The sequence below is a fragment of the Lampris incognitus genome, chromosome 7, assembly GCF_029633865.1.
Source record: "Lampris incognitus isolate fLamInc1 chromosome 7, fLamInc1.hap2, whole genome shotgun sequence".
NCBI lineage: Eukaryota > Metazoa > Chordata > Actinopteri > Lampriformes > Lampridae > Lampris > Lampris incognitus.
In genome coordinates, this window is record NC_079217.1 from 65,737,308 (window position 1) to 65,795,890 (window position 58,583).

Below are 58,583 nucleotides of genomic sequence, written 5' to 3' on the forward strand. Positions count from 1 at the left end.
TACCTTCACCAGATCACAGACCCTCCAGTAAAGAAATAAAGAGTAAAGAATCAGTTCAGAAGAAAACCAGAACATATGTACCTTCATCAGATCACAGTCCCTCCAGTAAAGGACAGTAAAGAAATAAAGAGTAAAGAATCAGTTCAGAAGAAAACCAGAACATACGTACCTTCACCAGATCACAGACCCTCCAGTAGAGGACAGTAAAGAAATAAAGAGTAAAGAATCAGTTCAGAAGAAAACCAGAACATATGTACCTTCACCAGATCACAGACCCTCCAGTAGAGGACAGTAAAGAAATAAAGAGTAAAGAATCAGTTCAGAAGAAAACCAGAACATATGTACCTTCACCAGATCACAGACCCTCCAGTAAAGAAATAAAGAGTAAAGAATCAGTTCAGAAGAAAACCAGAACATATGTACCTTCATCAGATCACAGAACCTCCAGTAAAGGACGGTAAAGAAATAAAGAGTAAAGAATCAGTTCAGAAGAAAACCAGAACATATGTACCTTCACCAGATCACAGACCCTCCAGTAAAGGACAGTAAAGAAGTAAAGAGTAAAGAATCAGTTCAGAAGAAAACCAGAACACATGTACCTTCACCAGATCACAAACCCTCCAGTAAAGGACAGTAAAGAAGTAAAGAGTAAAGAATCAGTTCAGAAGAAAACCAGAACACATGTACCTTCACCAGATCACAGTCCCTCCAGTAAAGAAACCGCCAGTCCCGCAGGGAGCTACGTCACCACCAGGTCGTTAAACTTACACTACGTTATTTCTGGTTATGTTGATTTACTACTAATATTATGTATTAACTTGTTGTTATGACGTTAAGCAACGGTTTCGTTAGGCAGCGCCCCTAGCGGCGAAGGTTATACTGCAGCATCAATGTAAACACAGGAAATAACGAGCTAGCGCTCGGAGAGGCTGTGGAGCGGCACGACTCCCGACCGTTGTGGGAAATGTAGTTTTTATTGGGGGCTTCCGCTGTATCCCGGCGGTTTCCGCGGGGTTTGTATAGAACTACATCTCCCGCGCTGCATGCCGGGAGCCGCTGGTCCCCCGCAGCCCGATAAAGAAGTTGTTTTCCCTGCGATGCTGCTGAAGGAAACCCGGCTGAGGAAGGAGGCGCAGGTACACGCACCTCTGCTGAAACACACCTTTACTACAACACGCTGATCACGACGGCTTTCTCTTAGCCTCCTGTGGCGCGCTAGAGTGAAAGGCTTTCTGCTCCGGCGGTATTTCCCGGGTTCGGTTCTGTCACGGTTCGGTCCGCTCGGCGTCTCGTTCGCGTCATCTCGGATTCTACACGTTTAACCACTGACGCGTTGTGTTGTTGTACCTCACGCGCTGACGTCCACCTGAGGAGCGCGCGTCCAGACAGCTCTCATTCTGCACCTTTCCTTTCCTTTCCCGTCTTCCTCGTCATCCCGGCGTCCGAGACTACATCATCCTCATCAACCTCATCATCATTACATTTATAGAGCGTGAGACTACATCATCTTCATCCTGTTCCTCATCACCATTACATTTATAGAGCGCGAGACTACATCATCCTCATCCTCATCACATTTGCAGAGCGCGAGACTACATCATCCTCATCATCCTCATTACATTAATAGAGCGCGAGACTACATCCTCATCCTCATTACATTTATAGAACGCGAGACAACATCATCCTCATCATCATTACATTTATAGAGCGTGAGACTAGATCATCTTCGTCCTCTTCCTCATCACCATTACATTTATAGAGCGCGAGACTACATCATCCTCATCCTCATCACATTTGCAGAGCGCGAGACTACATCATCCTCATCATCCTCATTACATTAATAGAGCGCGAGACTACATCCTCATCCTCATTACATTTATAGAGCGCGAGACTACATCATCCTCATCATCATTACATTTATAGAGCGTGAGACTACATCATCTTCATCCTCTTCCTCATCACCATTACATTTATAGAGCGAGAGACTACATCATCCTCATCACATTTACAGAGCGCGAGACTACATCATCCTCATCATCCTCATTACATTAATAGAGCGCGAGACTACATCCTCATCCTCATTACATTTATAGAGCGCGAGACTACATCATCCTCTTCCTCATCCTCATCACATTTGCAGAGCGCGAGACTACATCATCCTCATCATCCTCATTACATTAATAGAGCGCGAGACTACATCCTCATCCTCATTACATTTATAGAGCGCGAGACTACATCATCCTCTTCCTCATCATCATTACACTTATAGAGCGTGAGACGACATCATCCTCCTCTTTCTCATCATCATTACATTTATAGAGCGTGAGACTACATCCTTCTCCTCCTCCTCCTCATCACATTTATAGAGTGCTTCTCCAGACAGCCAGAGTGCGTCACCTGGCAGGTGTGGGTTCAGAACGCTGTGTGGGAGGTCCGGTGTGGGAGGTCCTGTGGGAGGTCCGGCGTGGGAGGTCCTGTGGGAGGTCCGGCGTGGGAGGTCCGTCAGTCTGTTGTGCAGCTGGCCTGCAGCTGGTCAGTGGCGACAGTGTTGGTGATTCTTCTCAGCTAGCCGGAGCTTAACACTGTGTCGGTTAGTGTTTTGCATGACTGGGATCGTCTCTGGCACGATGAGGATAACTGACGGTCTGTTTCCTCCCTCCAGCCATAGCAGCACCGGGTTCTCCAGCTGAAGAAGGGTGAAAGGTCACAGCTCCTATGTTGGTGACGGAAGATGAGAGGACATGACTCTGGCAGGGACGAGCGGGGGTCGGTGTCCTCCTACCGGCTGGCACCACCACACAGCGAGACTTCACCAGACGCCGAGGTCCAGGTGAGAGACGGGTCTGGCCCGGAGCCTACTAGATCCAAAACGGTTTACACCTTGAGACAGACAGACAGACAGACAGACAGACAGACAGACAGACAGACAGACAGGCAGGCAGACAGACAGACAGACTGGCAGGCAGGCAGGCAGACAGACAGACAGACAGGCAGACAGACAGACTGGCAGGCAGGCAGGCAGACAGGCAGGCAGACAGACAGACAGGCAGACAGACAGGCAGACAGACAGGCAGACAGACAGGCAGACAGACAGGCAGACAGACAGACAGACAGACTGGCAGGCAGACAGGCAGACTGGCAGGTGATCATGACACAGGCAGAGGAGTTGTGTGTTGTTTTCCTTGTGGTGGTACTTGGTTTCATGAGGTGTTGGGGGGTCTTGCTCAGTGGCATGTGGGCAGTGTTGTCTGCTGTCGGCGGGGGACCTTCAACCTTGTGGGGTGCTAGCTGTTAACCTGTCCTGTCATGACTCACTTCTCCTCATGCTGACCCTCTACACACACACACACACACACACACACACACTCACACTCCCCGCTGCTCAGCTTTGTTTACATAACTAAACCCCACCCCCATTTTGATGGACAGCACAAGGGGCCAATGGGCCGCTGGCAGCAGTGATGCATCAGGCATCGGGGCAGGGGATTGGCTGAGCTGTGGTAAATGGGCGTGACGTCAGAGCGTCTGCAACGTGAGCCACGAAACGTGATCAGTGCTGTGTGTGTGTGTGTGTGTGTGTGTGTGTGTGTGTGTGTGTGTGTGTGTGTGTGTGTGTGTGTGTGTGTGTGAGGGAGGGAGGGAGGGGAAGAGGAGGGTGGGCTGTTCTGCACATGCTCAGATCCAGCTCAGGGGTGCAGGGCAGAGCAGACAGCCAGCCTCTGGTTGAGTTTGTGTCTCCTCTTCTTGTTTGTGGTCATGATGTAAAATGGTGATGTAATCACCCTGACACACCAGTCACTCTCACAGGCGTCTCACTTCATCCTCTCACTTCATCCTCTCACTTCTTTCTCTCACTTAATTCTCTCACTTCATCCTCTCACTTCTTTCCCTCACTTCATCCTCTCCCTTCATCCTCTCACTTCGTTCTCTCACTTTATTCTCTCACTTCATTCTTTCACTTTATTCTCTCACTTTATTCTCTCCCTTCATTCTCTCACTTCATTCTTTCACTTTATTCTCTCACTTCATTCTCTCACTTCATCCTCTCCCTTCATCCTCTCACTTCGTTCTCTCACTTTATTCTCTCACTTCATTCTTTCACTTTATTCTCTCACTTTATTCTCTCCCTTCATTCTCTCACTTCATCCTCTCACTTCATTCTCTCACTTCATTCTCTCACTTCATTCTTTCACTTTATTCTCTCACTTCATTCTTTCACTTTATTCTCACTTTATCCTCTCACTTCATTCTCTCACTTCATCCTCTCACTTCATTCTCTCACTTCATCCTCTCACTTCATTCTCTCACTTCATCCTCTCACTTTATTCTCTCACTTCATTCTCTCCCTTCATCCTCTCACTTCTTTCTCTCACTTCATTCTCTCACTTCATCCTCTCACTTCTTTCCCTCACTTCATCCTCTCACTTCATTCTGTCACTTCATTCTCTCACTTCGTCCTCTCACTTCATTCTCTCACTTTATTCTCTCCCTTCATTCTCTCACTTCATCCTCTCCCTTCATTCACTCCCTTCATCCTCTCACATCATCCTCTCACTTCATTCTCTCACTTTATTCTCTCCCTTCATTCTCTCACTTCATTCTGTCACTTCATTCTCTCCCTTTATCCTCTCACTTCTTTCTCTCACTTCATTCTCTCACTTCATCCTCTCACTTCTTTCCCTCACTTCATCCTCTCACTTCATTCTCTCACTTTATTCTCTCCCTTCATTCTCTCACTTCATCCTCTCCCTTCATTCACTCCCTTCATCCTCTCACTTCATTCTCTCCCTTCATCCTCTCACTTCATTCTCTCACTTTATCCTCACAGGTGTGATGCTGGATGTGTTGTTCAGTTATGTGCTGATAACAGTGATTATAATCATCATAATGAGAGGGTGTAGTGCTTCTCATCTGCAGAGACAGATCCCACAGCGCTCCACACATAAGACTACACCCACAGATAAGACTGCATCCACACATAAGACTGCACCCACAGATAAGACTACACCCACAGATAAGACTGCATCCACACATAAGACTACACCCACACATAAGACTACACCCACACATAAGACTGTATCCACACATACGTAAGACTACACCCACAGATAAGACTGCATCCACACATAAGACTACACCCACACATAAGACTACACCCACACATAAGACTACACCCACAGATAAGACTGCATCCACACATACGTAAGACTACACCCACAGATAAGACTGCACCCACAGATAAGACTACACCCACAGATAAGACTGCATCCACAGATGAAACTACACCCACACATAGGACTACACCCACACATAAGACTACACCCACAGATAAGACTGTATCCACACATAAGACTACACCCACAGATAAGACTGCATCCACACATAAGACTACATCCACACATAAGACTACACCCACAGATAAGACTGCATCCACACATAAGACTGCATCCACACATAAGACTGCACCCACACATAAGACTGCATCCACACATAAGACTCCATCCACACATAAGACTACACCCACAGATAAGACTACACCCACAGATAAGACTGCATCCACAGATAAGACTGCACCCACAGATAAGACTGCATCCACACATAAGACTACACCCACACATAAGACTGCATCCACACATAAGACTACACCCACACATAAGACTGCATCCACACATAAGACTGCATCCACACATAAGACTGCATCCACACATAAGACTACATCCACAGATAAGACTACACCCACAGATAAGACTGCATCCACACATAAGACTACACCCACACATAAGACTACACCCACACATAAGACTGCATCCACACATAAGACTACACCCACACATAAGACTACATCCACACATAAGACTACACCCACAGATAAGACTACACCCACACATAAGACTGCACCCACAGATAAGACTGCATCCACACATAAGACTACACCCACAGATGAGACTGCATCCACACATAAGACTACACCCACAGATAAGACTGCATCCACACATAAGACTGCATCCACACATAAGACTGCATCCACACATAAGACTACACCCACAGATGAGACTGCATCCACACATAAGACTGCATCCACAGATAAGACTACATCCACACATAAGACTACACCCACAGATAAGACTACACCCACACATAAGACTGCACCCACAGATAAGACTGCATCCACACATAAGACTACACCCACAGATGAGACTGCATCCACACATAAGACTACACCCACAGATAAGACTGCATCCACAGATAAGACTACATCCACACATAAGACTACACCCACAGATAAGACTGCATCCACACATAAGACTGCATCCACACATAAGACTGCACCCACACATAAGACTGCATCCACACATAAGACTCCATCCACACATAAGACTACACCCACAGATAAGACTACACCCACAGATAAGACTGCATCCACAGATAAGACTGCACCCACAGATAAGACTGCATCCACACATAAGACTGCATCCACACATAAGACTGCATCCACACATAAGACTGCATCCACAGATAAGACTGCATCCACAGATAAGACTACATCCACACATAAGACTACACCCACAGATAAGACTGCATCCACACATAAGACTGCATCCACACATAAGACTGCACCCACACATAAGACTGCATCCACACATAAGACTCCATCCACACATAAGACTACACCCACAGATAAGACTACACCCACAGATAAGACTGCATCCACAGATAAGACTGCACCCACAGATAAGACTGCATCCACACATAAGACTACACCCACACATAAGACTGCATCCACACATAAGACTACACCCACACATAAGACTGCATCCACACATAAGACTGCATCCACACATAAGACTGCATCCACACATAAGACTGCATCCACACATAAGACTACATCCACAGATAAGACTACACCCACAGATAAGACTGCATCCACACATAAGACTACACCCACACATAAGACTACACCCACACATAAGACTGCATCCACACATAAGACTACACCCACACATAAGACTGCATCCACACATAAGACTGCATCCACACATAAGACTGCATCCACACATAAGACTACACCCACAGATAAGACTGCATCCACAGATAAGACTACATCCACACATAAGACTACACCCACAGATAAGACTACACCCACACATAAGACTGCACCCACAGATAAGACTGCATCCACACATAAGACTACACCCACAGATGAGACTGCATCCACACATAAGACTACACCCACAGATAAGACTGCATCCACACATAAGACTGCATCCACACATAAGACTGCATCCACACATAAGACTACACCCACAGATGAGACTGCATCCACACATAAGACTGCATCCACAGATAAGACTACATCCACACATAAGACTACACCCACAGATAAGACTACACCCACACATAAGACTGCACCCACAGATAAGACTGCATCCACACATAAGACTACACCCACAGATGAGACTGCATCCACACATAAGACTACACCCACAGATAAGACTGCATCCACAGATAAGACTACATCCACACATAAGACTACACCCACAGATAAGACTACACCCACACATAAGACTGCACCCACAGATAAGACTGCATCCACACATAAGACTACACCCACAGATGAGACTGCATCCACACATAAGACTACACCCACAGATAAGACTGCATCCACAGATAAGACTGCACCCACACATAAGACTGCATCCACACATAAGACTCCATCCACACATAAGACTACACCCACAGTGACTTACTGTAGAGTAACAGTCATTTACTGGACATGTTGTAGTCAGCAGATGGAGCAACAGTGCAGCGTTCATCATCATGTGACACATCATGTGACACAGAGTCATAAATAATGATCATGTGACACAGAGTCATACATCATGATCATGTGACACAGAGTCATAAATAATGATCATGTGACACAGAGTCATACATCATGATCATGTGACACAGAGTCATAAATAATGATCATGTGACACAGAGTCATACATCATGATCATGTGACACAGAGTCATAAATAATGATCATGTGACACAGAGTCATAAATAATGATCATGTGACACAGAGTCATACATCATGATCATGTGACACAGAGTCATAAATAATGATCATGTGACACAGAGTCATAAATAATGATCATGTGACACAGAGTCATACATCATGATCATGTGACACAGAGTCATAAATAATGATCATGTGACACAGAGTCATACATCATGATCATGTGACACAGAGTCATAAATAATGATATCCAATGAACACACCAAACCCAACCCCTGTCACTTCACTGAGGATGTGTGTGTGTGTGTGTGTGTGTGTGTGTGTGTGTGTGTGTGTGTGCTCTCTTGTTAGCGTCATGTTAGAGATGACTGAGGAGGATGTCGAGCTGGGTGTTGATGTGCACTTGGACTACCAACATGAGGGTCGGCGGTTCAAATCCCCATGTGACCTCCGGCTTGGTCAGGCCATGTCTGCGGGTGGGGAGCCGGATGTGAAGAGCAGGGTAATTGGCCAAGTACACTTGGGGAGAAAAAAAGGGGGGTTAAAAAGAAAGTGCACTTGGACTGGTTGTTACCCAGCATGCTCTCTGTCCACTGGACTGGTGGGCAGCATGAAGCCTCGCTGGTGCAGGAGGAAGTGCTCTCATGTGGAGGAGTCTCTTTCAGAGGAGGAACAACAGAAGCCCTTTTTTCTCACCGAAACATTCAAATTCATTTAAACACACTAACGAAGAGTATTTAGAGCAACGCTTCTCTGCCCAGCACAACCAGTCTCCTATCAGAACCAGTACCGATACCAGCACAACCAGTCTCCTATCAGCACCGTCTCCTATCAGTACCAGTACCGGTACCAGTACAACCAGTCTCCTATCAGCACCAGTACTGGTACCAGCACAACCAGTCTCCTATCAGCACCGTCTCCTGTCAGAACCAATACTGGGACCAGCACAACCAGTCTCCTATCAGCACTGTCTCCTATCAGCACCAGTACTGGTACCAGCACAACCAGTCTCCTATCAGCACCGTCTCCTGTCAGAACCAATACCGGTACCAGTACAACCAGTCTCCTATCAGCACCAGTACTGGTACCAGCACAACCAGTCTCCTATCAGCACTGTCTCCTATTAGCACCAGTACTGGTACCAGCACAACCAGTCTCCTATCAGCACCGTCTCCTGTCAGAACCAATACTGGGACCAGCACAACCAGTCTCCTATCAGCACCAGTACCAGTACCAGTATCGGTGCCAGTAACAGTGTCAGTACCGGTACCGGTACCAGTGACCTTTGGGAGACTCCACTGATTCAGATTTGGATCCTCTTTATATTGAACAACACCTCCATTTAAAGCAGTGGGGGAACCAAACAAGACATGATAAGTCTTTTCTAAAATCCTCCCAACATGGACGAGACAGAGACAAGTCCAGCTCTCTTAACTGCTGTGTGTGCGTGTGTGTGTCTGTGTGTGTGTGTGTGTGTGTGTGTGTGTGTGTGTGCGTTAGGTGACTCAGCAATACATTGAGGTGTGTGTTTCATGAGCATCATAGGAAAGCTCGTGTGAACACATGACACCCCCTCGCACTACTTCTAAACAATTCCTCTTCTGTGTGTGCCTACCTCAGAAGTTAGACGTCGATGGTCTTGTCAGCGCCCCCCGGTGGTATTGATTGGTGTTCGAATCACACTGGTCTTTGGTGTTCATGTGACTTTCACGTCTTCTCGTGTGGACGTTCAGTCGTGACCAGACTCCGCATGTTAAACAGCCTTTCTGTTGTACTCTTTCTGTTGTAGTCTTTCTGTTATGGTCTTTCTGTTGTAGTCTTTCTGTTGTGGTCTTTCTGTTATGGTCTTTCTGTTATAGTCTTTCTGTTGTACTCTTTCTGTTATAGTCTTTCTGTTGTAGTCTTTCTGTTGTGGTCTTTCTGTTGTAGTCTTTCTGTTTTAGTCTTTCTGTTGTAGTCTTTCTGTTATGGTCTTTCTGTTGTAGTCTTTCTGTTGTACTCTTTCTATTATAGTCTTTCTGTTGTAGTCTTTCTGTTATGGTCTTTCTGTTGTACTCTTTCTGTTATGGTCTTTCTGTTATAGTCTTTCTGTTGTAGTCTTTCTGTTATGGTCTTTCTGTTGTACTCTTTCTGTTATGGTCTTTCTGTTGTAGTCTTTCTGTTGTAATCTTTCTGTTATAGTCTTTCTGTTATAGTCTTTCTGTTATAGTCTTTCTGTTATAGTCTTTCTGTTGTAGTCTTTCTGTTATAGTCTTTCTGTTGTAGTCTTTCGGTTATAGTCTTTCTGTTGTAGTCTTTCTGTTGTAGTCTTTCTGTTATGGTCTTTCTGTTGTAGTCTTTCTGTTATAGTCTTTCTGTTATGGTCTTTCTGTTATAGTCTTTCTGTTGTAGTCTTTCTGTTGTGGTCTTTCTGTTATAGTCTTTCTGTTATAGTCTTTCTGTTGTAGTCTTTCTGTTGTGGTCTTTCTGTTATAGTCTTTCTGTTATGGTCTTTCTGTTATAGTCTTTCTGTTATGGTCTTTCTGTTATGGTCTTTCTGTTGTAGTCTTTCTGTTGTAGTCTTTCTGTTATAGTCTTTCTGTTGTAGTCTTTCTGTTATGGTCTTTCTGTTATGGTCTTTCTGTTGTAGTCTTTCTGTTATAGTCTTTCTGTTATAGTCTTTCTGTTGTGGTCTTTCTGTTGTGGTCTTTCTGTTATAGTCTTTCTGTTGTATTCTTTCTGTTATAGTCTTTCTGTTGTAGTCTTTCTGTTGTAGTCTCTCTGTTATAGTCTTTCTGTTATAGTTGTAGTCTTTCTGTTGTATTCTTTCTGTTGTAGTCTTTCTGTTATAGTCTTTCTGTTATAGTCTTTCTGTTGTAGTCTTTCTGTTATAGTCTTTCTGTTGTAGTCTCTATTATAGTCATTCTGTTATAGTTGTAGTCTTTCTGTTGTAGTCTTACTGTTATGGTCTTTCTGTTAGTCTTTCTGTTGTAGTCTTTCTGTTGTGGTCTTTCTGTTATAGTCTTTCTGTTGTATTCTTTCTGTTATAGTCTTTCTGTTGTAGTCTTTCTGTTGTAGTCTTTCTGTTGTAGTCTCTCTGTTATAGTCTCTATTATAGTCTTTCTGTTATAGTTGTAGTCTTTCTGTTGTATTCTTTCTGTTGTAGTCTTTCTGTTATAGTCTTTCTGTTGTAGTCTTTCTGTAATAGTCTCTCTGTTGTAGTCTCTATTATAGTCATTCTGTTATAGTTGTAGTCTTTCTGTTGTAGTCTTACTGTTATAGTCTTTCTGTTGTAGTCTTTCTGTTATAGTCTCTCTGTTGTAGTCTCTATTATAGTCTTTCTGTTATAGTTGTAGTCTTTCTGTTGTAGTCTTACTGTTATAGTCTTTCTGTTGTAGTTTTTCTGTTATAGTCTTTCTGTTGAAGTCTCTATGAACTATGTGTTCTCAGCCAGTTTCCAGCAGAGGCAGTCAGAGATTTCTCTTTTCTCTCAGTTCACTTTCTTGTCATCGTTGATGATCTCTCAGATCATTCATGTGGACTGCAGGTTGCAGCACCATGGTCCCGTTGCCTGCCAACACGGGGATCGCCAGATTGAGTCCCTGTGTTACCTCCGGGTTGATTGAGCATCCCTACAGACACAATTGGCTGTGTCTGTGGGTGGGAAGCCAGATGTGGGTATGTGTCCTGGTCACTGCACTAGCACCTCCTCTGGTCGGTCAGGGCACCTGTTCGGGGGGGGGGGGGAACTGGGGGGAAGAGCATGATCCTCCCATGCGCTACATCCCCCTGGTGAAAGTCTTCACTGTCAGGTGAAAAGAAGTGGCTGGCGACTCCACATGTATCAGAGGAGACATGTAGTAGTCTGCAGTCCTCCCCAGATCAGCAGAGCGGGTAGAGCAGAGACTGGGATGGCTCGGAAGAGTGGGGTGATTGGCCGGATACAATTGGGGAGAAAAAGGGGCAAACCCCCCCCCCCCCCAAAAAAAAACAAAAACAAAACAGTTAACTCCTTAACTCAGTCATGTTTTGTTTTCAGGATGCGTTGGAGACGGCGGGCCGGGCCGAAGGCGGCCTGTCTCTGGTCCAAAATGGAAAACATCGAGAGGACGAATCGCCACGCAGCAAATACCAAGACAGCGTCCGACAGTTTAAACCCATCCGCAGTACCAGCAAGTATGACTGACAGTCACAGAAATACATATATACACACACACACACACACATATACACACACAAACACAAACTCTCTCTCACACACCATTGTCATCGGCAGTCACTCGGGTTCGAGTATGACTGTCCTCCTTCTTGGTCCTTGTGGGTCTTCAGGTGGGTGTAGAGGCCAGTCCTGGAGCTGCATATTTTGGGGCAATATGGGCAAGGGTGTGAAGAAGTGGTTGTGGATGTGGTTTGGGCCTTTCTGGTAACTCGCTCCTTTCGGAGTCTGTGCTTGTTTTCAGTAGCACAGTGGAGGTCATGGTGGTAGTGGCCAGCACCCTCATGGACAGCCAGTCTCCAGACCTCCGTGTTTTTTGCTGCTTGTTCCCAGGTGTTAAAGTCAATGCCAAACCTTTTGATGTGGGTCTTGATGTTATCTTTCTATCACTTCTTTTGTCCTGCTGGGGCACGGTGTCCTGTCACGAGCTGAGAGTAAAGGACTTGTTTTGGGAGGTGAGACTCAGACATCGTGGGGCACGGCGTCCTGTCACAAGCTGAGAGTAAAGGACTTGTTTTGGGAGGTGAGAGTGAGACATGTGGAGGACATGGCCAGTCCATCTCAGCTGATGTTGTGCGATGGTGGCAGTTATAGTGGGCATGTTGGCCTCCTCGAGGACACTGAAGTTGTTGCGCTTATCCTCCCAGCTGATCTTAAGGATCTTCCTGAGGCATCGCTGTTGGTATGCCTCTAGTGCCTTCAGGTGTCCATCCTGGACATCTGAAGGCATCCTTGAGGTGGCCTCTAGTGCCTTCAGGTGTCCATATCTGGTCCAGGTTTCTGACCCATACAGTAGGGTGTGCAGCACCACCACTTTGTACGCCAGAATTTTTGTTCTGCACTGAAGATCATGGTTTTCAAAAACCCTTTTACTCAATCTTGAGAAGGCCCAGCTGACACAATTGAGACGATGGTGTATTTCAATGTCAATGTTGGCTTTGGAGGAGAGAAGCCTGCCAAGATATGGGAACTGTTCTACGTTTTCAAGTCTAGTGTTGTCTGCAGAGATGGATAGAGGCAGAGCAGGCATATTTCTGTTGGGTGGGGGTTGGTAGAGGATATGGGTCTTTTTTATGTCAATGGCCAGGCCAAGCTGCTTGTATGCCTTCGCAAAGGCATCCAGTATGCTCTGTAGTTCCTCTTCTACGAGGGACACTAAGGCATTGTCATCGGTGTACTGCAGCTCTATGATGGATGTGGTGGTGGTTTTACTTTTAGCCCTGAATCTGTTAATGTTCAGAAGATTCCCATCAGTCCTGTATATGATTTCAACTCCCTGAGGCAGATTTGGACTCGTGAGGTGGTGGATGGTAGCAATGAATAAAGAGAACAGGGTTGGGGCAATGACACAGCCTTGTTTAACTCGTGTGTGAGTCTTGAAGGACTCTGTCTCATCTCCATAACTGCTGATTACTTGAGCTGACATATTATCATGTAGTAGTGGTAGTACTATGATATATTTGTCAGGACAGCCTATTTTTGACAGAACTAGCCAGAGTGCCTGGCGGTTTACGGAATCAAAAGCTTTGGTTAAGTCTACAAAGGCCATATACAATGGCTGATTCTGTTCCTGGACTTTTTCTTGGAGTTAGCAAGCGGTAAAAATTATGGCCATGGTGCCTCTGTAAGGATGAAAACCGCTCTGGGATTCTGGAAGAATTTTCTCTGATATATTTCCTCTCCCTTCCTTTTCACCCTCTACACCACGGACTTCCAACTACCACACAGAGTCCTGCCATCTTCAGAAGTTCTCTGATGATTCCGCTATAGTCGATGCATCAGTAAGGGCGAGGAGGCTGAGTACAGGGCTGTGGTGGGAAACTTTGTCACATGGTGTGAGTGGAACCATCTGCAGCTCAACTTGACTAAGACAAAGGAGCTGGTTTGTTGATCTGAGGAGGGACATGACTCCACTGACCCCTGTCTCCATCCAGGGGGTCAGTGTGGACACTGGAATACTACAAGTACCTGGGGGTGTATATAGACAATAAATTGGACTGGGCTAAGAACACTGATGCCCTCTACAAGAAGGGACAGAGCCGTCTCTACTTTTTGAGGAGGCTGAGATCCTTCAGCATCTGCCAGACAATGCTCAGGATGTGGTATGAATCTGTGGTGGCTAGTGCGCTCCTGTTTGCTGTTGTGTGTTGGAGCAGCAGATCGAGGGTAGGAGATGCAAACAGGCTTAATAAACTGATCCGCAAGGCCGGTTACATTGTGGGGGTGGAACTGGATTCTCTGGCGGCAGTTTCTGAGAGGGGGATGCTATTCAAGTTATGTGCCATCATGGACAATGTCTCCCAACTATTCCATGACGTGCTGGTTGGGCACAAGAGTACTTTTAGTGATAGACTCATTCTGCCGAAATGCACTACAGAGTGCCACAAGAGGTAATTCCTGCCTGTGGCCATCAAATTTTACAACTCATCCCTCTTTACAACTCATCCCACTTTACAACTCATCCCAGCCAATTGTGTCTGTAGGGACGCCCAACCTAGCTGGACGTAACACGGGGATTCAAACCGGCAATCCCCGTGTTGATAGGCAATGGAATAGACCGCTATGCAATGTTGCGAAGGTGGTAGAAGGAGGATTTGACCATTTGGCGGATATAGGGCTCAAGGGAGAGGGTGGGATCAAGGATCACACCAAGGTTGCGTGCCTGGGAGGAAGGGGAGACAGTAGTGCCATCGATCGTGAGTGTGAGGTTGTTGATTTGGCTGAGAGTGGACTTGGAGTCAATGAAGAGGAGTTCAGTTTTGTCACTGTTGAGTTTTTGAGGAGGTTTTGCTGCATCCAGACTTTAATTGCAGACAGACAGGAGTCGATGTGAGAGAGGGGTGGATTGTGAGGGGATTTGGTGCTGAGGTACACTACCGTTCAAAAGTTTGGGATCACCCAAACAATTTTGTGTTTTCCATGAAAAGTCACACTTATTCACCACCATATGTTGTGAAATGAATAGAAAATAGAGTCAAGACATTGACAAGGTTAGAAATAATGATTTGTATTTGAAAAAGATTTTTTTTACATCAAACTTTGCTTTCGTCAAAGAATCCTCCATTTGCAGCAATTACAGCATTGCAGACCTTTGGCATTCTAGCTGTTAATTTGTTGAGGTAATCTGGAGAAATTGCACCCCACGCTTCCAGAAGCAGCTCCCACAAGTTGGATTGGTTGGATGGGCACTTCTTTGAGCAGATTGAGTTTCTGGAGCATCACATTTGTGGGGTCAATTAAACGCTCAAAATGGCCAGAAAAAGAGAACTTTCATCTGAAACTCGACAGTCTATTCTTGTTCTTAGAAATGAAGGCTATTCCATGCGAGAAATTGCTAAGAAATTGAAGATTTCCTACACCGGTGTGTACTACTCCCTTCAGAGGACAGCACAAACAGGCTCTAACCAGAGTAGAAAAAGAAGTGGGAGGCCGCGTTGCACAACTGAGCAAGAAGATAAGTACATTAGAGTCTCTAGTTTGAGAAACAGACGCCTCACAGGTCCCCAACTGGCATCTTCATTAAATAGTACCTGTTAGAGCCTGTTTGTGCTGTCCTCTGAAGGGAGTAGTACACACCGGTGTAGGAAATCTTCAATTTCTTAGCAATTTCTCGCATGGAATAGCCTTCATTTCTAAGAACAAGAATAGACTGTCGAGTTTCAGATGAAAGTTCTCTTTTTCTGGCCATTTTGAGCGTTTAATTGACCCCACAAATGTGATGCTCCAGAAACTCAATCTGCTCAAAGAAGTGCCCATCCAACCAATCCAACTTGTGGGAGCTGCTTCTGGAAGCGTGGGGTGCAATTTCTCCAGATTACCTCAACAAATTAACAGCTAGAATGCCAAAGGTCTGCAATGCTGTAATTGCTGCAAATGGAGGATTCTTTGACGAAAGCAAAGTTTGATGTAAAAAAAATCTTTTTCAAATACAAATCATTATTTCTAACCTTGTCAATGTCTTGACTCTATTTTCTATTCATTTCACAACATATGGTGGTGAATAAGTGTGACTTTTCATGGAAAACACGAAATTGTTTGGGTGATCCCAAACTTTTGAACGGTAGTGTATATAATAGCATCAAATCAACCCATCCTAGCTGTGATCTGTGTAGCCAGGGGCAGTGGGGACTGCCACCTTCATGCTGCACCCGGGGACCAACTCCAGTTCCTTTCCTATTGCCTTGGTCATGGGCACAGACAGGAGTATAAACCCTAACATGCATGTTTCGTTTGATGGTGGAGGAAACCCACCACAGACATGGGGAGAACATGCAAACTCCACACAGAGGAAGGCCTGGGATGACCCCCAAGGTTGGACAACCCCGGGGTTCGAACCCAGGACCTTTTTGCTGTGAGGCAACAGCACTAACCACTGGACCACCGTGTTGCCAGGCTTGCCTCTTGATGTTGATGAAACAATGGATTTCCATCAAACCAATCTTGGTGGTTCGTCATCTTATGTCCAAGAGTGGTTTTACAGGTGCCAGTGATTGCAGTCCTGAGCATATCCAAGTGGCTTTCATTATCATCTGGATGCTGCTTGGGCTGACGTACTGAGCATGGCCTGGAATTGTTGACGAGAGGAGGTATCAGTAAATCTTTCGAGGTTGAGCTTTGGGTGGCTCTGCTTTTTCTGCACCCTTCTTTTCCAGTGAAGATGGATGCACAAGGTGGAGCGAATAAGGTGGTGGTCAGTCCAGCGGTCATCTGCACTGATGATTGCTCTGGTGTTAAGTGCCCCGCGTCGGTCTCTTTGACGGACTATAGTGTAGTCAACGAGGTGCCAGAAGTTAGAACAAGGGTGCTTCCAGCTTGTTTTAAATGTGTTCTTGTGGCAGAGGAGTGTGTTGGTGATGACGAGGTTGTGTTCTGAGCATGTTGTTAACAGCAGGATGCCATTGAAGTTTGTGTTTCCAACTCCCTTCCTGCCAATTATGCCTCTCCACAAGTTGCAATTTCGTCCCACTCTGGCATGGAAGTCTCCAAGCAGGACTAGCTTATCCTGCTTGGGGACTTTGTTGAGAACATTGTCCAGGTCGGCATAGAAGGTCTCCTTTACTTCATCTAGTGAGTCAAGTGTTGGAGCGAATGCACCGATGACAGTGATGCTTCGGTTATTTACAAGCGCCAGCCATATTGTCATCAGGTGTTCACTGATGCCCAGAGGAAGCTCAGCAAGGGGGCAAACGAGGCTGTTTTGGATGGCAAAGCCCACACCGTGGATCCTCTGTACGGCATAGCTCTTGGGATCATTAGTACACATAAGCTTCTCCATCACAGCGAGGTCAAGGTGGCAGTCCACACCGTGGTCAAGGTGGCAGTCCACACACACACACACACACACACACACACACAAACATTCCAGGTTACGTTTTCCTCACACACTTCCTGTTCTCTCTCCTCCAGACACCAGCATCCTGTTGATAATGCAGGACTGTTTTCCTTCATGACATTTAATTGGCTGACTCCTCTGGTGGTACACGCCCACAAGAAGAGACAGCTGCTCTTGGAGGATGTCTGGCCTGTGTCACCAAGGGAGAGTTGCCATGTCAACCGTCTCAGGTTAGTGAAGCTCAGACTGAAACAGAACATCTGATCTGAGGTCAAATCCAACGGGTTTTTTTGTTCTGTTTGAGATTCTGATGCCTTCATCATGTATCTATGTCACATCTACTGTGTGTGTGTGCGTGTGTGTGTTTGTGTGTGTGTGTGTGTGTGTGTGTGTGCGTGCGTGCGCGTGTGTGTATGTGCAGGCTGACAGCCCTCTGGGAATCGGAGGTGAGGTTAAAAGGGGACCAGGCGTCTCTCTGTAAGGTGGTTTGGTCTTTCTGTCGAACCCGTCTTCTTCTCTCCATCCTCTGCCTCACTGTCACCCAGCTGGCCGGCTTCAGTGGCCCGGTGAGTACCTGCTCAGCCAGAACCAAAAGCTGAACCAGAACCATAAACACAACCACTGTCTCTGATGGAAACGCACGTCTCGTCTTCGGTTGTGTCTCAGACAGATGTGAATCTGGACACTTGAGAGGTTCATGATGTGATGAACATCCTGATGATGAACGTTGAGACATCCTGATGACTCAGTGAGGTGTGACATGATGCAAAGCCACGCGTTGAAATGGCGTCATGTTAAAATCAATTTTAAAGTTTTACATGAGATGGCCACAGCGTTAAGCTAGGTCTGTTATCGACCCACTTGCAAACGTTTGGCAACATTAGCTATAGCAAGCTACATTCTACACACTGTTAAGTTCTGTGAAAAAGCCTGGAATTGGGCCTCTGGGTGGCGTGGTGGTCTATTCCGTTGCCTACCAACACGGAGATCATACCTTCGAATGCCCGTGTTACCTCCGGCTTGGTCGGGCATCCCTACAGACACAATTGGCCGTGTCTGTGGGTGGGAAGCCGGATGTGGGTATGTGTCGTGGTCGCTGCACTAGCGCCTCCTCTGGTCAGTTGGGGCGCCTGTTCGGAGGGGTAGTGAACCGGCGATCCCTGTGTTGGTAGGCAACGGAATAGACCGCTACGCTACCCGGACACCCCCTGTACAAACTTTTAAATGTGTGAAGCTGTACAAATACTAAGGCTTGCTCTGTCGTCGTCCATCTGGCCTCAGCTCAGAAGTAGTGCTAACATAGTGAGGAGTATTCGCAATTATGCTGTTTTGTTTTTATGCATTTGCAATTGTAAATTGTGGGAATTTTTCTGGGAATTGAACCTCTAGCACACTGGAACAATTTGACATTGAGCCTCCTTAGAAAATGTCTGACTCCTGGCGTTTCACCAACTATTAAACTGTGGAGTAGTTTGCTTTAAATTGGATGGTAAATGTGTTGGTGTGTTGACTGGCGCAGCTCTGGGAGTCTGATGGATGCTAAAAAAAAAGTTTGTTCACGTTTATAGAAGCAGATTCAAATCTATCTCTACTCTGATTGGTCGGTGGTGCTCTCAGTCATACTCCTTCCTGCTCCTCCTGTAGGCCTTTGTGGTGAGGCGCCTGTTGGAATACACCCAGCGGGAGCAGCCGGACCTCCTCTACGGCCTGCTGCTGGTTCTAGGCCTCCTCACCACAGAGCTGGTGCGCTCCTGGTCTTTGGCGCTGACCTGGGCACTCAACTACCGAACGGGCAGCCGCCTGAGAGCGGCGTTCCTCAGCATGGCCTTCCAGAAGATCCTGCGGCTCCGCAGCATCAGAGAAAAATCTCTGGGCCAGGTCAGTGTACTGATAACACACCCCAGAGAACTGGTTGTGACTGAGACCAGTCCAGGTCTCATAATGAGTGTTACTCACTGTCTGTCTGTCTGTCTGTCTGTCTGCCTGCCTGCCTGGCTGACTGTGTGTGTGTGTGTGTGTGTGTGTGTGTGAAGTTGGTTAACATGTGTTCCAGCGATGGTCAAAGGATGTTTGAGGCAGCAGCGGTGGGCAGTCTGTTAGCAGGGGGCCCTCTGGTGGCCGTGCTGGGCATGGCATACAACCTCTTCATACTGGGACCAACTTCACTGCTGGGTTCTGCTGTATTCATTTTATTCTACCCAACCATGGTAAATCTGTCTATCTATCGATCTATCTAGCTAGCTAGCTAGCAAGCTAGATAGCGAGAAAAGTAGCTATCTGTCTAGCTAGCTAGATAGATAGTAAGATAGCTACTTTTCTCATTGTCACATTTGAGATTATCATTCTTATTATGATTTTTGTTCTCTCTATCCAACAGGGTATCTATCTAGCTTGTAACCAGTTGTGTGTGTGTGTGTGTGTGTGTTGAAGATGTTTAGTTCCAGGCTGACTGCTTATTTCAGGAGGAAGGTAGTTGCTGTCACAGACAGACGAGTGCAGAAGATGAATGAGATTCTAAACAACATCAAGTTCATTAAAATGTACGCCTGGGTCAAAGCTTTCTGTCAGGACATTCGCCGTGAGTACTCACACACACACACACACACACACACTTCTCCATCATTTTTAAGTATAGAGACATGCACTTGACAGGTGTATTCTCATAGTTCATATTGTCCGGGAAGGAAAAAATATTTAACATGTCTAAAAAGTCTCTGTCATTATTTGTCTATCTATCTATTTGTCTATCTAATCTGTCTATCGTTGTGTCTGTCTGTCCCTCCAGGGATTCGTGAGGAGGAGCAGAAGCTTCTGGAACAGACAGGGTATTTCCAGAGCATCACTGTGGGCGTGGCTCCCATCGTTGTGGTGATCGCCAGCGTGGCAACGTTCTCCGCCCACATGCTGCTGGGATACGACCTGACAGCCGCTCAGGTTAAAGAAACATGACAAAACACCTTTCTGTCATTTCATTATCTGGTACCTCCGTCCTCACTGTTCATCTGGCCTCAGCTAACTGGCTCGCTGATCGATCTATGTATTTATCGATTGATTTGTCTTTGTATCTTTTCTGATAGGTTGGTATTTCTGTGCTCTTAAATCCCACCCACTCTTCTCTGCTCTCTTTCAGTCTGTCTATGTCTTGCTATCTGTTGGCATTCCAGGATGATAATTTTTTCCATTGTTTGTTGATGAGAGACAGACAGAAAGACAGGCTGAGAGACAGACGCAAAGACAGACAGTAAATGTGTGGCTTGGTTCTTGGCGTTCTGAACATTTGGAGGGAATCTGCTGATGTGTTTTCCTCTTTTACTTCTGCCTTTTTTTGCAACTGTAGTTTTTTCTACTGACAGGCAGGCCCCAGACTCTGAGGATTGGTAAAACATACTCATCAGTCACATTAGTTCTTAGGACTGGCATACCTCAGGGCGGCTGTCTCGGTCCCCTATTGTTCAGACTGTTTACACACGACTGTGTTGCCAAATATGACAACGGCAGCATCATTACATTTGCAGATGATGCCACAGTGATTGGACTAATAAGCGACAGTGATGAGAGGGCCTATAGGAGGGAAGTGGTAGATTTAACCACATGGTGCCATGATAACAACCTCCCTCTAAATGTCAATAAGATAAAAGAAATCATTGTTGACTTTAGAAAGATCAGAGAAAATCACTTTCCTATTTCTATCAATGGTTCATCTGTTGAAATTGAGGACAGTTTTAGATTTCTCTGTTTACACATCATAGACACCCTCACATGGTCTCAACACCAACTGCATCCTGAAAAGGCACAGCAGAGACTGTATTTTCTGAGGAACTTTTATGGCAGTAGCATGGAGAGTGTCTTGACAGGCTGTATCACAGTGTGGTTCAGCAACCTGACAGGTCAGGACTGCCAGAAAGGACTGTAAAGACAGCAGCAAAAATCACTGGCATGGAACTACCACAACTTCATAATATTTACACCACTCACTGCAAAAGGAAAGCCCAAAACATCATGAAGGACACCAGCTACTCTGCTCATGTTCTGTTCTCACTCCTTCCATCTAAAAAACACTACCGGAGCATCAAGTCACACACCACCCGCACCCATATGTACCTTACATTGTTGTGTTATTGTGTACGTTTCTATACTGTGTTTATAATGTATGAATTCACTGTGTACATACATAGTCTTTATAGGGCTGGTGTAGTGGTGGTGTAGGGAAGGTGTGTCCTTGTGTCCTTTGTGTTAAGGCAGAGAGAGCCAAAGCACAAGGATTTAATCGTATTCCAATACACATGATAATAAGGCTGAAGTTGAACTACGGTTTTCTATTCAGTTTATCTCATTTACTTTCTCTCTCTGTCTGTCCTCTGTCTCCAGGCCTTTACAGTAGTGACAGTGTTCAACGCCATGACCTTTGCCCTGAAGGTCACTCCGTTCTCCGTCAAGTCTCTTTCCGAAGGCTCAGTAGCTATAGAGAGATTTAAGGTTTGTCAACCTCTCTCTCTCTCTCTCTCTCTCTCTCTCTCTCTCTCTCTCTCTCTCTCTCTCTCTCTCTCTCTCTCTCTCTCTCTCTCTCTCTCTCTCTCTCTCTCTCTCCTCTAGCTCGCTCTCTCTCTAGCTCTAGCTCTCTCTCTCTCTCTAGCTGTTGCTCTCTCTCGCTCTCTCTCCTCTAGCTCTCTCTCTCTCTCTAGCTCTCTCTACTCTCTCTAGCTGTCTCCTCTAGCTCTCTCGCTCTCTCTCTAGCTCTCTCTCCCTCTAGCTCTCTCTCTCTCTCCTCTAGCTCTCTCTCTCTAGCTCTCTCTACTCTCTCTAGCTGTCTCCTCTAGCTCTCTCTCGCCTCTCTCTCTAGCTCGCTCTCCTCTAGCTCTCTGTCCCCCAGCTCTCTCTCTCTAGCGCTCTCTCTCCTCTAGCTTTCTCTCGCTCTCTCTCTAGCTCACTCTCCCTCTCTCTAGCGCTCTCTCTCTAACTCTCTCTTCTCTAGCTTTCTCTCTAGCTCTCTCTCTTGCTCTCTCTAGCTCTCTCTTTCTCCTCTAGCTCTATCTCTCTCACTCTCTAACTCTCTCTCCTCTAGTTTGCTCTCTCTCCTCTAGCTCTCTAGCTCTCTCTCTCTTTCTCGCTCTCTGTAGTATAGTGTACTGTCTATATGTAGTAATATGTATATAGTATGAGCTTTAGGATCAGACTTTTCTCAAATTATGGAATGAATTCCTGTCTTCCATCAGAGGTACAGACTCGCTTACTTCATCCAAGGAAGACCTTAATAATACTTTCCTCTTCCAGACAAAGGTTTTAATTTTTGATTCAAAACTCTGTCTCTCTCTGTTTCTGTCTCTCTAGAGTCTGTTCTTGATGTCGGAGGTGGAGATGCTCCGTGCGTCTCCTCAGGACCCCTGTGTTGTAGTAGAGATGAGGGATGTCAGCCTGGCATGGGAGATCAGCGGGCCGAGCGTCCAGTCGTCCCCTCGGGTCACGCCGGCCATCGACGCCACAGCCAGAAACAGCAGGAGGGAAAAGTATCTTCAGTTTATTTCAGTTTACATTTCAGTTACACTCCAGATAGTTTGACATGACTTTTAGATTGCACTGCAGTGACTGTGACTGTGTGGTGATGTGACTCAGTGTCTGATGGTCAGTGTGTGTGTCTGTGTGTGTGTGTGTGTGTGTGTCTGCTGCAGGTGTGCAGACAGACGGGTCCTGCAGGAGGAGGTGAGAGGGAGTCTGCTGTGTGGAGGAGATCTAGCATCTGACCCAGAGGAGGAGGAGGAGGAGGAGTCTCCCCACCTGCCCCCCCTCCCTGTCCCGCGCCTCCATAGCACCCTACACTGCATCAACCTAACCATCCAACAGGTGGAGCACTAAAAAAAAACCATACCCCACCCTGTGTACCCCCAAAGCAATCAGCCTTTACTAAAACTACGTTTTCAAATGTATTTCACTTGATGGTACAAAACGTAATGACAGTCAGTTTTGAATCTGTCAGATGTAATATTTCATCTGTCTGTCTTGCTGTGTGTGCGTGTGTGTGTGTGCGTGTGTGTGCGTGTGTGTGTGTGTGTGTTTAGGGGAAGCTGGTTGGGGTGTGTGGGAGTGTGGGGAGTGGCAAGACTTCCCTCATCTCAGCCATTTTAGGACAGGTAATTTTTTTAAGAAGTTTTGTAGTTTTTACCCCTCGGAGACCAAGTCAAGCCAGTTTGAATATCTAACAGAACATTCTTTTGCACCCTAAACAAGTTCGGCTTTGGCTCCCAGTTCATTACTTGGATAGGACTTTTGTACTCATCCCCCCAAGCTTTTGTCAGGACCAGTAACATTCAGTCAGGGTCTTTTCTCCTGCAACGGTCCACACACCAGGGTTGCCCTTTAAGTCCCTTGTTATTTGCCCTCACCATAGAACTCCTGGCAATCAAGCTTCGTTCCAGTCCTCTCATTAAAGGTATAGTTAGGTACGGACACGGACACAAAGTTTCTCTGTATGCAGACGACTACAAAACAAGGGGATTTGATTCATATTAAAGACTGAGTTGGTATATTTACATGGTGTACATGCCCTGTGATGGCCTGTCCAGGGTGTCTCCCCGCCTGCCGCCCAATGACTGCTGGGATAGGCTCCGGCATCCCCGCGCGGGGCCCTGAGAGCAGGATAAGAGGTTTGGATAATGAGTGGGTGGATGGACAAAACATATTCAACAAATAAAGATAATTACAGAAGTAATGCGTCACCATTTAAATGGTTCAGCAGCATGTTGATGTATTAATCAGACTGTCTAGAGATGGTGGAGGACAGCAGACTTCTTAAAAACATTTCTTTTTAGTCTAGCTTTTAACTAAAAGCTCCTTTATCATCTCATTATACTTGATCGTTATACCACTCATTTGATTATCTTTACATCCATCTCTCGTAATAGTTTACTTTTATTATCTGATGCGCTTTAACAAAATTTTTTTCATCTTCTGTTGATTTCAAAGAGCCTTTAAACAGATTTTTATACTTCATGTAGGAATAGTGCTGTTTCACTAACATGTCTTATTATTACCTATTTTATATTTATTTACATTATATATTTATATTACTTATTTTATACTTATTATATTTATTTATATTATATATTTATAACATTTATTATATCTATATTTTATATTTATATTTATATTTGTTTCATTATATTATTATTATTATTTATTTTGTATTTATCTTTTACTATTACTCGGTCGACAGATGACTCTTCTGGAGGGACGTGTGGCTGTCCGGGGAGACTTTGCCTACGTTTCCCAGCAGCCCTGGATCCTCAACGCCACGCTGAGAGACAACATCCTGTTTGGAAAAGAATACCAGGAAGACAGGTGACCCACTGTGGTAGGACAATAGAGGAGTAGTCCATACATGCACATGCAGTAGAGACAGTAGCATGTCTGTGTACAGGTAGGCCGGAGGGACAGGAAGGCATGTTGACCACACAGGAAGATGGTTAACAGTAGAAAACACATAGTTATTATTATTATTATTGTAACCTGTATTTTACCAGGCTGAACCTTGAGATTCAAATCTCTTTTTCTTGGGAGACCCTTGCAAAGATAGCTCACCATTATAAAGTAGAAAGAGACATGGAGGTGATGTGGTGTTGCAGTAGAAAACAGGGATACTATCAGCGGAGGCTGTGGGTGAGAACGCTTTGTGTGTTTGTTAGTCAGTATGAAGAACAGCTTGTCTGTCAGCAGCTTTAGTAAATATAATGTTGGTAATCCTTCCCTGAGAGTTCTCTCTCTCTCTCTCTCTCTCTCTCTCTCTCTCTCTCTCTCTCTGTCTCGCTGTCTCTCTCTCTGTCGCTCTCTCGCACTCTGTCTCTCTCTCTCTCTCTCTCTCTCTCTCTCTCTCTCTCTCTCTCTCTCTCTCTCTCTCTCTCTCTCTCTCTCTCTCTCTCTCTCTCTCTCTCTCTCTCTCTCTCTCTCTCTCTCTCTCTCTCTCTCTCTCTCTCTCTCTCTCTCTCTCTCTCTCTCTCTCTCTCTCTCTCTCTCTCTCTCTCTCTCTCTCTCTCTCTCTCTCTCTCTCTCTCTCTCTCTCTCTCTCTCTTCCTTCCTCCCTCCAGATACAAGTGTGTTGTAAGTGCTTGCTGTCTGAGACCGGATCTGGCCCTGCTCCCAGACTCTGACCTCACTGAGGTGACCTCACATCCTTCTTCTCTTCTAGTTCTGTCGCTCTGTTACAAGTCACATTTCTGCTGCAACCCTAGCGGGTGCTGCAACATAGAGTGGAAAAAAAACTGGAATTGGATGCCACTAGTGGTGATACTAGCTTGTGGGGGCGTATAAAGGAGATGCATCTACGAAATTAATACATTTCCCAGCCCAAATGTACTTGATGCAGTAAACAGGTAGTCCCATTCAACCCTGTCGAAGGCTTTTTCAGCGTGGACTGAGATCACCACTTCAGGGGTTTTGTTGAAGTTATAGAATAGATCATATTTAAGAGGGTACGGACATTATAGAACAGCTGGCGTCCTTTATAAATGCGGTTTGCTCATCTGAGACTTTATAGGAGAATATTTTCCAAGCAATGGGCCAAGACCTTAGCAAGGACCTTAGCATGGTCCAGTTCTGATGCTCACGTGCCCATTGTAGGAGCTTCCGGAGGTGGACACGGGTCATCATGGGCACGCCGAACAGCCTGCAGCTACACAGCCCCACACGCCACAAGCTGTGATGCACTGTGTGTTCTGACACCTGTCCATCACAGCCAGCATCAACTCTTTCAGCAGTTCGAGCTACAGTAGCTTTTCTGTGGGATTGCAGCAGTTGAGCTAGCCTTCCCTCCCCAAGCACATCAGTGAGCCTTGGGCGTCCATGAGCTTGTCTCCGATTACTGGTTGTCCTTCCTTGGACCACTTTTAGTAGGTACTCACCACTGCTTACCAGGAACACCCCACACAACCTGTTGTATGGAGATGGTCAGACCCAGTCGTCTAGCCATCACAGTTTGGCCCTTGGCAAAGTCACTCAGATCCTTACACTTGTCTATTTTTCCTGCTTCCAACACATCAACTTCAAGAACTGCTGTTCATTTGCTGCCTGATACATCCCACCCCTTGACAGGTGCCATGGTAACGAGATAATCAGTGTTATTCACTTACCTGTCAGTGGTTTTACTGTTTTGGCTGATTGGTTTAAACACCAACTTTCTTGATTTAAGAGAGGAGTAGCACCAGCAGATCCAATCAGGCCGAGACCTCACTAAGGTTTACACCTCGTTAAGGTTTATCCTCGTTAATGAAATCACAGCACAGAAATCAAGCTGGACCAAACATCAGTCACCTCAACACCTCAACCCTTTGTTTGTTTGTTTGTCCTGTGTCAGATCGGGGAACGAGGGGCCAACTTGAGTGGCGGGCAACGCCAAAGGGTGAGCTTGGCCCGGGCCCTCTACAGTGACCGGGACATCTACATCCTGGACGACCCCCTGAGCGCCCTCGATGCCCATGTCGGAAACCACATCTTCAACAATGCCATCAGGAAACAACTCTGCAACAAGACCATCATCTTCATCACTCACCAGCTCCAAGTACACCCCCCGCATCACTACCCCCACCCCAACCCAACCACTGTACTACAGGACAACACACCACTGAGTTTGACTCTGAGACATGGATTACAATCCACTTTCTCTGACACGAACCACACTGCTTACCTTAAAATGTGGTGTGTGTGTGTGTGTGTGTGTGTGTGTGTGCAGTACCTGGTAGACTGTGATGAGGTCATCCTGATGAGGGAGGGCAGTATAGTGGAGCAGGGTAACCATGACGACCTGATGAGTCTGAATGGCGATTACGCCGCCATGTTTAACAACCTTCAGCTGGGAGACACGCCTTATATTGAGGTACCTCAGCTAACATGACCTACTGATCTAAGATACTGGCGTACTGATTTATTTACTAATTCACTGATAGTAATCTCAAACTACATGTGTATGTAGTCACAGCTTGTCTTTACAAATGAATCAGTACAATGGAACACTGAAAACTATGTTGAAGAATGTTCAGCTACGTCTGGACTCTGAACTGGATAAGTAGGAGTGTTTGTCCTCTCAGGCTCCGGGTAGGAAGCAGGGCGGCTCTCAGAGGAAACCAGCCGAGACCAAGTCCGGCTCCGTGAAGAAGGACAAACCAACCAGTCAAGACAACGGTACTGACTTCCTGTCTGAACAGGAAATGAAGTGGCAAAAGGCCCCTTCCAGCTAATGTATCTCTCCTTAGGGGAAATATTCTAGTAAGACTAGTAAATGTAATGATAAGACTAGTAAATATGACTAGTAAATATCATGTTATGACGAGTAACTATGATGGTTTGACCAGTAAATATTATAACATGATGAGTTAGTATGGTAATATGACCAGTAAATATTATAACACGTTAATATGGTAGTATGACCAGTAAATATTATGACATGATGTTAATATGGTAGTATGACCAGTAAATATTATAACACGTTAATATGGTAATATGACCAGTAAATATTATGACATGATGTTAGTATGGTAGTATGACCAGTAAATATTATAACATGATGAGTTAGTATGGTAATATGACCAGTAAATATTATAACACGTTAATATGGTAATATGACCAGTAAATATTATAACATGATGTTAATATGGTAGTATGACCAGTAAATATTATAACATGATGTTAATATGGTAGTATGACCAGTAAATATTATGACATGATGTTAATATGGTAGTATGACCAGTAAATATTATAACACGTTAATATGGTAGTATGACCGGTAAATATTATGACATGATGTTAATATGGTAGTATGACCAGTAAATATTATAACACGTTAATATGGTAGTATGACCAGTAAATATTATGACATGATGAGTTAGTATGGTAATATGACTAGTAAATATTATAACATGTTAATATGGTAATATGACCAGTAAATATTATAACACGTTAATATGGTAGTATGACCGGTAAATATTATGACATGATGTTAATATGGTAATATGACCAGTAAATATTATGACATGATGTTAGTATGGTAGTATGACCAGTAAATATTATAACATGATGTTAGTATGGTAATATGACCAGTAAATATTATGACATGATGTTAGTATGGTAGTATGACCAGTAAATATTATAACATGTTCATATGGTAATATGACCAGTAAATATTATAACATGATGAGTTAGTTTGGTAGTATGACCAGTAAATATTATAACACGTTAATATGGTAGGCTGACCAGTAAATATTATGACATGATGAGTTAGTATGGTAATATGACTAGTAAATATTATAACATGTTAATATGGTAATATGACCAGTAAATATTATAACATGATGTTAATATGGTAATATGACTAGTAAATATTATGACATGACATTATATTATGACATTATGACATATAACAGGATATTAGGGCAGGACAAAATGTAGGGAGGGGTGTGATTTGATTGGACGCTGCAAAACATTCTATGATATGATTGGTTGGAATGTTGCTTGGTTGCTTGCTCGGACTTGGTGACACAATCACAGAAACTGATTTAGAGGAAGTTGAGTTGATGTAAGCTCGAGTTGAGTTGATGTAAGCTCGAGTTGAGTTGATGTAAGCTCGAGTTGAGTTGATGTAAGATCGAGTCTTTATGTTTATTCTGGACATGGTAAAGCGGGTTGTGGTGTTGTGTGGCTGTAGGTCAGCTGGTGGAGGAGTGTGGGCGGGGCGCAGTTTCCTGGCAGGTGTACAGCGCCTACATGAGGGCATGTGGAGGTCCTGCAGTCTGTCTGTTCATCCTGCTGCTGTTCCTCCTCAACGTGGGGAGCACCGCCTTCTGCCACTGGTGGCTCAGTTACTGGATCAAACAGGGCAGCGGGGTGAGACCTCCTCCTGTTGTCTCCTTTCTTCTTTCCTCATCTCCTCCACTAATTCCTCCTTCATCTCCTCTTCTAGCCCTCACCTCCTCCTCCTCCATGACCTCCCCTCCTCTGCACCTGCTAACCTTCTCTCCTATGTGTGTGTGTGTGTGTGTGTGTGTGTGTGTGTGTGTGTGTGTGTGTGTGTGTGTCCAGAATACCACAGTGTTGGTAGGTAACAGCTCTGTTCTGAGTGACAGCATGAAGGACAATCCCATGATGCATCAGTACACCGCTGTCTACGCCTCCTCCATGGGCATCATGCTGCTGCTCAAACTCCTGCGAGGCGTCGTCTTCGTGAAGGTCAGCTTCATCTTCATCCCTTATTAACCCTGCCGCTGCTCTGTGCCTTTCCAGAGACAGTGCCCATCATGTCTGACCCATGACCTCCTCCTCCCCCACCCCACCCCCCACACACAAATACCTTCAGAGCACGTTGAGGGCCTCCTCCAGGCTCCACGAGGAGGTCTTCCAGAAGATTCTACGGAGTCCCATGAAGTTCTTTGACACAACGCCAAGCGGACGTATCCTGAACCGCTTCTCCAAGGACATGGATGAAGGTGTGTGGTGGTGGCAGGGTGGGGGTAGATAGGAGGGTTGGTGAGTTGTAGCCCTGATGTCAACAGTTTTCTCACTGGTGTTGTTGTGCTAGAAGTTTAATCACCACCCATTTGTATGATTATTATGAGTCGTAGTTGTAGTAGTATTTATAATTATATATAATTTCATTCATCATTATCTCACTGAGCTTTTACGAGTGTAATAATACAATGATTACATGATGCCACGTTTTGGTAAAAAATAATCTCTCTGTCTGTCTGTCTGTCTGTCTGTCTGTCTGTCTGTCTGTCTGTCTGTCTGTCTGTCTGTCTGTCTGTCTGTCTGTCTGTCTGTCTGTCTGTCTGTCTGTCTGTCTGTCTGTCTGTCTGTCTGTCTGTCTGTCTCTCTCACTCTCCTCTAGTTGATACTCGTCTACCGTTCCAGGCGGAGATGTTTATTCAGAATGTGATCCTGGTCTTCTGCTGTCTGGCTGTCATCAGCTGTGTTTTCCCATGGTTCATGGCGGCGGTGGGTCCCCTGGTGCTGTTCTTTGCGTTGCTCCATGTGGTGTCGCGTGTTTTCATCCGTGAGCTAAAGCGTTTGGACAACGTGACACTGTCACCCTTTGTGTCTCATATCACCTCCAGCATCCAGGGCCTGGCCACGCTTCATGCTTACGGCAGGGGAGCCGACTTCCTGGACAGGTGAGGTTCGGAGCCGTCAGCTCTCCAGATTAGCCAAGTACAGGTCCTGAGGGACGGTTTGGGAAGAAGCAATTATTTTTGTGTGTCGATCTGAATATCTGACCTCATCTTAGTATGAGATCAATCATTTTCATGCGACACCATTTTAAGATTAAAGACTTAAAATATTTGGCTCAAAATTAGATTATTTTTGTTCGTCCTCCATCTAAGTGAACGACAGCTCAACATTAAATAAAATGTTAAACTTTGTGAAGAACAGCAGGTGGCTGAAGTTCTTGGTATACAAAACCAGATCACCGACTGATCATGTTACACATCTGGCATGATACACGTCCGTTGATGAATCATACCTGCTGTTTAGTAGGTTAGCTTGTGTAAGTTGTGTTTGGTTGGTTAGATGTTTAGTAGGTTAGCCAATGTTTGCTAGAATAGCTAGTGTGTAGTACATTAAACAGTTTTTGGTAGGTTAGCTAATGTTTAGTAGTTTGGTAGGTTAGGTATTCAGTAGGTTAGTCATTGTTCCATAGGTTAGCTGATGTTTCTGGTGTTGTTTAGTAGGTTAGCTGGTATTTGATAGGTTAACTAGTGTTTAATAGGTTAGCCAGTTTTAGGTGGGTTAGTCATTGTTTGGTAGTTTAGCTAGTGTTTGGGAGGTTAGGTGTTCAGTAGGTTAGTCATTGTTCCATAGGTTAGCTCAGTGTTTCTCAACCCAGTCCTCAAGGAACCCCTATCCTGCAGATTTTCATTGTAACCCTGCATAGGTAGCCCTGCTTGTACTTACTCGACCAATCATCTCGCAGCACTTAATTATGCAAGGTGTGCAACATCTGACAAAATTAATTGCTGATTGGTTGAATAGCTACAAACAGGTACCTATTCAGGGTTGCAAAGAAAATATGCAGGATAGGGGTTCCTTGAGGACTGGGTTGAGAAACACTGGGTTAGCTGCTGTTTCTGGTGTTGTTTAGTAGGTTAGCTGGTATTTGATAGGTTAGCTGGTGCTCAATAGGTTAGCCGGTTTTAGGTAGGTTAGTCATTGTTTGGTAGATTAGCTAGTGTTTGGTACATTAGTCAGTGTTTGGCTGGTTATCTATTTGATAGGTTAGTTAGTGTTTAGTATGTTAGCTAGTGTTTGGTAGGTTAGCTTGGTGTTTAGCTAGTGTTTGTTAGATAAGCTAGTGTTTAAGAAAGAGGAAAGCCACATTATTTTGTGATTGTTTTCTTACAACAAATTGTATTCTTACAATGAATTTGTTCTCTGCATTTAACTCATCCTATTGTATAGGAGCAGTGGGCAGCTGCAGCACTCGGGGACCAACTTCAGTTCTTATTTCCATTGCCTTAGTCAGGTGCACAGGCAGGAGTATTAACCCTACCATGCATGTCTTTTTAATGGGTGGAGGAAACCAGAGGACCTGGAGGAAACCCACACAGACACAGGGAGAACATGCAAACTCCACACAGAAAGGACCTGGGATGGCCTGGGGTTTGAACCCAGGACCTTCTTGCTGTGAGGCAACAGTGCTGACCACTGGGCCACCGTGCTGCCCACAGTTTAGTAGGTTAGCTAGTGTTTGGTAGGTTAGTCAGTGTTTGGTTGGTTATCTAGTGTTTGATAGGTTATTTATTGTTTAGTAGGTTAGCTAGTGTTTGGTAGGTTAGTCAGTGTTTGGTTGGTTATCTAGTGTTTGATAGGTTATTTATTGTTTAGTAGGTTAGCTAGTGTTTGGTGGGTTAGCCAGTGTTTGGTTTGTTATCTAGTGTTCTTTAGGTTAGCTAGTGTTTGGGAGGTTAGTCATTGTTTGGTAGTTAGCCAAAGATTGATAGGTTAGTCACTGTTTGGTAGGTTAACTAATGTTTTACTCCAGCTGTTTCTTTTAGTTTTCAGGATGTTTGGGCTCTCTGCGTGTCAGTGATTTGGGTTTGGTGATGTGCTATTCCTCTGTGGTTCTGTGGTCAGGTTCCAGGAGCTCCTAGATCAGAACCAGGCTCCCTTCTACCTGTTCAGCTGTGCCATGCGCTGGCTGGCTGTGCGTCTGGATGTCATCAGTGTGGCGCTCATCACCATCACAGCACTCATGATGGTCTTGATGCATGGGCAGATGCCCCCTGCATACGCTGGCCTGGCCATCTCCTACGCTGTGCAGGTCCGACTGTAGAGCAGCTAAGACAAAACTATATTCAGATCCACTGTCAGGTTATGTATTCACTCTCGTGCATGTGTGTGTGTCACAGTTGACAGGTTTGTTCCAGTTCACAGTGCGTTTGGCCTCAGAGACGGAGGCTCGCTTTACATCTGTGGAGCGAATCCAACACTACAACCAGGTAGTGAATAACTTCTGTTACAATGTTACAATTTCATTTAGCAGACGCTTTTATCCGAAGCAACATACATCTGAGAGTTAATTCAACACAAACAATGATCTAGTCAGGAGGCGACAATGCAAGAAAGTGCCAAAAATCTAGGTTCAAGTCCAATAGGCCATCAGTGTCAACAGGCATTGCATAAAGGCAATGGATAGGGTGCATCAGGTTTGGACTCGTTTGAGAAAGAGCTGGGTCTTTAACTTCTTCTTAAAGATGGAGGGGGACTCAGCGTATCGAATGGAGTTTGGTAATTCGTTCCACCACCGGGGGAACTACAGAAGAGGAGAGTCTGGCTAGTGACTTACCTGTGACCTGCCAGTAAGGAGTTGCAGTAGTGAATGTGTGTGCTCAATAAGAGCCTGTACCAGGAGTCGTGCTGCATGGTCAGACAGGTAGGGTCTAATTTTCCTGATGTTGTACAGGGCAAATCGGCAGGACTGAGCAATCGAGGCCACATGAACCTTAAAGGTTAGTTGGTCATCAGTCATCACACCCAGGTTTCGGGTGTGATGACTTTGTGAGCATCAGTTGGATTGATCCGAGCTGGATATTGATCTGTTGTTGTAAGGACAGACTGGCTGGGATGACAAGGAGCTCAGTCATAGATAGGTTAAGTTGAAGGTGGCATTTTTTCATCCACGCAGAGCTATCAGCAAGGCATGACGATATCTGTGCTGAGACTTTGAGGTCATCTGGTGGGAATGATAGGGAGAGTTGGGTATCATAAGCATAGCAATGGTATGAGAAATCATGAGAGCGGATGATTGCACCAAGTGAGGTGGTGTATATTGAGAAGAGAAGGGGACCGGGCACTGACCCTTGAGGTACCCCTGTGGATAAGCCGTGCCATTTGGACACTTCTCCCCTCCAAGATACTCTAAAACAGCGGTGGCTAACCATGTGCCATGGAGAGCCATGTGTATGCAGGTTTTCATTCCAACCCGACTCCAGCCAGACCCACACCAGGTGGAGTCTGGCTGGAATGAAAACTTGCCATGTGATCTCACTGATACATTCTTCCTCTTTAGTTGAAGGGTTGCTAATCAGTGAAATTACCTGGTGTGGAGTCTGGCTGGAATGAAAACCTGCATACACATGGCTCTCCATGGCACATGGTTAGCCACCCCTGCTCTAAAACATCTCCGACAGGTAAGGCATGAATTAGCAGAGGGCAGATCCTGAGATACCAAGGTCAGTGAGTGTGGAGAGGAGGATTTGGTGGTTAAATGTCAAAAGCAGCTGACAGATCTAGCAGCAATAAAGCTGAGGACTGACCAGCAGCTCTAGCCAAACGCGTTGATTCTATTACCGACAGGAGTGCAGTTTCGGTAGAGTGACCCCGCTTAAAGCCAGACTGGGTTGAGTGTAGGTTTTTTGAGCAGCGGGGGGACCCGAGCTTGCTTAAATGTGGTGGGGAACACACCCATTGTAAGCGAGGAGTTGATGATGTGTGTGACTGCATCTTGGTTCTTGTGTGGTGCATCTACTTATCCTATCCAGGGCCATTATCCAGGATGAAACAAGGAACATTCATGAGTATATACCTCAGCACCAAATCCCCTCACAATCCACCCCCCTCTCACATCAACTCCTGTCTGTCTGCAATTAAAGAGAGGATGCAGCAAAACCTCCTCAAACTTAACAGTGACAAAACTGAACTCCTCTCCATTGGCTCCAAGTCCACTCTCAGCCAAATCAACAACCTCACACTCACCATCGATGGCACTACTGTTTCCCTTTCCTCCCAGGCACGCAACCTTGGTGTGATCCTTGATCCCACCCTCTCCCTTGAGCCCCATATCCGCCAAATCGTCAAATCCTCCTTCTACCACCTTCGCAACATTGCAAAAATAAGACCCTCTCTCATACACTCTGCTGCTGAGATACTGATCCATGCCTTCATCTCCTCCTGTCTTGATTACTGCTACTCACTGCTCTGTGGCATCCGTGCTAGCTCTATCGAGAGACTCCAATTGGTCCAGAATGCATCCGCCCGACTTTTAACTTTCACCGAATCCTGGCACCACATCAGCCCAGTCCTAAAAGACCTCCGCTGACTACCCATCTCCCACCGGATCAATTACAAAATCCTGGTTCTCACTTATAAAGCCCTTCACCAATTGGCTCCCCCATACCTCACCAACCTCCTCTCCCCCTACCAACCCTCTTGATCCTTCATATCCACCTCAGCCTCCCTTCTCTTCACCCCCAGTTCCAGCCTCCGTGGCTTTGGTGACCGAGCCTTCTCCAGGGCAGCTCCCAGGCTCTGGAACTCACTCCCCCAAATCATTAGAGACTCAGAATCCCTCCCACTCTTTCAATCCCATCTCAAGACATATCTTTTCTCCATTGCCTTCTTGTGCCCCCCCCCGCCCTCTTATCACCCCTAATTTGAGGTAGACTAAGGACTGAGCACTTGACCTGCTGCCCCTTCCTCTTGGAACTCCCTCCCCAAGCACATCCGACACTGTTGCAATCTGCCCACATTCAAATCATTAATCAGGAGTCACCTCTTCAGACTTGTGATCTATGTTGTGTTGCATGTTTTTGGTGTGTTGCTTTGAAGTTAATCTAATTTATATAAAGCGTCTTTGAGTACGATGAAAAGCGCTTTATAAATAAAATACATTATTATTATTATCATATCAGAAAGAGGGCCCCCCAGGATGAACTGCTGAGTGAGTACATAGGCAGTAGAAGACGGTGCGGAGGATGAAGAAGAGGAGGTATCATGAAAGATCAAGCCCCTCCATGGGATGTACCATTGACAGATAGAAGACGTAGCTGATATCGAGAAATTCTACCAGTGGCTAGAAAAGGCTGGACTGAAGGACAGCACAGAGGCTCTGATCATAGCAGCACAAGAACAGGCACTCGGGACCAGGGGTCTCATTTATAACTGTTGTGTACACACAAAATGGAGCCTGAAAGAGGCATACGCCACTTCCCACGCAAAATTTGTGATCTATAAAAACAAACTTGACGGGGCAGTTGTGCACCTGTCCAAAAACACTGTTTGTTTTTTTTTGGCTTTTGTGTGCATGTCCAATTTTAGTAAGGATCCTACGCACTGTTTTATAAATGAGACTCCTGATTGGTTGAGGCAGGGGTCTACCACACCAGACAAGAACCAAGATTCAGGCTGTGCAAAGATGCCCCTGAGACAGTCCAGCACTTAGGAAGGAACAGCTAAGATACTGTGTAGAACCCTCAAACTCCCAGGCCTGTGGTAGAGGACCCGAGCTTGAGCAGTCACTCAAGACCCCAAGACCAGACAGACCAACCTGAGGACTGCCTGGATGGACTACAAGAAGGCGTACAACTCAATGCCCCACATGTGGATACTGGAGTGTTGGCACTACACAAGGCCAACAGGACACCTTGCTCAAGAAATCAGTGCGGCTGTGGAAAACAAACCTAGAGGCCAACTCCAAGGCCATCAAGTACAGCATATACCAAGGTGATGCGCTATCCCCACTTGTTATTTTGCATAGGCCTGAACCCCCTCAGTCAGATCATTGCAAAAGGTGGATATGGATACTAATTTAGAAGTGGGGTAGCCATCAGTCACCTCTTCTACATGGAAGACATCAAGCATCATCGATTCACTGATCCCCCTCGCCAGAATATACAGCAGTGACATCGAGATGTCATTCAGACTGGATAAATGTGGCCGAATGGTGACAAAGAGAGGGAGGGTGATCAGGACTGAAGGGGTGGAGCTACCAGAAGGCAGGATTGCAGACATACAGGACAGTTACAAGTACCTGGGTATCCCAGAGGCTAATGGGAGCCATGCCGAGAAAGCAAGGAGGTCAGCTCCCGCCAAATATCTCTAAAGAGTAAGGCAGGTCCTGAGAGGCCAGTTCAAGATACAAGCCGTCAATATGTATGTCCTACCAGTCATCAGATACCCAGCTGGGATAATAAGCTGGTCACAGGAGGAAATAGAGGCCGCAGATGTCAAGGCACAAAAACCCCTAACGATGCACAGAGGTTTCCACTTGAAGTCGAGCACCCTGAGACTGTATTAGCAGTGAAAAGAGGGGGGTCAAGGATTGCTGAGTTTCAGAGCCACTATCCAAGATGAAACAAGGAGCATCCAAGAGTAAATCAGCAAGATGGGCCCCCCATGACAGACTGCTCAGTGAGCACCTCAGGCAGAAGAGGACAGATGGTGATAAGAAGAAGAGGAGATATTGTGAAAGACAAAGCCCCTCCATGGGATGTACCATTGGCATCTAGAGGGAATGACTGACATCAAGAAATCCTACAAGTGGCCAGAAAAGGCTGGTCTGAGGACAGCACAGAAGCTGTGATCATGGCAACACAAGAGCAGGCACTCAGCACCAGGACCATAGTCTGCCACAACAGGCAAGATCCAACGTGCAGTGCAGGCTGTGCAAAGATGCCCCTGAGGCAGTCCAGGACATAGCAGCAGGGTATAAGATGCAGGCTGGGACAGCATACACTGAGAGGCATAACCAAGTGGCCAGGATAGTGTATGGGGGATTTATTTATATCAGGGGTGGCTAACCATGTGCCATGGAGAGCCATGTGGTTGCAGGTTTTCATTCCAGCCGGACTGCACACCAGGTGATTTCACTGATTAGCAACCCTTCAACCCAGGAGAAGAATGTATACGTGAAATGACCTGGTGTGGAGTCGGGTTGGAATGAAAACCTGCATACACATGGCTCTCCAAGGCACGTGGTTAGCCACCGCTGTTTTATATATTGAAAATAGTCATAATATAAAAGTGTTTAAAAAGCATTGGTGAAAAGGTGTATTAACTTTGTACATATGATACATATAACATCATAACCTTTAGCAAAATTGCAACCAGTTTAATCAGCCACAAAGTCCTCAGGGTTCGCGTGTGTGTGTGTGTGTGTGTGTGTGTGTGTGTGTGTGTGTGTGTGTGTGTGTGTGTGTGTGTGTGTGTGTGTGTGTGTGTGTGTGTGTGTGTGTGAATTTCTGGAGGAGATTACAGGGTAAAGACATGAAAGTAGAATATCACAAAACCAGAATATAAGCCCATAAAATGTGACTCTGATGCTGTGTGTTTCTGTCTGTCTGCTTCAGTCGTTGTCCCAGGAGGCACCAGCCCGAAGGAGGAGCCCCTCCCTCCCAGCAGAGTGGCCCCAGCAGGGGGAGGTGGTGTTTGAGGAGGTGGAGATGAGGTACCAGCCCAACCTGCCGCTGATTCTGAAAAGGATCTCCTGCACCATCCGACCCAAAGAGAAGGTCGGCATCGTTGGTCGGACTGGGTCAGGTGAGAGGTCACTCTGAAATGGCAGCACATGTTGCTCCAAAACCTGTATGTACCTTTCAGCATTAATGGAGCCTTCACAGATGTGCAAGTTACCCATGATGCCATGGGCTCTAACACACCCCCATACCATCACAGATGCCGGCTTTTGGACTTTGTGCTGAGAACAATCTGGACGGTCCTTTTCCTCTTTAGCCCGGAGGACACGACGTCCACGATTTCCCAAAACAATGTGAAATGTGGACTCGTCAGACCACAGCACACTTGTCCACTTGGCATCAGTCCATCTCAGATGAGCTCGGGCCAGAGAAGCCGGTGGCGTTTCTGGGTGGTGTTGATATCTGGCTTTGGCTTTGCATGGGAGAGTTTTAACTTGCACTTGTAGATGTAGCGACCAACTGTGTTAACTGACGATGGTTTTCCCATCGACTATTTGCTCACACAGTTGTTCACAAAGTGGTGACCCTCGCCCCATCCTTGCTTGTGAACGACTGAGCCTTTCTTCGGGGATGCTCCTTTTATACCCAATCAGGACACTCCCCTGTTTCCAGTTAACCTGTTCACCTGTGGAATGTTCCAGACAGGTGTTTCTGAGCATTCCTCAACTTTCCCAGTCTTTTGTTGCCCCTGTCCCAGCTTCTTTGGAACGTGTTGCAGGCATCACATTCACAGTGAGTGAATATTTGCAACAAGCAATAAAGTTTATCAGTTTGAACATTAAATATCTGGTCTTTGTAGTGGATTCAACTGAATATAGGCGGAAAAGGATTTGCAAATCATTGTATTGTGTTTTTATCCACGTTTTACACAACATCCCAACTTCATTGGAATTGGGGTTTGCATATTATATAAGTAACCTGCCAACATCTATTTCAGCATCTCTGATATATTCTCTGCACCATTGCACTTTATCGCTTCTTATTTCCCCTGTTTATAGTCAATCCTTGTGTCTGAAGATTGTTGTGTTGTTATTCTATGCCGAGTACACTGAGAGCCATGAAACCGGGGTCAAATTCCATGTGTGTGCGAACTTACATGGCCAATAAATAGGATTGTGATTAATTGTGAAATCAGTCTCATAAATGTATTAACCATTATTTTTTGGTTTTTAATATTTTATAGTTAAACTACTAAAATTGATTGAATAGTCAAATCAGTCACGCAAAATCATGCTCATAAATTTATCAACGTACTCTGGAGGTCAGCTACAAACTGCCAGATCTTTTGGATCACTGGGTCTCTTTCCTGCATAGCAACTAGGTCTACATCACCAGGCTGTCTGCCTAGATGGAGTTATTGCAGCTTCGAGTTGGGATTTTTCATGGCCCTCCCTGGCGTGTTGGCTAGTAATGGCATTTACTGTGCATCTCTGCCTGTCTGGGAGCCATTCCCCTTGAAACTCCCAAAGCGGGCCATCCCCGCTCCTCCCTTTGCCAGGCGGTTGGCCTCATCATTGCCCGTTTTATCAGGACCCAGGGTCTGAGAGTGTCCCTTTACCTTTTTCCAGTACATGTTCATGCCAGGAGCTGTTACAGTCCTGTCACAAGCGAGGAAAAGCTCGGGGTGCTTTACACCTTTGCGCCTGGCATTTTTCATGCTGTTTCGTTTCCACGTGGGGAAGTGGAAAATGAAACGATGTGAGTTCAGTTACGGTTGGAACATATGACTAGCTGTACAATGTCTCTTTTGCTGGCCTGTGGCAACACAATGATTACTGCTGCTATGTCTGCATAGGGACTTGTCTTTACCCCAAGTCGGTATTGGTGTGGTGCCTCAGCTGCACCATTCATCCAAACAATGCCCACTCTTGCTTGAACTCTGCTCTCGTGATGGAAAGAGCAGCCACCTACACAGACCTTTGGGAGGTCCTTGCTGTAATAATCATAGTAATAATGATTGGAATGAAGAGAAGGGGTGGTGATGAGGAGAGATTGTGGCGGCATTCTGCTAACTGAAGATAACCTTGATTTCCTCTACCTCACTGAAACCTGGCATAAGCCCCTGGGCCATCTCTCACTAAACCAGAGCACATCCACAGGATTCCCATACATTGATAAACCTCATCTTGAGGGGTGATGAAGTGGTGTTGCTGCTGTTTACAGGAAGGACATTAAAACAGCCACCATTTCCATTACCTGCCTTTAGACTCTCTGCTCCTACTCCCTTGGTCACCGTTCTCTGCCGACCCCCAAGCGAAACCCCTACTTCCTCTCTGAATTCTCTGATTTTCTGACCCAGTTATGTGCCATCTCACCTGCCGATCTCCTCCTGGGTGATCTTAATATCCACATTGATGGGGCGTCTGGGTAGTGTAGCGGTCTATTCCATAGCCTAGCAATACGGGGATCGCTGGTTGGAATCCCCGTGTTAGCTCCAGCTTGGTCAGGCGTCCCTACAGACACAATTGGACGTTTCTGTGGGTGGGAAGCCGGATGTGGGCTATGTGTCCAGGTCGCTGCACTAGCGCCTCCTCTGGTCGGTCGGGGCGTCTGTTCATGGTGGAGGGGGAACTGGGGGAATAGCGTGATCCTCCCACGCGCTACGTCCGCCTGGTGCCACTCCTCACCGTCAGGTGAAAAGAAGCAGCCGGCGACTCCACGTGTATCAGAGGAGGCATGTGGTAGTCTGCCCCAACCAAAGAAGATGGAAGTTCACCAGCCACTGACATCGTCAGTTCAAAGTCATGAAAGGAGCTGCTGATCAACAGCCCCAAGGGCTGACGTGCAAACACAGAAAGTGAGGCGCCGGTTAGGTTTTGCACCAGCAGATAAGTGGAACGGTGGTTCAGTTCAAGCAAGGGGTTGCCACACAGCATTTGGGCGAGTTCCAGAAAAAGCAGCACAGGTTAGAAGAATGCCTACATGATTCACAGTGGGCAGCTCATGGATGATTTCAACTAACAACACTTCTCTCACGTGAGATAGTTAGACCAGCTACTAAATCTAACTCTGCCACTGAAACACCAAGGCTAAATCTTGCAACTACACCATTAAGACTAACTATGCCCAGACACCAGCCTGATTTGGCTCTTCCGCAGCCACCAGAGGTGTGTCCTTTGTTGTCAGCCGTTGAAGCGTGGCTCCATGGAAAACAGTTTCTTTTCTCCCGGCAGCTGTTCAGCTGGAAATCCTCAGCGTTCCGTCTGTCGTCTGATGATCTTGAGGGGGTCTAAGTTGCAGCTATGTCGATGTTAAGAAGTGGAAAGGGATCCAGTGGCCTTCGCTTTCTGTGGAAACTGTGTAGCTTGCAGGAAAGGTTAACCGGTTATCACAGCCGGTTAGTAGCTGAACTAAACTGGGTTATCTTCCAATAAAACCGGGGCCCAGTGGTAATATGAAGACACGTAGTCCTTTGTTCTCGTTGTCCTCCAGAAGAGAACATCTCTAAATGCGTACGGTTCTACACAAGAGAAAAGGAATTTCCATTCTGCCATAGTTTTAAGAGCGAAATTGTGTCACCAGATACAGTACTGTTACATCCAATGATGTTACAGTGAAAGGAGAGGTGGTGGGTGGAGGTCCCCTGTGAGGTTGAGCAGGGGGTTATGGGTATTGCAGTCCATGGGCAGTGCTGGTCCCTACACTATTCTCCACCAATCTAAACTGGTCTATAGTGATCTACACTGGTCAGGATTTGAAATCAGCCTGCCAGCCACATTCATTCATCTCATCTTCAGCCGCTTCTCCGGGGTCGGGTTGTGGTGGCATCAAGCTAAGTAGGGCACTCCAGACGTCCCTCTCCCCAGCAACACCCTCCAGCTCCTCCTGGGGCATCCCAAGGCGTTCCCAGGCCAGATTGGATATGTAGTCCCTCCAGCGAGTTCTGGGTCTACCCCAGGGTCTCCTCCCGGTTGGCCATGCTCGGAAAAACCTCCAAAGGAAGACACCCAGGAGGCATCCTAATCAGATGCCCGAACCACCTCAACTGGCTCCACTCCGAGCTCCCTCCTGATGTCCGAGCTCCTCCCCTTATATACCCTATACCAGCATTTCTCAAACCTCTCCTGGAGGACCACTTGTCCTGCATGGTTTAGACCTCTCCCTGCTCCAACACAGCAGATTTAAATGACCAGTTTTGTTATTAGGCAGCTTCGGGAGCTCATAACGAGTTGATCGTTTGAATCAGCTGTGTTGGAGCAGGGAGAGATCTAAACCATGCAGGACAAGTGGTCCTCCAGGAGAGGTTTGAGAAACGCTGCCCTATACCACGCCTGCCAGCCACATAAACCGTCTAAATGCGATATCTCCATTTGGGTCCAAACTGGTTCTGTTTTTAGTTACATATTCAAGAGGCTAAAGTCAAAGCCAACAAATGAGAACAGCGTGAATAATTAAATTAGAAGAGGGTTTTGGTAACTACATATCTGTAGACTTTGGTCCATAAAGCATCTTTTTTTTATGAAGCATACGCACCTAGATTCTTTACAAGCCATATTTGGTCCAACCCTGTTCTGTGTTGGAACAACCTTCTCTTTTTAATCCCTTCTGGCACGTAGTGTTGTTCATAATGTGTCTAACGGATGGAAACGTAGACTGTTGATACATGAGTGGTTCAAAAGTATATTAAAGGACAGAGCAGGTCTGAGTGACAGAGAACCAGTAGAGATGGGGGTTACACAGACAGGCAGGCTGGAGGATTCAAGCTTGGTTCTGAGGTTCCTGTAACAGACTAACTGGAATTATCTGGAGGGTTAACTCGTGTTCTACCTGTCTGTCTATCTGTGTGTCTGTCTACAGGGAAGTCTTCTCTGGGTGTGGTTCTCTTCCGGCTGGTTGAATTGTGTGGTGGCTCCATCAGGATCGATGGTGTAAATATCTGCGACATTGGCCTGGCCGACCTCCGCAGTAAGCTGTCGATCATCCCTCAGGAGCCGGTCCTCTTCAGCGGGACAGTCAGGTAGACACACCCACCCAGCTCTGCACATCACCCACCGATGGCTGACCTCAGCTCAGCCCGCCTCCACCAATAGCGCTTTAGGCAGGACACGTGAGCATGTGATTGGTTGCTGGTGGCTGACAGACGTCACAGGCACCTTACAGCAGGACCTGAACTTAGATGATCTTTGTAATGTTCTTCAGTCTGTTCCTGCTGTAAACTGCCATGGAACATCTGATATTGTGTGTTTGTTTTATTGATTTGTATGTTGTCACATGGTGTAGTATTAAAACTCCATGTGGTCATTTTTTTATGTTTTCCCCCCAATTATATCCGGCCAATTACCCCACTCTTCCGAGCCGTCCCGGTCTCTGCTCCACCCCCTCTGCCGATCCGGGGAGGGCTGCAGACTACCACATGCCTCCTCCCATACATGTGGAGTCACCAGCCGCTTCTTTTCACCTGGCAGTGAGGAGTTTCACCAGGGGGACGTAGCGCATGGGAGGATCACACTATTCCCCCCAGTTCCCTCTCCCCCCTGAACAGGCGCCCCACCGACCAGAGGAGGCGCTAGTGCAGTGACCAGGACACATACCCACATCCGCCTTCCCACCCACAGACACGGCCAATTGTGTCTTTAGGGACGCCCAGCCAAGCTGGAGGCAACACAGGGATTCGAACCAGGATCCCAGTGTTGGTAGGCAACGGAATTGACCGCTACATTACCCGTACGCCCCTGAGACTGACTAATTTTGAGGCTAAAAAGTTAGCCCTGTACCACCAGGCTAGCTGAGAGGTAAGAGGTATTTCCATGGTAACCAGTGACCCCTGCTGACGATGGACAAGAGGAAAACATGGCTGATCATTTGTGGTTTGCTACCAACGTTATGGAGACACAAGAAGGAGAAGAGGACGGTTGGACTTAATGTCAAGAAACATCGCCACCTGTTGACCCAGTCAAGGAAATGCTGTCGCACAAACTGAGTGACTGGAACAGATGAGAGCTTCCCCCGTCCATAAAATGAAAAGCAGCTTTAAAGTACCAAGAGATGGCGATGCCACGCTCCGTCCACCGGTTCAAACCCCACCAAACTATCTGCATTCCCAGTACACCCAGCTGCTGTCCTCCTTGGTAGGCAACAGGGGAAACCAGAAGCTCTGAGATACTTTGACACCAGCCAGGTTGGTGGAGACATGTTGGACCAAACGGTGAGGAAGTTTTCAGTGAAAGTGGAAGTCCAGTGATGGTCCTCTCTACAGCATCCTGCAGCTGGAGGTCGCAGGAGGAAACAGGAGCTGATGTGGGGCGGTGCAGGAGCAGAATAAACCGCGCTACATCCCCCTGGTGAAACTCCTCACTGTCAGGTGAAAAGAAGCGGCTGGTGACTCCACATGTATGGGAGGAGGCATGTGTTACCCTGCAGCCCTCCCTGGATCAGCAGAGGGGGTGGAGCAGAGACCGGGATGGCTTGGAAGGGTGGAGTAATTGGTCAAGTACAATTAGGGGAGAAAAAGGGGAGAAATCCAAAAAAAAAAAAAGTAATAATATTTACCATTGATCATGATTAAAACGCTATCTAAAGTGTAAATATATCTAAAGTGTAAATATAAAGTATCTAAAGTGTAAATATATCTAAAGTGTAAATATAAAGTATCTAAAGTGTAAATATATCTAAAGTGTAAATATATCTAAAGTGTAAATATAAAGTATCTAAAGTGTAAATATATCTAAAGTGTAAATACATCTAAAGTGTAAATATATCTAAAGTGTAAATATAAAGTGTCTAAAGTGTAAATATAAAGTATCTAAAGCGTAAATATATCTAAAGTGTAAATATAATGTATCTAAAGTGTAAATATATCTAAAGTGTAAATATAAAGTATCTAAAGTGTAAATATATCTAAAGTGTAAATATAAAGTATCTAAAGTGTAAATATAATGTATCTAAAGTGTAAATATATCTAAAGTGTAAATATATCTAAAGTGTAAATATAAAGTGTCTAAAGTGTAAATATAAAGTATCTAAAGCGTAAATATATCTAAAGTGTAAATATAATGTATCTAAAGTGTAAATATATCTAAAGTGTAAATATAAAGTATCTAAAGTGTAAATATATTTAAAGTGTAAATATAAAGTATCTAAAGTGTAAATATAATGTATCTAAAGTGTAACTACAATGTATCTAAAGTGTAAATATATCTAAAGTGTAAATATAAAGTATCTAAAGCGTAAATATATCTAAAGGGTAAATATAATGTATCTAAAGTGTAAATATATCTAAAGTGTAAATATAAAGTATCTAAAGTGTAAATATAATGTATCTAAAGTGTAACTACAATGTATCTAAAGTGTAAATATAATATATCTAAAGTGTAAATATAATGTATCTAAAGTGTAACTACAATGTATCTAAAGTGTAAATATAAAGTATCTAAAGTGTAAATATAAAGTATCTAAAGTGTAAATATATTTTAAGTGTAAATATAATGTATCTAAAGTGTAAATATAAAGTATCTAAAGTGTAAATATATCTAAAGTGTAAATATAATGTATCTAAAGTGTAAATATATCTAAAGTGTAAATATAAAGTATCTAAAGTGTAAATATAAAGTATCTAAAGTGTAAATATACTAAAGTGTAAATATAATGTATCTAAAGTGTAAATATATTTAAAGTGTAAATATAAAGTATCTAAAGTGTAAATATATTTAAAGTGTAAATATAATGTATCTAAAGTGTAAATACAAAGTATCTAAAGTGTAAATATAAAGTATTTAAAGTGTAACTATCATGTATTTGTATAATTTTAGATGTAATGTTCATGTTTTCTGCTGGTGTGTGTTTCCAGATCCAACCTGGATCCCTTTGCTCAGTACGGAGAGGAGCAGGTCTGGGACGCCTTGGACAGAACTCACATGAAGGACTGTGTGAGTACCACAATACTACATCAGCACCACTCAGTACTGCACACTACATCTGGCTAGTACCACAGCTGCGCTGTAGCGTCAGCCCTCATTGTGTTAAGACCGAACTGGGTAAAGACCTGCGAGGCTACCTGTGTGAGTCCACCAAGGACACACTACACACACACACCCCATACTACTCACTACATACACACCTCATACTACACACTACACACACACACCTCAGACTACTCACTACATACACACCTCATACTACACACTAAATACACACATCATACTACACACTACACACTCACCTCATACTGCACACTACACACACACCTCATACTGCACACTGAATACACACCTCATACTGCACACTACACACACACACCTCATACTACTCACTACATACACACCTCATACTACACACTAAATACACACATCATACTACACACTACACACACACCTCATACTGCACACTACATACACACCTCAGACTACTCACTACATACACACCTCATACTACACACTAAATACACACATCATACTACACACTACATACACACATCATACTACACACTACACACACACCTCATACTGCACAATGAATACACACCTCATACTGCACACTACACACACACACCTCAAACTGCACACTAAATACACACCTCATACTGCACAATGAATACACACATCATACTGCACACTACACACACACCTCATACTGCACACTACACACACACCTCATACTGCACAATGAATACACACCTCATACTGCACACTACACACACACCTCATACTGCACACTACACACACACCTCATACTGCACAATGAATACACACATCATACTGCACACTACACACACACCTCATACTGCACAATGAATACACACCTCATACTGCACACTACACACACACCTCATACTACACACTAAATACACACATCATACTACACACTACACACACACCCCATACTGTACACTACACACACACCGCATACTGCACACTGAATACACACCTCATACTGCACACTACACACACACACACCTCATACTACTCACTACATACACACCTCATACTACACACTAAATACACACATCATACTACACACACACCTCATACTGCACACTACACACACACCTCATACTGCACAATGAATACACACCTCATACTGCACACCACACACACACCTCATACTACTCACTACATACACACCTCATACTGCACAATGAATACACACCTCATACTGCACACTACACACACACACCTCATACTACACACTACATACACACATAGACCCACATGAGGGACAAGTTATCTTTAATTAGAATCTTATTGGTGTGTGTGTGTGTGTGTGTGTGTGTGTGTGTGTGTGTGTGTGTAGGTGTCCCAGCTGCCTCTGAAGCTGGAGTCGGAGGTGTTGGAGAACGGGGAGAACTTCTCGGTGGGGGAGCGACAGCTCCTGTGTGTTGCCAGGGCTCTGCTCAGACAGTGTAAGGTGAGTAAGAGAGGGAGACTCACACATGAGGGAGGCGGGTTCAACCAAACCAAGACAGTTGTCCTCAGGTGTCGACCTGTGATCGGCTGGTTGTCCCCAGGTGTTGATCCTGGATGAGGCCACAGCAGCGATGGACACGGAGACGGACACTCTGATCCAGGAGACCATCAGGAACTCCTTCCAGGACTGCACCACCCTGACCATCGCCCACCGCCTGCACACCATCCTCAACTGTGACCGCATCATGGTGCTCAACCAGGGAAAGGTACCCATACTGGATATACTGGGTCTACGGTTCAGAACCAGTACTGAACTGTAGCCCTAGTGGACCTACTGGGTCTATACCAGTTCTGTACTTTATTCATGTTGGCATGACAGCATTTAGTCCATCAGTGTTACTGTAGTCAATAACGACATCAGTAAGAATGAAGAAACAGTGATTGTAGAATGAGACTGTAACAGGGTTGAATTGGGCGTCCGGGTGGCGTAGCGGTCTGTTCTGTTGCCTACCAACACAGGGATCGCCGGTTCGAATCCCCATGTTGCCTCCGGCTTGGTCGGGCATCCCTACAGACACAATTGGCTGTGTCTGCGGGTGAGAAGCCGGATGTGGGTATGTGTCCCGGTCGCTGCACTAGCGCCTCCTCTGGTTGGTCGGGGCGCCTGTTCTGCGGGGAGGGGGAACTGGGGGGAATAGCGTGATCCTCCCACGCGCTACGTCCCCCTGGTGAAACTCCTCACTGTCGGGTGAAAAGAAGCGGCTGGTGACTCCACATGTATGGGAGGAGGCATGTGGTAGTTTGCAGCCCTCCCCGGATCGGCAGAGGGGTGGAGCAGAGACCGGGACGGCTCGGAAGAGTGGGGTGACTGGACAAGTACAGTTGGAGAGAAAAAAGGGGGCAAAATAAAAGAGTTGAATTAAAGGGAGAGGCAAGTGCACCTGAGCTGAAGTCTGTTGTGATCTGATTGGTTCAGGTTGTGGAGTTTGACGAGCCGTCCAAGCTCCTGGCCAATGAGAATTCCCGATTGTCTGCTATGCTGGCCGCTGTGGAAAACAAGATCTCTGTGAGAGGATGAGGAGAGACACGGAGGGAGTGGCCGGAGAGGAGGGAGGAGGGTTCTGGTTTCCGACCAGTTCAGGATTCATCCTCCGTCTCACCATCTCTGATCCGATCAGTTAAGATAGAGACCACGAGTACACCATGGGAACGATGCACCAGATGAGACCAGGACTCTTCCTGCTGGAGGACACTGACATCAGACCTGGCAGGAGGTCTGGACTCTGAGTCCGAGAACCGCTTCATGTACTGTAATGAACTGTACTGTTCTATACTGTACTTTAATGTACTATACTGTACTGTACTGTACTGCGCTGTACTATACTATACTGTGCTGTACTATACTGTACTGTGCTGTACTATTATGTACTGTGCTGTACTATACTGTACTGTACTATACTGTACTGTGCTGTACTGTGCTGTACTATACTATACTGTGCTGTACTGTGCTATACTGTACTGCGCTGTACTATACTATACTGCACTGCGCTGTACTATAATGTACTGTACTATACTGTGCTGTACTGTACTATACTGTACTGCGCTGTACTATACTATACAGTACTGTGCTGTACTGTACTATACTGTCCTGTACTGTGCTATACTGTGCTGTGCTGTACTATATTGTACTGTGCTGTACTGTGTAGTAACAGACAGAACGTACGTCTGTACATATTTGTACATAGAGACCCTGTGTGATATTTACTGCAAACACGCAGACTGGCTTTCTTACACTTGTTCTTATGCAGCTACAGGATGTGTGACTCTTTCGTGTGGCGCCGCCCTGGCGGCCGGCCTGGCTGCCTGACGGTCGGTTGCTTTATTGCGACTCTGGAAGACGTGTCTGTGTAAATGTCAGTGTGACAGACGTCTTCATGATGTTCACCTGTCAACCAATCAGTTATTTTTTTTACATTGATGACGTGCAGCAGGCCATAGGCTGCCACGGGGGAAGGGGCGGGGCTAATTTCAGATTTTAATTGTAAATTGCTCAAAAGCAGCGCTGTTTTGTAAGTGAAGGTGCATTTATAAACTTGTAAGGTCGGCCATCTTTTTTTTAAAGGAAGTTTAATTCTTTCATGCGGAGAAGAGTCCTTCTGGGAGTCCTTCTGGGAGTCCTTCTGGGAGTCCTTTGGGTCAAGGCAGATATCGGGTGATGGCAGGTATCTAGTCTGTCTTTATTTTACAACAACACCATGAACAGATCAACATCTAGTCTGTCTTTATTTTACAACAACACCATGAACAGATCAACATCTAGTCTGTCTTTATTTTACAACACCATGACCAGATCAACATCTAGTCTGTCTTTATTTTACAACACCACCATGACCAGATCAACATCTAGTCTGTCTTTATTTTACAACACCACCATGACCAGATCAACATCTAGTCTGTCTTTATTTTATAACACCACTATGAACAGATCAACATCTAGTCTGTCTTTATTTTACAACACCACCATGACCAGATCACCATCTAGTCTGTCTTTATTTTACAACACCACCATGAACAGATCAACATCTAGTCTGTCTTTATTTTACAACAACACCATGAACAGATCAACATCTAGTCTGTCTTTATTTTACAACACCATGACCAGATCAACATCTAGTCTGTCTTTATTTTACAACACCACCATGACCAGATCAACATCTAGTCTGTCTTTATTTTACAACACCACCATGACCAGATCAACATCTAGTCTGTCTTTATTTTATAACACCACTATGAACAGATCAACATCTAGTCTGTCTTTATTTTACAACACCACCATGACCAGATCAACATCTAGTCTGTCTTTATTTTACAACACCACCATGACCAGATCAACATCTAGTCTGTCTTTATTTTACAACACCATGACCAGATCAACATCTAGTCTGTCTTTATTTTACAATAACACCATGACCAGATCAACATCTAGTCTGTCTTTATTTTACAATAACACCATGACCAGATCAACATCTAGTCTGTCTTTATTTTACAACACCACCATGACCAGATCACCATCTAGTCTGTCTTTATTTTACAACACCACCATGAACAGATCAACATCTAGTCTGTCTTTATTTTACAACAACACCATGACCAGATCACCATCTAGTCTGTCTTTATTTTACAACACCACCATGACCAGATCACCATCTAGTCTGTCTTTATTTTACAACACCATGAACAGATCAACATCTAGTCTGTCTTTATTTTACAACACCATGAACAGATCAACATCTAGTCTGTCTTTATTTTACAACACCACCATGACCAGATCAACATCTAGTCTGTCTTTATTTTACAACACCACCATGACCAGATCAACATCTAGTCTGTCTTTATTTTACAACACCACCATGACCAGATCAACATCTAGTCTGTCTTTATTTTACAACACCACCATGAACAGATCAACATCTAGTCTGTCTTTATTTTACAACACCACCATGAACAGATCACCATCTAGTCTGTCTTTATTTTACAACACCACCATGAACAGATCACCATCTAGTCTGTCTTTATTTTACAACACCACCATGAACAGATCAACATCTAGTCTGTCTTTATTTTACAACACCACCATGAACAGATCACCATCTAGTCTGTCTTTATTTTACAACACCACCATGACCAGATCACCATCTAGTCTGTCTTTATTTTACAACACCACCATGAACAGATCAACATCTAGTCTGTCTTTATTTTACAACACCACCATGACCAGATCAACATCTAGTCTGTCTTTATTTTACAACACCACCATGACCAGATCAACATCTAGTCTGTCTTTATTTTACAACACCATGACCAGATCAACATCTAGTCTGTCTTTATTTTATAACACCACTATGAACAGATCAACATCTAGTCTGTCTTTATTTTACAACACCACCATGACCAGATCAACATCTAGTCTGTCTTTATTTTACAACACCACCATGACCAGATCAACATCTAGTCTGTCTTTATTTTACAACACCACCATGAACAGATCAACATCTAGTCTGTCTTTATTTTACAACACCATGACCAGATCAACATCTAGTCTGTCTTTATTTTACAACACCACCATGAACAGATCAACATCTAGTCTGTCTTTATTTTACAACACCACCATGACCAGATCAACATCTAGTCTGTCTTTATTTTACAACCCCACCATGAACAGATCAACATCTAGTCTGTCTTTATTTTACAACACCACCATGACCAGATCAACATCTAGTCTGTCTTTATTTTACAACCCCACCATGAACAGATCAACATCTAGTCTGTCTTTATTTTACACCACCACCATGACCAGATCACCATCTAGTCTGTCTTTATTTTACAACACCACCATGACCAGATCAACATCTAGTCTGTCTTTATTTTACAGCACCACCATGAACAGATCAACATCTAGTCTGTCTTTATTTTACAACACCAGCATGACCAGATCAACATCTAGTCTGTCTTTATTTTACACCACCACCATGACCAGATCAACATCTAGTCTGTCTTTATTTTACAACACCACCATGACCAGATCAACATCTAGTCTGTCTTTATTTTACAACACCACCATGACCAGATCAACATCTAGTCTGTCTTTATTTTACAACACCACCATGACCAGATCAACATCTAGTCTGTTGTAGTGACCTACTTGCAGGTTACATATTGACGGGCCCTTTAAGACAGTGGGCGGGGTTAGCAAGGGGGATTGGGCGGGGTTAGCGAGGGGGATTGGGCGGGGTTAGCGAGGGGGATTGTGGGTAGACACGAGGCTGGGGTTTAGCAGAATGAACTGCGGACTTGGTTTTGGTTGGAGGAAATAAGCGACCCCCCGGCTGCGTGGTCAACAGGAGAAGTGGTCTGGTCTCCTTTCTCTCGTCCTCCACGTTGGTGACCCCGGCGTGAGCCATGGAGACCGAAGCTTCCGGGGCAGCAGCCAGCGACGTGCGGTGAGGCTGGTGGCCGGTGAGGCTGGTGGCTGGTGAGGCGCTGACTTTTCCAGAGTCAGATTTACAAATATATGAACCCAGTATAGTAGCTTCAATTCACCGCTCATTTGGCTTTGTTTGTGACGTCCGTTGTCTCGTCTACTTCTACAGCAACAAATGGGGCTGCGTTCATCCCCTTTTTGATATCATTTCTAATCACATCACCGATGCTTCAATTAAATCGTGCTGAATTCTGTGTGACAAGCCAGAAAGCACAGTGGATGTCTCCAGATGTCTAGCTAACCTGCCATCTTTCTCAGCAAAAGCAAGGAATAGTTCTAGTTGCCACGATTAGAAGAGCCACTTCCTGTTTGGCTAGGGAGCAGGTTGTTGCATTAATGAGGTCCATCGTCTATCACTTCGCTTTTTGACTGAAAGTCCAGTTTTGAGAAACTTTTGAGCTTAGATAGAGAATCTACCATTGTTGCAGTCAGAATTTTTCTTCAAAATAAACAAACTGCTGTAGTGAACTTGACTCTGCGTTAAAGAAGAGCAACAGCAGAAGAAGAAAGCATCCTGTAAACCCAAGGGCTCACGCATACGCCCCCTTCAGTGAGGCAGAGGTACTGGCTGCCTCATCTCGTGCTTTTTTAGTGCGGTTTTCTGTAAGATCAGCAAGACTACATATGTTATACACATACATGAAATACATTAACTATTTTAAGGAAAGTGAGGACATATAATAAAAGTGTCTACAAACATGACATTGGTGACAAACAGTGAGAAAGCGAAAGGCACGCGCTCAACCCAGTTTGTGAGGGATTGTGCAATCCAAGGTGAGGCTCCGCTCCTCGCTGCCTCAACTCGCATATCTCCCCTCTAATTGAACAGGAAATATGCAAATTCAGCTACTCTGACTGGCTGGTGATGAAACTCAGATATTTAGCCGCAGCTCTGATAACGACTCCAAAGAGGCTAAATTTCTGAGTTTCATCACCAGCCAGTCAGAGTAGCTTGGTCTAGTCAGAAAGGCACGAACTGAGGAAGCCTCTTGGATGAGAGGCAAAACGTCTTCACGGATATATACCAAGTCCAGTTGCACTTGATTCAATTCCTTTGGATACCTGGACGACATTCTCGTGGCCAGTACGTCTGCAGCGGAGCACCTGGTCCACCTCCGGCAGCTGTTCGAACGGCTCAGCCAGCATGGGCTCATCGTCAACCCGGCAGAGTGCCAGTTGGGCCTGCCAACCATTGATTTCCTCGGGTACCGGGTTACAAAGGACGGAGCAACCCCCTTCCCCGACAAGGGGGACGCCGTCACCAGGTTCCCACGCCCGAACAGGGTGAAGTCCCTGCAGGAGTTCCTGGGCATGGTGAACTTTTACAACCGGTTCATTCCCCGGGTGGCTCATTACATTACATGACATGACATTACAGTCATTTAGCCGACGCTTTTATCCAAAGCGACTTTAACGTAGGAGATCAGGAGAACTACTAGTCATCAGAGGTCAGAAGTGCATCTAAACAAGCATCTAAGAGCAAAACCAGTGCTAAAGTAAAAGCGCAAGAAAGAGATTTTTTTTTCTAAATGAGTGAATACAATAAATGCTACGAGCAATTAACAGGGTAGTAGTTCTTGAAGAGGTGAGTTTTCAACCTGCGCCAAAAGATGGGCAGCGACTCCACTGTCCTGACATCAGTGGGGAGTTCATTCCACCACTGTTGAACAAGCTCTAGAGGTCTGATGGCTGGAGGCCGGGGCACCAGCAAGGAGGGAGTTGCCGTAGTCCAGCCGGGAGATGACCAGAGCCTGGATGAGCACCTGTGCCGTCTTGCCGGTGAGGAAAGGGCAAATCCTCCTGATGTTATAGAGGAGAAATCTGCAGGAGCGAGCAACCGATGCAACGTTTGCTGCAAACGACAGTTGGTCGTCCAGGATCACACCCAGATTCCTCACAGTCCGAGTTGGCGTCACCACAGTGTTGTCAATGGTGATGGCCAGGTCTCAGTGTGGGCAACCTTTCCCCGGGAGGAACATCAGCTCTGACTTGTCCAGATTGAGCTTCAGGTGGTGTGTCGCCATCCACTCCGAGATGTCAGTCAAGCACGCAGCAATGCGTGTCTCTACTTGTGTGTCAGAGGGAGGAAAGGACAAGATCAGCTGGGTGTCATCGGCATAACAATGGTGAGAGAAGTCATGCGAGCGAATAACAGAACCCAGGGATGTTGTGTACAGGGAGAAAAGGAGAGGACCCAGAACCGAACCCTGTGGAATGCCTGTATAAAGATATTAGAAGACATACATGAATTAAAAGTGTTGACACCTTTTTGTTTGTAGAAAAATAAACGAGTTTAACATGTTGTTCAATTTCTTTCAAGAAAACAACAAAAAAAGTTTTTTTTGTTTGTGATTTTTTTCGTGAATAAAAACGTTTGGCAATATTATAACAGATTTATTGTAAAAAATATTTGTTAAAGAAACCAAATATTGCCAATATGTGTCTGCAGTACTACACTGCTACCATACACCTGCAGTACTCCATACAGCAGTACAGACACAGGGTAAATACATGGGTGAGGGGCTATAGACGCAGGGTAAATACATGGATGAGGGGCTATAGACATGGTAAATACATGGGTGAGGGGCCATAGACACAGGGTAAATACATGGATGAGGGGCTATAGACACGGTAAATACATGGGTGAGGGGCTATAGACAGGGTAAATACATGGATGAGGGGCTATAAACGCGGTAAATACATGGGTGAGGGGCTATAGACAGGGCAAATACATGGGTGAAGGGCTATAGACAGGGTAAATACATGGATCATGAGGGGCTATAGACACAGGGTAAATACATGGATGAGGGGATATAGACAGGGTAAATACATGGATGAGGGGGTGTAGACACAGGTTAAATACATGGATGAGGGGCTGTGTATAATTTGCAGCTCCATGGATCCAACAACACTTACGTTTGAACATGTGAAACGTGAACCTCATATGTGGCCCTCCTGAAGGACTCCCAACACGTCTCCGGCAATCGTACAAGACTACCAACTTTAGAGGAGCCCCTTTAACAGCCTGCTGAGTTTCTGCACGTTGCAGGTCAAGGACTCGAATCTTAAAGGGTTTCCCAGCTGAAGCCCCTTAACTAGCAGGGACACTTCAAATGCCTTTTCAAAGTGTGTTGTACTCTTCCTGAAGTCTAGCTGTTATAAAACCGTGAACAGGATTGCACGATGCAGCAATAAGCTCTCAAACAGCCACTTCCCACCAGGCCTTGCCAATAAATCACCCAGGGATCACGTGCTTACTGTCTGATACATCTGGACCGCTTCAAAATAACAACCAGAAACACTTCTTCCATGCAGTCTTTACTCTGTCTGACCTGCAGGGTTACTCTGTCTGACCTGCAGAGCTACTCTGTCTGACCTGCAGAGCTACTCTGTCTGACCTGCAGGGTTACTCTGTCTGACCTGCAGAGCTACTCTGTCTGACCTGCAGAGTTACTCTGTCTGACCTGCAGGGTTACTCTGTCTGACCTGCAGAGTTACTCTGTCTGACCTGCAGGGTCACTCTGTCAGACCTGCAGAGTTACTCTGTCTGACCTGCAGGGTCACTCTGTCTGACCTGCAGAGTTACTCTGTCTGACCTGCAGAGTTACTCTGCAGAGTTACTCTGTCTGACCTGCAGGGTTAATCTGTCTGACCTGCAGAGTTACTCTGTCTGACCTGCAGAGTTACTCTGATCAGCAGGGTCACTCTATCTGACCTGCAGAGTTACTCTGTCTGACCTGCAGAGTTACTCTGCAGTTACTCTGTCTGACCTGCAAGGTTAATCTGTCTGACCTGCAGAGCTACTCTGTCTGACCTGCAGGGTTACTCTGTCTGACCTGCAGAGCTACTCTGTCTGACCTGCAGAGTTACTGTGTCTGACCTCCAGGGTCACTCTGTCTGACCTGCAGAGCTACTCTGTCTGACCTGCAGAGTTACTCTGTCTGACCTGCAGGGTCACTCTGTCTGACCTGCAGGGTTACTCTGTCTGATCAGCAGGGTCACTCTGTCTGACCTGCAGAGCTACTCTGTCTGACCTGCAGAGCTACTCTATCTGACCTGCAGAGCTACTCTGTCTGACCTGCAGGGTTACTCTGTCTGACCTGCAGAGCTACTCTGTCTGACCTGCAGGGTTACTCTGTCTGACCTGCAGGGTCACTCTGTCTGACCTGCAGAGCTACTCTCTCATACCTGCAGAGTTACTCTGTCTGACCTGCAGGGTCACTCTGTCTGACCTGCAGGGTTACTCTGTCTGACCTGCAGAGTTACTCTGTCTGACCTGCAGGGTTACTCTGTCTGACTTGCAGAGCTACTCTGTCTGACCTGCAGAGTTACTCTGTCTGACCTGCAGGGTTACTCTGTCTGACCTTTAGAGCTACTCTGTCTGACCTGCAGGGTCACTCTGTCTGACCTGCAGTGTTACTGTCTGACCTCCAGGGTCACTCTGTCTGACCTGCAGAGTTACTCTGTCATACCTGCAGAGTTACTCTGTCTGACCTGCAGGGTCACTCTGTCTGACCTGCAGAGTTACTCTGTCTGACCTGCAGGGTCACTCTGTCTGACCTGCAGAGTTACTCTGTCTGATCAGCAGGGTCACTCTATCTGACCTGCAGAGTTACTCTGTCTGACCTGCAGAGTTACTCTGTCTGACCTGCAGAGTTACTCTGTCTGACCTGCAGGGTCACTCTATCTGACCTGCAGAGTTACTCTGTCTGACCTGCAGAGTTACTCTGCAGTTACTCTGTCTGACCTGCAGGGTTAATCTGTCTGACCTTTAGAGTTACTCTTTCTGACCTGCAGGGTTACTCCATCTGACCTGCAGAGCTACTCCGTCTGATCTGCAGAGTTACTCTGTCTGACCTGCAGGGTTTCTCTGTCTGATCTGCAGAGTTACTCTGTCTGACCTGCAGGGTTTCTCTGTCTGATCTGCAGAGTTACTCTGTCTGAACTGCAGGGTTTCTCTGTCTGACCTGCAGGGTTACTCTGTCTGATCTGCAGGGTTACTCTGTCTGATCTGCAGAGTTACTCTGTCTGACCTGCAGGGTTTCTCTGTCTGACCTGCAGGGTTACTCTGTCTGATCTGCAGAGTTACTCTGTCGGACCTGCAGGGTTTCTCTGTCTGATCTGCAGAGTTACTCTGTCTGAACTGCAGGGTTTCTCTGTCTGACCTGCAGGGTTTCTCTGTCTGAACTGCAGGGTTTCTCTGTCTGATCTGCAGAGTTACTCTGTCTGACCTGCAGGGTTTCTCTGTCTGATCTGCAGAGTTACTCTGTCTGACCTGCAGGGTTTCTCTGTCTGAACTGCAGGGTTTCTCTGTCTGATCTGCAGAGTTACTCTGTCTGAACTGCAGGGTTTCTCTGTCTGACCTGCAGGGTCACCCTGTCTGACCTGCAGAGTTACTCTGTCTGATCTGCAGAGCTACTCTGTCTGATCTGCAGAGTTACTCTGTCTGACCTGCAGGGTCACCCTGTCTGACCTGCAGAGTTACTCTGTCTGACCTGCAGGGTTTCTCTGTCTGACCTGCAGGGTTTCTCTGTCTGACCTGCAGAGCTACTCTGTCTGACCTGCAGAGTTACTCTGTCTGAACTGCAGGGTTTCTCTGTCTGACCTGCAGGGTCACCCTGTCTGACCTGCAGAGTTACTCTGTCTGATCTGCAGAGCTACTCTGTCTGATCTGCAGAGTTACTCTGTCTGACCTGCAGGGTCACCCTGTCTGACCTGCAGAGTTACTCTGTCTGACCTGCAGGGTTTCTCTGTCTGACCTGCAGGGTTTCTCTGTCTGACCTGCAGAGCTACTCTGTCTGACCTGCAGAGTTACTCTGTCTGACCTGCAGGGTCACCCTGTCTGACCTGCAGAGTTACTCTGTCTGACCTGCAGGGTTTCTCTGTCTGACCTGCAGGGTTACTCTGTCTGATCTGCAGAGTTACTCTGTCTGACCTGCAGGGTCACCCT

The 58,583-nt window shown here is 45.6% G+C and overlaps 1 protein-coding gene across 6 annotated transcripts; it reads left to right on the forward strand.

Moving 5' to 3' along the window:
* Positions 1-963: 963 nt before the first annotated feature.
* On the forward strand, positions 964-49,849 carry abcc5 (ATP-binding cassette, sub-family C (CFTR/MRP), member 5). Of its 6 annotated transcripts, none has more exons than XM_056284113.1 (30): positions 964-1,136; positions 2,663-2,830; positions 12,020-12,156; positions 17,603-17,758; positions 17,950-18,094; positions 19,173-19,406; positions 19,562-19,735; positions 19,959-20,106; positions 20,314-20,462; positions 21,897-22,004; positions 22,857-23,032; positions 23,195-23,366; positions 23,582-23,653; positions 24,736-24,860; positions 25,604-25,676; positions 26,869-27,072; positions 27,244-27,387; positions 27,599-27,692; positions 29,212-29,390; positions 29,586-29,732; positions 29,860-29,989; positions 30,391-30,673; positions 32,634-32,820; positions 32,909-32,998; positions 38,126-38,315; positions 43,049-43,208; positions 46,038-46,116; positions 47,480-47,593; positions 47,694-47,858; positions 48,569-49,849. In XM_056284113.1, exons 2-30 carry the CDS (start codon positions 2,732-2,734, stop codon positions 48,668-48,670), a joined length of 4,236 nt encoding a protein of 1,411 aa, XP_056140088.1. In that variant the 5' UTR covers positions 964-1,136; positions 2,663-2,731; the 3' UTR covers positions 48,671-49,849. The 6 variants fall into 6 exon arrangements, 5 of the variants coding, with proteins under 5 accessions (XP_056140088.1, XP_056140090.1, XP_056140091.1 ...); XM_056284115.1 differs by lacking the exon at positions 32,634-32,820 and having other exon boundaries at positions 30,391-30,497; positions 30,617-30,673; XM_056284116.1 differs by lacking the exon at positions 32,634-32,820 and having other exon boundaries at positions 30,391-30,497.
* Positions 49,850-58,583: the final 8,734 nt, after the last annotated feature.

Excerpts from the sequence above, each read along its gene's own strand:
- abcc5 (XM_056284113.1), top strand. The coding sequence starts at position 2,732 with ATGAGAGGACATGACTCTGGCAGGGACGAGCGGGGGTCGGTGTCCTCC. Across the intron at positions 27,388-27,598 it reads GAGACACGCCTTATATTGAG|GCTCCGGGTAGGAAGCAGGG; the intron begins GTACCTCAGCTA and ends TTGTCCTCTCAG. Across the intron at positions 29,733-29,859 it reads GAGGCGTCGTCTTCGTGAAG|AGCACGTTGAGGGCCTCCTC; the intron begins GTCAGCTTCATC and ends AAATACCTTCAG.